Source organism: Nicotiana sylvestris, chromosome 4, assembly GCF_000393655.2.
Source record: "Nicotiana sylvestris chromosome 4, ASM39365v2, whole genome shotgun sequence".
NCBI classification, from domain to species: domain Eukaryota; kingdom Viridiplantae; phylum Streptophyta; class Magnoliopsida; order Solanales; family Solanaceae; genus Nicotiana; species Nicotiana sylvestris.
Genome location: NC_091060.1, coordinates 138,438,123 through 138,510,211, shown reverse-complemented (window position 1 = coordinate 138,510,211; position 72,089 = coordinate 138,438,123). Strand labels below are relative to the sequence as shown.

Genomic DNA, 72,089 nt, shown 5'->3' with positions numbered 1-72,089 from the left:
TGGGACTGAAAAGTATCCAACCCTATGCACCGTATCGGGTTTTGAGGCAACTTGGGAGGTACCAAGTGGTACCAAAAGATGAAGATTTGAGTACCCAAGTGATTGAAATCAGTCCGAACGGTCATTTCCCTGAAGAAGAAGTTCGCCAAATCTGGAGTGAATGCCAACATCTGACAGCAAACACTTGTGTGATTGATACGGCACAAGGGGAAGTCGCCCCAGAATATCACGCTTGGTTTAGAGGTAGCCTGTCCTACGAAAGACCGGCTAAGAGGCCGCATCTCAAAGATTTCGTAGAATCATCCCAAGGGCAATGGAACTGGTTAGCAAAAGAGAAGGGTTATCGGGCAGAGATTGGCGATTTGAAGCTACAAATGGACAGTCTGAAATTCGATAACAGCGTACAAATCGCGGCGGATCGAAGCGAAAAGAATAGATTGATCCAAGAGAATGAAGAGCTTAAGGCCCAAGTCCAAAAATTGAGATTGTCTCTCGATGAGCAGCCCAGAAGTCGATCAGACCAGCGGTTGATAAAGGGTTTGAAAAGAGAGATCACGGAATGGCGAGACAGGTTAGAAGAATCCGAAAAGGTCATGACAGAGTTCAAGGCACGGTGGGGAACAAGAGTAGATAAGCATCGCCGATGTTTGAACCAATTGAAACGTGACCACGAGAAGACTGTGGCCAAAATAAAGAGGGAGATGGCTACACTTGAGTTTAAAGCAGTTAAGCAGGCCGGGGATTTCCAATCGGAGAGTAGATACTGTTACGACTTGTTGGCCCAAATGAAGGAAGAAGTGCGGCAGCTGAGGGATCAGCATATACAGGACTCACAGGTATTCAAGACGTGCAGTGATCAGATAAGACACCTACTCATAGAGAAGAAAAAAACCAGAGACAAGATCAGGGCCATTGCCCATGCCATCATCAGAAGGTGTCGACGGTGTGAAAACATGACCTGCGTTACCGTTCTCCCAGTAGTGATGGGTTATGTCAAACAGACCATGCACGAGTTGGAGCAGCTCGAAAGGGATCTCGCACCTAGAACCGCGAAAAGGCCGAACGATGCCTCGCGGGTCCCTAAGTTGGAAAATTAACCTCTGGTCGAGTCTTGTTTTAGTTGAGCTTTGATGTTTTCCCATATGTTGTTTTCCATTTTTCCTTCAATCAAATAGGGTCAAAGAACCGTGGAGTCTGTACTGTTGCTATTTTGTTTGAAGCAATGTGTAATAGCAAATTTTGATAATGAAATTAAGTGACTCCGGAAGAATTTCTATGTGTCTTTACTTTGGGGCAGAACTACGCCTGGTCTGATTCACGCGGGGACGTGATACGTAGGCAATCCCCATAAGATTCGACCGCTTTTAATAAATAAAGAAAAGAAAATGTAAATAAAATAAAACGCAGAGTTTCGCAAAATACTTTAAAAGAGACGAATGAACAAGCCGGGATGACGCATGTGGTTTGAAGCAAAGCATGTAGAAACGGTTAACTGCCTAGGTGCATTGCATCCTCTATGTGTTATGATCAAATCTGTTAAGCTCTAACACTAACAAAGTTTGTTGTTGTCTGATACCAGACAGTTAGTTGTTAAAGAATTCTGGCAACACATTCATACCAAACCAGATCCAAAGGACCGGTAGCAACAAGCATGACTACTTCTGAGAATAGTAATGAGGAAGAAAGGCCGATGAGCCAGTTGCTAAAAGAGGCAATGGAAAAGATTGAAAGGATGGGACTAGAGATGCATGCAATGCAGCTAGCCCTGGCCAAAACGCAAAAGAGCCCTGAGACACTGGGACACATGCCGGAGTACCCTCACTCTGGCCCTTCCACAAGCCGCCCAAATCCCCTCTATCATCAAGAAAGAAGCCCTCATGATTCCCAAGCTCCACCACCCCATCAACCTCTCCCAACACCCAATATTCCCATTTTTGTGGGACCTGCATCAGCCCCTTTGCAGCGAACGACCAGTGAGCCATTGTTTCAGGCTCACGATACACAATACTATCCCCCTGAGCCTACATTCCATGCACCCGAACCACAGGCTTACAATCCCCATCTGGAAGTACCGGCAGAGGTTGAGAAGCCGGTTAAGGCCCCTGAACAGGATGAAGTGTTAAGAAAGTTCAAAAGCCTGGAGCAATCCTTCAGGAACTTGCACGGGCTGGGCAATCAAGTCAGCGTGGCATACAAAGATCTGTGCCCTTTCCCAGATGTCCAACTCCCGGCTGGGTTCAAGATGCCCAAGTTTGATTTATATGAAGGGCACGGTGATCCCATGGCACATTTGCGGGGATTCTGTAGCAAAATGAGAGGGGCAGGAGGCAAGGATGAGCTTTTGATAGCTTATTTCGGCCAAAGTCTGAGTGGATCTGCACTGGAATGGTATACCAGGCAAGATTTCAGCAGGTGGTACACGTGGGATGATCTGGCGCAGGCTTTTACAGGTCATTTCCAGTACAACCTGGAGATAGTCCCTGACCGTCTCACGTTATTGAGAACTGGGAAGAAACCCGGGGAAAGTTTTCGCGAGTTCGGGTTCCGCTGGAGAGAACAAGCAGCTAGGGTCGATCCTCCCATGAGAGAGGGAGAGATGGTAGACTACTTTTTGCAGACATTGGATCCAACCTACTTTGGTCACTTGGTGACAACGGTTGGAAAATCTTTCAACGAGGTGGTCAAAATAGGGGTCATGATAGAAGAAGGTTTGAGGTCGGACAAGATCTTAAACTATTCGGCACTTAAGGCCACAACCCAGGCTATTCAAAGCGGCACGGGAGGTGCGCTAAGAAGAAAGAAAGAAGAGGTTGCCACGATCGAGGCAGGCAGTTGGTCCAGGGCTGGCAGGCCGCACTACAACCAACCCAGGCCTCACAGGTCAAACTACCCATACAACCCACCACAAAATTTCTATCCACCTCGAGAACCACATTGTTCCGTACACCAAGCCCAGGTATACACTCAGCCTCCGGTTCGCCCACAATGGCGCGCACCGGCTCCCCAGAACATATATGCACCACCACAAAACACTTACCCTCCACCAAGGGCATATAGAAATCCTTCAGGGGCAGGTTTCCGGGGAAATCCAGATGCCAGAAATGACAGGTTGCGGAAGCAAAGAACCTTCACCGAACTGGGAGAAACCTACACCGCTGTGTTCCACAAGCTGCGGCAATTGGGTTTGGTTAGTCCTGTCCATACTCGGGAACCAAATCCCCCGCCTCAGAATTTGGATCGTTCAATCAGTTGTGAATACTGTTCAGGGATGCTCGGGCACGATACCGAGAAGTGCTGGAAGTTAAGGCATGCCATACAGGATCTTATTGACACCAATAAGATCGAGGTCCAGACACCGGAGGCTCCTAACATCAACCAAAACCCACTGCCAGCGCACCACGAAACTCACATGATTGAGTTGGTGTGTGAGGGAGGAGAATTAAGAAAACCCTCACAAACAGTGATGATGATCCAAGCTGCCCCAAAAGAAGTCTTAACCAGTGGAGGAACAAATGTACAGTCGCAGGGAGAAGGCGTCAAGCCGGTAGTAATATGGGGGAAGAGCCCGTCCGTCATAGCAAGCAAACCCGAGCCAAGCAAGTTGGTAATACCAGGGATCCTGCCCACACCGGCAGTCATGTTGAAAGGGGTATGTGGAGAACGGGTGACCATAAAGCCGGTGGTCCAACTGCCAATGCTTGACAGCAGGGCTGTGCCCTGGAAATATGAAAAAGCAGTGGTGACGTACCAAGGAAAACAGGTGGAAGAAGTCAGTTGTGAAGCGCAAGGGCTGACTCGATCAGGTCGATGTTTTGCTCCGGTGGAGTTAAGAAAAACCAACCCAGTGGCAACCAAGAAGCCAGTGTCAGAAGAAGAGGCTGAAGACTTCCTGAGGAAGATGAAAGTACAAGACTATTCTGTGGTTGAGCAGCTGAGAAAAACACCTGCCCAGATCTCACTATTGTCATTACTCCTCCATTCCGAGGAACATCGTCGGGCCCTGTTAAAGATATTGAACGAGGCCCATGTACCCAGTGAGATTTCTGTAAACCACCTGGAAACCATTGCCAGCAAGATTTTCGAGGTGAACAGGGTAACATTCTCAGATGATGACCTGCCGGTGGAAGGTACGGAGCATAACAAAGCTCTATACCTAGCTGTCAAATGTGAAGACTCGGTGGTAACTCGAGTATTGGTGGATAACGGCTCAAGCGCCAATATTTGTCCATTATCCACCCTGGACCAGTTAAAGATTGACCGTGGAAGAATCCGGGAGAATAGCATCTGTGTCCGGGGGTTTGACGGAAACGGAACAGCCACTGTGGGGGATGTTGTACTTGAACTAACCATTGGCCCGGTCCTGTTTACCATGGAATTCCAGGTATTGGACGCCACAGTATCTTACAACTTGCTGTTAGGACGACCCTGGATTCACGCAGCTAAAGCGGTGCCTTCCACCCTACATCAGACAGTGAAGTTCGAGTGGGAAAGACAAGAGGTCGTGTTGCACGGCGAGGATACAACATGCACCATGGGCGGAACCATTGTGCCTTTCATAGAGACCACTGATGACAAGGGTCCCTGGGTCTACCAGATTCTCGATACAGGGTCGGCCAACAAAATTTCTGAAGGAGAAATCATCCCGCACCCTAGGGTAGCTGCCGCAACAGTCATGATGGTATCAGAAATGCTGGGTAATGGATTTGTGCCGGGAAAAGGCCTGGGAGTTGAACTTCAAGGGATAGTCCAACCTGTTTCCCTTCCTAAGAATCTGGAAACCTTCGGGTTGGGGTTCAAACCAACCGCAGCAGACAGGAAGGAGGCGCGAAGAATGAAGAAGAGGGTCTGGTTTCTGCCTAAACCAGTGCCACGCCTCTCAAGGTCTTTTGTTAAAGCAAGTGCCAAGGGGTCAGCGATCCCAAAGATTCGAGGACCTTTGATCGGTATAAATGAAGACCTGAATCAGAGTTTTGAGAGGCTGTTCGCGGATGTCAGTATGGTGGAAGCTGGAGAAGGTTCCAGCAGAGCAGAGATACAATTTGTGGGGCCTGAGGCCAAGACCAACAATTGGACGGTTACTCCTCTTCCTGTCCGAGGGGAGTCTTGGTAGTAGGCTTTGATTAATGTTTTGTTTGTTTGTTTGTTTGATCGGATTATTCAAGGGTGTAATCCCAATTTTACTTTCGTTTTGTAAAAGTGTGAACCCTTTTTATCCTGCAAATTTAATAAAGTTCTTTTCTTTTGTCCCGTTTTAATTTCTTGTTTTGTTCTTTTTCTTTCTGAACAGTTCTCTTTTTACTGGTCCTAATGACATGGCATGCACAGCGGATCTTCGACCTAGTCTAATAAATCAATCTGAATCTGACTCAATGATGCAAGAGGTCGTTTGTGATAATGAATCCGAATGTGACGAAGGGGAAGCCTTCGAAGAAATAAACCGAGAACTGTGCCAATTTGAAGAGAAACCCAAGCCTAACCTAAATGACACTGAGGCTGTGAACCTAGGAGACGCTGATAACATCCAAGAGACCAAAATTAGCATCCACATTGAGCCGAATGTCAAAGCAGAATTGATCGAAACTCTCAGGGAATTCAAAGATGTTTTTGCATGGTCATATGATGATATGCCTGGATTGAGCACCAATTTAGTGGTTCACAAACTACCCACTGACCCGGCATACCCTCCGGTCAAGCAAAAACTAAGGAAATTTAAAACAGAAATGAGTGTGAAAATCAAAGAAGAAGTGATCAAGCAGTTGCAATCGAAGGTCATTCGGGTCACTCGATATCCCGAGTGGCTGGCCAATGTGGTACCAGTCCCAAAGAAGGATGGAAAAATCAGGGTGTGCGTCGACTACCGCAACCTCAACAAAGCAAGTCCCAAGGACAATTTCCCGTTACCCAACATTCATATCCTGATCGATAATTGCGCTGGGCGCGAGATCGGATCCTTTGTGGATTGCTATGCGGGTTATCATCAGATCCTAATGGATGAGGAGGATGCTGAGAAGACAGCGTTTATTACGCCATGGGGAACCTACTGCTATCGGGTAATGCCGTTCGGGTTAAAGAACGCCGGGGCAACGTACATGCGAGCAATGACTGCTGTGTTTCATGACATGATACACAAAGAAATAGAGGTGTACGTCGATGATGTGATCATCAAATCTTGGCGTCAGGAGGACCATGTAGCAGACCTAAGGAGATTTTTCCAAAGACTCCGGAGGTATGATATCAAGCTTAACCCAGCCAAATGCGCATTCGGGGTTCCATCAGGAAAGTTGCTAGGATTCATCGTCAGTCGACGGGGAATTGAGTTAGACCCGTCCAAAATTGAATCCATCCGAGATTTGCCACCGCCAAGGAACAAAACAGAGGTAATGAGTTTGCTGGGTAGACTCAATTATATCAGCAGGTTCATCGCTCAACTCACAGCAACTTGTGAGCCCATATTTCGGCTGCTGAGAAAGGACGCTGCAGTAGGTTGGACAGCAGAGTGTCAGGAGGCCTTCGACCAAATCAAAGGGTATCTGTCTAATCCACCCGTATTGGTCCCGCCTAAGCCCGGGAAACCCCTAATCCTTTACCTGACGGTCTTGGAAAATTCATTTGGTTGTGTACTGGGGCAACATGATGACACAGGGAGGAAGGAGCAGGCCATCTACTATCTTAGCAAGAAATTCACAGTGCATGAGGTCAAGTACACTCAACTCGAGAAAACGTGCTGCGCCCTAACTTGGGTAGCTCAGAAGTTGAAGCACTACCTGTCTTCATATACTACTTATCTCATATCCCGCTTGGACCCATTGAAGTATATCTTTCAGAAACCTATGCCCACGGGGAGGTTGGCAAAATGGCAAATTCTGCTCACAGAGTTTGATATCATCTATGTGACGAGGACGGCCATGAAAGCCCAGGCGCTGGCAGACCATTTGGCAGAGAATCCCGTTGATGAAAAATACGAGCCCTTAAGAACGTATTTTCCTGACGAAGAGGTGATGCATACGAATGAGTTGGAATTACCCGAGGAACCGGGTTGGAAGCTTTTCTTCGATGGAGCTGCAAACGCAAAAGGGGTTGGAATAGGAGCAGTACTCATTTCTGAAACAGGACGGCATTATCCTGTTACGGCTCAACTACGCTTCTATTGCACCAACAATATGGCCGAATATGAGGCTTGCATTCTGGGTCTGCGCTTGGCTGCTGACATGGGTGTCCAAGACGTCTTGGTCTTGGGAGACTCGGACCTCTTGGTACATCAAATTCAGGGTGAATGGGAAACACGAGATCTAAAGCTCATACCATACCGACAATGCTTGCATGATCTGAGCAAGAAATTTCGATCGGTAAAGTTCAAACACATCCCGAGAGTTCACAATGAGGTTGCGGATGCCTTAGCCACCTTAGCATCAATGTTGCACCACCCTGACAAAATGTATGTTGATCCTCTACACATCCAGGTCCGTGATCAGCACGCCTACTGCAATGCCGTAGAAGAAGAAGCAGATGGCGAACCCTGGTTTCATGATATCAAGGAATACCTCAGGATGGGGATATATCCAGAACATGCCTCTGGGGACCAAAAAAGAGCCCTTCGGCGTTTGTCGAATGGTTTCTTCCTCAGTGGAGGAGTATTGTACAAAAGAACCCCGGATTTGGGATTGTTGAGATGCATAGATGCCGGGCAGGCAACGACGGTTATGGCGGAAGTACATGCCGGAGTTTGTGGGCCGCACATGAGCGGATATGTATTGGCAAGAAAGATCCTTCGAACAGGGTGTTATTGGCTAACCATGGAACACGACTGTATCACTTTCGTAAGGAAATGCCATCAGTGCCAGATACATGGAGATTTGATTCATTCTCCGCCAACAGAGTTACATACGATGTCAGCACCCTGGCCGTTTGTAGCATGGGGCATGGATGTCATTGGGCCCATCGAGCCAGCAGCGTCCAACGGTCATAGGTTCATTCTAGTGACCATTGATTACTTCACCAAATGGGTTGAGGCTAAAACCTTCAAATCAGTAACCAAGAAGGCAGTGGTGGACTTTGTTCACTCCCATATCATCTGCAGATTTGGGATCCCAAAAGTGATCATCACGGATAACGGTGCGAATCTTAATAGCAGCTTGATGAGAGAGGTATGCCAACAATTCAAGATTACACACCGCAATTCCACCCCATATCGTCCTAAGGCAAATGGAGCAGGTCGAAGCAGCCAATAAGAATATCAAGAAGATACTGCGAAAAATGGTGGAAGGGTCCAGACAATGGCACGAGAAATTACCCTTTGCTTTGTTGGGTTACCGCACTACCGTCCGGACTTCCATAGGCACAACTCCTTATTTGTTGGTGTATGGAACTGAGGCCGTGATACCAGCGGAGGTCGAAATTCCGTCCCTCCGAATTGTCGCTGAAGCCGGAATTGATGATGATGAATGGATCAAAGCTCGCTTGGAACAGTTGAGCCTGATAGATGAGAAAAGATTGGCAGCAGTGTGCCATGGTCAACTGTATCAGAAGAGAATGGCAAGAGCGTATAATAAGAAGGTGCGCCCCAGGAAGTTTGAAGTAGGGCAGTTGGTATTAAAGAAGATCCTCCCACATCAGGTCGAGGCAAAAGGCAAATTCGCCCCAAATTGGCAAGGGCCTTATATCGTGACCAGAGTATTGTCCAACGGTGCTTTGTGTTTGACAGATGTCGAAGGTAGATGTGTCGACATGGCTATCAATTCAGATGCAGTCAAGAGATATTATGCGTAACTTCTTCAATTATGGCAATTTTTGGTTTATTTGTTTGTATTTGGCATTTGTTGAATAATGAGATGACGGAGGCAATTCTTTCTTCTATCCAAACACTTTTAACCCTCGCTTCCCCCTTTGAGCCTTAAGCAAATTCTTTCAATACCCCTCTTTTGGAATCACTAATGGGAAAGATACGAAAAAAAAGAAAAGAAAAGAAAGGAAAAGAAAAGAAAAAGAAAAAGAAAAGGAAAAGAAAATGAAAAGAAAGAAAAGAAAAATCAAGGAATATAAAACCGTGGGAACTACGTTTGACCTGATTCCTCGAAGAGGATACGTAGGCGCCTCACGGCTCGGTCATAGTATGCATCATAGCAAATATAGGATGCATAATGTACATAGTGTGCATAATAGGCACAGCGTGCGTAACGCACATAGCACAACATAGGAGTAAAAAAATAAATTCCCCAAGCAGGAAAACTGGGGCAGAAGTTATGGTTTGATTCCAAAAGTTGTAGCACATCACCCATCAAATTATTTTCATTTTTTATAGCCTTTCTTTAACTCCACACCAAAACCAACATCAACGTTCCAAAGACCTCCCGATCAATGTTCAAGAGATGTCAAGTCAGGCAAATAAGACCGAGAATAATACACCAATCCCCAGCAAAGAAGAGGATCGTAAGACTGGAAATGAATTGATAGTCGAAGGAATCTCCAGAAGAGAGGGTCGTATCTACAACGCCCCGATTCCTCGAAAGAAATAAAATGAGAGAGTCTCATCGGTGAAAACCTTCGCAGGCACCGAGAGGCGATGTAAGATGAGGGATATGAAATGAGAGAGTCTTATTGGTGAAAACCTTCACAGGCACCATAAGGCGCCGGGAGATGAGAGAAAAGAGAGAGTCTCATTAGTGAAAACCCCTCGAAGGGCACTATGAGGCGACGAGACAGATCAGCGAAGCTACCACATTAGAAACGAAGTGAACACTCCTTTATCATCCCCAGCAAGTCAAACCATCGGGCAAATCAATTGATACAAATAGACTGGGTCGGAATCTATGGTGCACGCCATGATCACGGGGACCAGTTGTGTCCTCCAGATAAGTTCTTTTGATTGTCTCCTCCCACAAAATATTGGTTCAGAAAGATTTTCTCCTTTCCATATCTTTATTTCTTTTCCTAAAATGTGTCTTTAAAGGATTTTTCAAAGCTTACTACCAGAAACCGAAGGGGAATTCATCCAATGCAGGATAATACAAACAGTCTTAAAGGCCGGCCCCAGGCAATGCAGGGATTGTGCTCGGAAATGTTGGAAGAAGTATGCTCCAAAAGGGAGTGGTTTCGGGAGTTAGAAGCAGACTCCCACATCATGTGTTTAAAGAGAAAGCAGAGAAGGGGATAAATTGAAAACCAATCCCCAGCAGGCTAGAGACCCCCAACAGGCAACTTTGCCCGCCAACCAATTATGGGGACAAAGAGCAAGAAAAGGGGAAGAAAGGAAGATCATCCGCCAGAAAGGCACCCTCTACCACCACGATAAAAACTAATTAAATCCTTCTGTCTGCTGCAGGAAAACAAAGGATTGATGAGGACAGCGAGATGCAACGCCAAGGAAGTCACCAAAACCGGGGCAGAAAATTTTCTGCCGATTGTCGAAAATTTTCTCGGAAGAACGGGGAAGCAATTTTAATACTTTTAAGTTCTAGGTCGCCCACCAGTATAATGCGGGAATACTTTTAAGTTCTAGGTCACCCACCAGTATAATGCGGGAAATACTTTTAAGTTCTAGGTCGCCCACCAGTATAATGCGGGAATACTTTTAAGTCCTAGGTCGCCCACCAGTATAATGCGGGAATACTTTTAAGTTCTAGGTCGCCCACCAGTATAATGCGGGAATACTTTTAAGTTCTAGGTCGCCCACCAGTATAATGCGGGAATACATTTAAGTTCTAGGTCGCCCACCAGTATAATGCGGGAATACATTTAAGTTCTAGGTCGCCCACCAGTATAATGCGGGCATACTTTTAAGTTCTAGGTCGCCCACCAGTATAATGCGGGAATACATTTAAGTTCTAGGTCGCCCACCAGTATAATGCGGGAATACATTTAAGTTCTAGGTCGCCCACCAGTATAATGCGGGAATACTTATAAGTTTTAGGTCGCCCACCAGTATAATGCGGGAATACATTTAAGTTCTAGGTCGCCCACCAGTATAATGCGGGAATACATTTAAGTTCTAGGTCGCCCACCAGTATAATACGGGAATACTTTTAAGTCCTAGGTTGCCCACCAGTATAATGCGGGAATACTTTTAAGTCCTAGGTCGCCCACCAGTATAATGCGGGAATACTTTTAAGTTCTAGGTCGCCCACCAGTATAATGCGGGAATACTTTTAAGTTCTAGGTCGCCCACCAGTATAATGCGGGAATACATTTAAGTTCTAGGTCGCCCACCAGTATAATGCGGAAATACATTTAAGTTCTAGGTCGCCCACCAGTATAATGCGGGAATACTTTTAAGTTCTAGGTCGCCCACCAGTATAATGCGGGAATACATTTAAGTTCTAGGTCGCCCACCAGTATAATGCGGGAATACTTTTAAGTTCTAGGTCGCCCACCAGTATAATGCGGGAATACTTTTAAGTTCTAGGTCGCCCACCAGTATAATGCGGGAATACTTTTAAGTTCTAGGTCGCCCACCAGTATAATGCGGGAATACTTTTAAGTTCTAGGTCGCCCACCAGTATAATGCGGGAATACTTTTAAGTTCTAGGTCGCCCACCAGTATAATGCGGGAATACTTTTAAGTTCTAGGTCGCCCACCAGTATAATGCGGGAATACTTTTAAGTTCTAGGTCGCCCACCAGTATAATGCGGGAATACATTTAAGTTCTAGGTCGCCCACCAGTATAATGCGGGAATACATTTAAGTTCTAGGTCGCCCACCAGTATAATGCGGGAATACTTTTAAGTTCTAGGTCGCCCACCAGGTATAATGCGGGAATACTTTTAAGTTCTAGGTCGCCCACCAGTATAATGCGGGAATACCCTTTAGCTCTAGATTTTGGAATCAGTCACCCCACCCGAAAACGGAAGGGTACAACAGAGAGCCCCGAACGGGAAACAATAAAATCCCAGCACCAAGAAGCAGACAACTGCAGAGGCAAGCGCACAATTCAAAAGGAAAAAGGAACGCGTCTCAAAAGAAGCAGTTTGGGAACGTTGTAGCGTGCCCAGTATAACAATTCTGATGAAAAGCCATACCACTGAAGAAACCATTGGAAGGTTTAAAGAAGAAAGCCATGTCCCCAGCAGATCAAGCAAAGTGATAAAAACTGGCGCTCAAACGTCAGCGAAGGACCAGCGTCATCTCCCAAAGTCACAAGACAAAGGCATCGGAGGAAAGCATTAGCCGACAAGAAAGCAAGGCAACAAGAACAAGTTGAAGATGGATGAGATTTCAGGATACTCAGTTTAGCTTAGCTTCTTGTTTTCCTTTTAGAGCAATGTAATAGGGAGATCGGTTGAGCCGTAGCATCCTACAGCAGCATACAACAACGCACAACAACAACAAACACTACAGTCACACGGTAGTCCCAGCTACCAAAGATTTCCCGAACTACATTGACCTGATTCCTGTTCAGCCCAGGATATGTAGGAAACCTCTGAAGCAAAGGTTCGGTCAAATCTTTTTCAAAAAATGCTTCACACGGAGTATTCGGACGGGCAAAAATCGCTCGCTTTATCTTTGCGCGAAAACCCTTCGTGTCTTCGGGCAAAGAGGGGCAGCTGTAAGCACGTGATTTTTGCTTTACGAGCAATCGCTCCAAAAGAAAATAAAAATAGTGACAAATGATTTCACGGTACAATTTTTCGAGTTTTCCGTGACATGTGTTGTTAGTCATTTATGGGTCTATCCGTTTTGCATCTAGGCATTATCAAACAAAAATACAAAAATGCCTGTCGTTAAAAGAAAATTCAAAAAATGTGTATGTGTGCATCGTTCGTTCTCAGCTGTGAGCTAACCATTTTTATTTTATTTTATTTATGTGTGTTTATCGTTGTGGGTATCACTCAATATGTGTGTAGGTTTATTTTAATTTTTACATTGTTTTAGGAATTTTTGTTTAATTTGAAGAAAAAAAAAGAGAAGGGAAAAGGAAAATCTGATTTGGGCCCCGAAACAAGGCCCAAAACCAAAGTACTGATCCAGTCCAAGACGAGCCTGCCCAAACACGGACTCAAACGACGCCGTATCGGCGTCCCTACCAAAGCCGTTGATCTGATTCAAACGAACGGTCCAGATCAGGCTGTTCAACTCGCCTCAACGACGTCGTTTCAGGCAAGATGATCTAAGCCGTCCAACCCCATTGATCCAACGGATCCAGGCCCTCCTCTAAACCCGTCAACATGACCCGATCCATGCCCTTTACCCGGTCTCACCCACCATCACGCCCAAACGACACCGTCTTTCCTAAGTGGATGGATCCTGGCCATAGATCTCACTTGATCCAACGGCCAGGATCTAAACCCTCAATACATATATAAGCTCTCCATTACACCCCACGCCCCCCAAACCAAACCCCACCTTCCCCACTGTACACCCTCGTCCCAAACACAACCCCTTCTCATCCTCGAACCCTAGCAGCCGCCCCAGTATCCCTCGCCATTAAAGCCGGCGGCATGAACGCCGATGACCGCCTCCTGAACACCCTAGGACCACCTCACTGTCCTGAACACGAATCCACTAACCACGAGCCTCGAATCACTTTCGTTCGTCTCGAATCTTCATTTGAAGATTTGAGTCGAACCCGGATCTATGCCAAACCACCCCATCTTCATACCAGACACTCCCCTGACCTTCCTCGTGACCAAACCAAGCTTGGTTTGGTCCGAATCTACCCACAACTCCCTAAAAATCAGATCTGGAAATCCAGACTTTAGAACACATGCACCTGGGGAATCCGGCCGGTTTGGACATGGGTTTGAGGTCTAATAGACCTTAATCAAGGTGTTCTCATGTGAGAACACCCTGATTAAAGTTTGTTCGGCCTCAAAAGTTCGAAGATGAATCAGATTTGGGTCTGTTTGATTTAAACATTTTCGGTACGTTTTCCTTTCTTTTGTGTTAGTTTTAATTAAGTGGTCAGCATGTTTCGTTGGGTTTGTTTGTTATTTTTGTTATTTTTCATTCGGATTTCTTTCATCTCTTTAAAGACCTTTTTCTTTGGTCGGTTGATTTTCTATGTGTGTATTCTGAATGTACTCTGTGATAAACATGATCGTCGATTAGTTTAATCGTCAGATAAGTTAACTCATATAGGCCCCAGTAATTGAACAAAAATTGTCTGATGCCCTTTAGGTCCCTAAACATATTGTTTATGTGAGCGATTGATTATTACCTGTTATAATTAGTATAGTCGACTCGATAAATATCGTCGATTAGCTTTCTATAACTAATAAATCGAATGAGCTAATAATGTCGCATGACTAATTGAGCTTTGTCACTGACTGTATGCCCCAGCATTGTTTGAAATGGTTTGTTTGCACTGTAAAACTGACTGAAAAGGTTCAGCCCAGGCAGTCTTGAGTTCGAACTTTCATCAGTTCAAAAAATGCCCTGATGCTGCAATAGGCAGGGGCAGTAATAATCAAGGTTGACAGGGGTATTCTGGGGTGTTAAAAGGAACAGAAATAATTAGTTTAAATAAGCTGACAAATGGGGTACTAAATTAGGATTAAACTAATGCCAATGGGGGACAAGACACAAGAGTATGAGTTTAAAAGGAATACTAAAATAAGCCCATAACCCTTGATTAAAGAATAAACCAGGCGTGGGGAACAAATGGCTGGCATCAAGAGATGCTCAAGCAGGGGTTTAACAGGGTATGGGCAGGCTGCAAGTTGCAGCATGGGGGCAGCTTAGCTGCACTTGGTCACTTTGGCTTATAAATAGGCCATTTGAGAACTGAAAAAGGGCTGGACTTTTAGTCTTCAGAAAAAGAGAGAAAAGGCTGGACTTTTAGTCTTCAGAAAAAAGAGAGAAAAGGCTGGAATTTTAGTCTTAAAGCTGAAACTTTTAGTCTAAAAGAAAGGTTTACTGAGTTCAAAGAAAGCTGAAAAACATAAGTTAGTTTCCAAATAGATTGTAACCAAACACTGCCTGAAAGTTGTATAAGAGTGCTTATTGGTAAAAGCTGTCTGGGCCAAGTTCTGTTGCTTGCATTGGCTGAGTTGTTTATGGTTGTTGAACTGGTAGTTTTACTGCATTCGAACCCTCAGTTACTGCTGTTATTTCCCTACTCTTTCCTGGGATTGTTGGCTTGGTATTCGACTATCTGCTAGTCCTTGTATTCTGGGAGACATTGTTGGTTATTTGTGGCTGTGGAAAACACTCGGTTTAGTTGATTTGTGTATCTGCTGTTGCTGTGTTTACTGCATACTGCCCAGCTGATCATTCCTTTCTTCTTTGTCTTCTATACCAGGTACACAACCAATGCACTGTCAAATGTAATTGGGAAATTTGAGCATGAATATAAATGAAAGTCCTGAAGAATGTCTTTATACATAGATGGTTACATTAAATATTCATGTAATATGTAATAGTTTGCATCCTTGTTTAGATACTGAAGGTAGCCTGTGTGCCCAATAGATGTCAATATGTGGTGATTGAATGCTAGTTTGTATATGTAGGTTGATAGATAAAAGGGTCTCAAATGCAGTAGGTTGTATCTTAGGTTTTTTATGGTTAGCATGTCCTTAAAACATAGAACTATCCATGTTAGTTAATTTCATGTCCTTTTGATAAATTGTCTCCTTACAATTGACAAACCATTGCTTTAAAATAAACGGCGCAAGGCTGCACTTCTCAACCTCATGAAGGTCGAGCCCGAATCAAACGAACCCAGCAGCCTTTCATCAGAAAGGCATGGGCCCAGGTCCAGCCAATACCGTGTGGGCTGGGTTTGGGCCCACGGTGCTCGATTAGCTGCCCATGGGCACGGTCATGTTTTCTTATTCTGCAAAGGCACTCGGGATTCCGTTATAATAACCTGCAAGCATGTAATTGAATAGGGTCATTTTTAACCTCAACTAGTAGAGACAAATGTGACCAGAAACGTAGTTGCTATAGGATATCCTGTTAAAATAAAGACGAGATGAGCTTCGACAAACAGAAACGCACAAGATGCAGGGCCCTCGTTAAACGTATATTATCAAAGCATTTAGTTTCCAGGACGGGTTGTTTAGCAAATTTCACAACCCTCCTAAAATAACAATACGTTAGACTCTTTAGGACGCGCCTTAATAAATCTTACCTTCTTAAACCCGGGTGCACATTTATGTGACCCAAATCCAATTCTCAACGGAGTCGAAATGTGTTTCTAATCACGGGTACATTGATTGTGGCGTGGTTCGAGGTGCGTGTCCATGACGTTGCAAATTCATTTTAAAAAAATAAGAATGAGATGAGCCTCGCCAAATAAAATACAAATTGCGGGGCCCTCAGTAAATATTTGCTTTAAAAATTATTTGGACTTCGGGATGGACCGTTTAGTAAAATTCCACGGTCTTACCCAAAATAAATACGCTAGTCGCTTTAGGCGCGCCTTTAATAATTTAATTTCCTTAAACTCGGGTGCACATTGATGTGACCCAAATCCAAATCTCAACGGAGTCAAAGTGTGTCGACGACCACGGGTACATTGATTGTAACGCGGTTCGAGATACATTTTCACAACGTTGCAATTCTTGATAAAAACAGTAAATGATAAAAGCGGTTAAAAGTTAAATTTTGCACATAAGTTCACACTTGTATAAAATCAGATAATCAAGCCGAATATAACAGTTGAGCGACCGTGCTAGAACCACGGAACTCGGGAATGCCTAACACCTTCTCCCGGGTTAACAGAATTCCTTATCCGGATTTCTGGTACGCAGACTGTAATATAGAGTCATTATTTTCCTCGATTCGGGATTAGAATTGGTGACTTGGGACACCCTAAATCTCCCAAGTGGCGACTCTGAAATTAATAAACCATCCCCGTTTCGATTGTCCTTTAATTGGAAAAACTCCCCTGCGCCCCGCGGGCGCGGAAAAAGGAGGTGTGACATTTGATAACGTTGATTTTTTCTTAAATTAATTGAACAAAAGCAGTTAAAAAGTTAAAATTGCATCATAGGCTAAAACATGTATTAAAATCAGATAATTAAGCCAATAATAACAGTTGAGCGACCGTGCTAGAACCACAGAACTCGGGAATGCCTAACACCTTCTCCCGGGTTAACAAAATTTCTTACTCGGATTTCTGGTTCGCGGACTATTAAACAGAGTCAATCTTTTCCTCGATTCGAGATTTAAATCGGTGACTTGGGACACCATAAAATTATCCCAAGTGGCGACTCTGAATCTTTAATAAGTAATCCCGTTTCAATTGTCCTTTAGTTGGAAAAAACTCTTTTATACTCCCTTCCGAGAGGTGTATGTAAAAAGGAGGTGTGACAGTCATTGCGTTTGGCCGTAGCCTTTCAGTCCCTGAGTGAAGTAGTTTCAGCATTTACATCGAGGGTATGCCTTTTTAGGGGTCTTACAAGTTCGAATGTATAGCCTTAACTTTAAGATCGGGATTTATGCCTTTTGTAAGGTCTTATAATTTTTAACATGCCTTAGTTAAGGTCTTACAGATTTGGTTACTTGGTACAAGTATAATTCACTCCTTGCTTGAGGTCTTACATATTTGGTTACTTGCTATAAGTATAGCTCACGCCTTGCTTGAGGTCTTACAGATTTGGTATTGCCTTATGAAGGTCTTACGAGCTTCAAGGTCCCCGAGGCATCGAAAGTTTCTTGGCTCTGGAGCCGTTCCTTGTAAACTTGGTATTGTCTCATTGAGGGCCTACGAGTTCGAAGTTTTCGACCGGAGGTTATATGGCTTTGAGTTTTTGACGTCAGTCCCCGAGTGTTCGGGAATTTTCTGGCTCTAGAGCCGTTTCTTGTAAAATAATAGCAGACTTCTTTGAAGTGTAAAACGTTTTGATGGAGGAAAAAATATTCTCTGAACTTGGCACAAATGTACATGTTTTCGTTGTCAAGGGTTCAGTTATTCTATGCGGACACGGTTCGTTCGACCATTTGACCCGATACATCGTTTTCCTATCGAGACCCCTTTTGGCATTTTCTTGACTTCTCCGAGAAGGTGATCTCCCAGGGGGATGTCCCCCCCCCCCCAATATTCGAGGTTGATTGAAGAGAAGCCTTGAATATTTGTTGAGTTCTCCTTAGCACTACAAGAAATTAGACTTTTAGTGGCGACAAAAGTCGCTACAAAAACCCACAAAGTCGCCGCTAACGACATATAGGAGCGACCTTAGGGTTGCTGCAGGTACAACCGTTACTGAATATTTTTTGTGGAAACTCCTTAGGGTCGCTACAAAAAGACATATTTGTAGCGACTACAGTCGCTACAAATAGTGAATAAATATGCGACAAAAAAGTGTATCCCAAACCAAATTTTTGGTAGGTCGCCACTAAAGGATTACACGTAGTAGCGACTACAGTCGCCACTAAAACTTCTATAGTTTCAGTGGCACCTCTCGTTGCTACAATATCTTGAAATTTAGTGGCAACGTTGATGGCCGTAAATACTGATTGCTTTTTGCGACAAGGTTATGTCGCCACTAAAAACCTATTTTCCCAAAAAATATAATGGTCAAAATTCAAATACATTTCTACCAAATTGCTATCAATATATAAAGAATCCAAAATTATTGAACAACCAATAAAAACATATCTCAAAGTCAAATATTATAAATACTTTTATGAATACAAAGTTAGTTAAATATATACTACACAATACTTCATTGTTCATTATCATTGTACGCATATACATACGATAAAAAAGAAAAAGTAGAATATTAAGTGCCTTCAATCTCCTCCTTGGTCAATGTCGCTTGTGATCACGTTTAAGAAACCTTGTCCCTGTTATTAAGGAAAGATTACACATAATTACTTTGACAATCTCATAATTTAAATATAATAGCAAAAAGGGTGATCACACTTGATTTAACTATTTTATTAGCTATTAGCAAAATAAAGTTTGATATCAAAAAGGCTATATAGGAAAAGCTACCAATATCAAATACATTAACCGCTAGAAGTAGATCCAGAGGCACTGGAAATGTATACTAACTCTTAAGAGCAACTCTAAAAGTGAAACAGAGAGTGCCAGGTTTATTCACCCATTCAACAACCCAACATTTCAAGTATTTGTATAGTCTCTTAAATGGAAAAGAACCAAAATACATATTAGCTAAAAGGAATAAGATTTTTCCTTATACAAATAGTATCTCTTAAATGGAATAAGATTTTCCAAAGCCATGATATTTATGGACATAATCAGAACTCAAATGGAGTTATGAATCAAAACGAAGATTAGCTTTGATGAAAACACCCAAACCAAAGAACACCATTGTAGATTTCTGAAAAAAGTATTTATAATGTAAGTCAAATTTTCACTGCTCTTCTATATCATAAGAGCAATTTATTAGTGTTGGAATTCTAATAGTGAGAGTTACTGCCCCATAATACTTTTATTATAAATATTATATCTAGTACAACTCCAACTTTAATCTAAAGAAGAACAAATATGAAATTTTTGACAACATGTTTTTCATTCATTGAGTACTCACTGAAAATGATTCATTAGGCATTGACATCCCAGCATATCATGTTAAATGTACTAGTATAACCAATGAATCAATTTCCTTTTGTGTGGCATCCTAAAAGTAATACCAATAGTGAATCTTAGAAGCTCCACTTATACTCCCGTCTCCCCAAGGAAAGGCAGTAAAATATAATGAAAGAATGAAATAAAAAAGGTAATTAACTTTGTAAAGCCTATGGCAATTTAGTATATATGATCAAGCAATAAAACAACTATATCCAAAATTTGAACACCCCTATAATAAATAGAGGCACAACCGAAGGCTCAATCATAGATTATAGAAGAAAATAAATAACTACAATTTTTATTAAACAACATCAATGAATCTTAACAAAAACTTGTGACATTTATACAATCAACAGAAAGACTCTTTCTATAAGAGCAACAATATACGATTGATGGTAAAATTAGCATTCTACCCATAATGAAAATCACCACAATGAACATAGACTTGAGATACCAAACCGGCAATAAATCCAAAACATTTTGGGCATCCATAAATTATACTAATTGGGAAATAACATACAAACCCATCACTAGATCTGTCATCATCCTATCCATTCCACAATTTCATATCAAATTTCATATGCTCATCCAAATCAAAAACTAAAATTGACATTAACCCTAAAACTCAAGAGCAGAAGTTTCCAAGAATCTTCAAAGAAATCCAACTTCTCTGTTCAATAATACAATTTTACCAGATTTGAGAAAAAAATTCAAACAAAATATACAGTATTAAATATCAAGTTTCAACAACAAAAGTTTCCTACCACACTCTAAAAATCTGAATTAATACAGACATAAATAAGGAAGAACGTTGAGAAATAAACTAGAAAGTAAAATACCAAAAAGAAAATCTCCAAGTTGCAAACCTCAGAGGAAATGAGGAAAATACCTAAGTTCTAGGCGTACTGAAGATACGTAAGTTCCTCTCCAAAGACAAATAGATTGCTTCCATCTTCTATTCCATCTCTCAACTCGGAATCTTCTTCAACATCAACAATTCGAGCTATATAGAGAGAAGGTGGGCTCTTAATGGCTCTCATGGAAACCAATAAGAATTTCAGAACAAGGTGGTGAAGGGATTTGGGAAAATGGAGGGTTTTAAATGGCCATCAGAGTTCTAGGGTTTTGGAAGAAAGAGATGAACGATTTGGGTAAATGAGAGAAATAAAAAAAGGCAGGAAGCATTTACTTAAAATTATAGTTTTCTAATTTTATGATGAAAGAATTAGAGGCGACTCAATCGCCTCAATAGACCTTTTGTGGCAACTTTTGATTGGCCGCTACAAATAAAATTTTTATTTTAGGAGGAATTAAAGAATTAATGTAAATTAGAAGTGACTTTAATAAAGTCGCCACTAAAAATTTACTTTTTGTAACGGCTACAGTTGTCGCTGCTAAAGCTTTCACTATTTGTGGCAACATTTTTGAGTCGCCACTAAAACTATACCAATAGTGGCAACTGAAGTGGTCGCTACTAAAGGTTGCTACAAAAAAACTAATTTCTTGTAGTGTAGGTAGCATATAGGTGTTACTTCGTTAAAATCCTTGCCGGTAAAACCCTTATTGGGATAAATTTAGATCGAAGGAAAAGAGTACAACGCATGCTTTAAAACCTAAGGTCTTCGAACTGGACAACGCTTCGACTGTTCTGATCGGACACCTGCATAAAGTTTAGTGTAAGATGTAAATAATAAAGGAGACGGTTATACCTTAGTGGTGATGGCGCTTTGAGCCTCGATATGCTTCAAACGTTTGCTCCGGGGACGCGGCACGGTCCTTTGCTTATTTTACTCGGGTGTAGCCGAGAATGTGTCTCGTGATTGCTACTTCATTGTTTGCTTATCCTTTGGCTCCTTCGATGTTGAAGGCGTCGATGTCGGTGCCACATCGTCCATTGCAAACATCTCCCTCGCTGCATGTTGTTCCCCATACACGATTTTTATTCCGTCCTTCGTCGGAACCTTCATCATTTGATGAAGGGTTGATGGTACTGCTCTCATACAATGTACAGGGTTGATGAAGGGTTGATAGCCTTCGGAGCAAGGCATTGTACCCCATATCTCGTTCGATGACATGAAATTTGACATTTTGGGTCGTGCCGGCCACGTTGACCGGGAGGGTGATTTTCTCTTTCGTTGTTTTGCTCACCATGTTGAATCCGTTGAGGACTCGAGAGGCAGGCACGATTTGGTCGAGCAGTTCCAGCTGGTCCACCACTCTCGACCTGATAATGTTGGCCTAGCTACCTGGATCCACAAGCACACACTTAATTTGAAATGTATTAACAAGAAATAAATTACCAAGGCATCGTTATGAGGTTGAGACAGGGCCTCGATGTCCTCGTTGCTGAATGTGAGAGCATCCTCAGGTATATAACCCGAGTTTGCTTCTCCCTGGTGATGCATATTTTTGTTCTTTTGACAATGGGTTCCTGCGGGATGTCGATTCCTCCAACGATCATGTGGATGACATGTTGCGGCTCATCCGTTTCATTTTTCCTGTTCGCCTCTCTTTTTCGAAACTGATTTTTGGCTCGGTCGCTAAGGAACTCTCGGAGGTGCCCTTTGCTGAGTAGCCGAGCTACTTCTTCTCGGAGCTATCTGCAATCTTCGGTCTTATGACCGTGTGTGCCTTGAAATTCACACACTAAGTTAGGGTTCCTCTGCAACGGATCTGATAGTACAGGTCTTGGCGACGTGGTGTCTCTGATTTTACCGATGGCAAATATGATGTCCGAAATATCAACATTGAAGTTATATTCCGACAAGCGGGGTGCTTCCGTCGGTCCTGTGTGCCTATCGAATCTGAACCTACTTACTAGTCCCCGAGGATTCTGACCTCGATCTGTCCTTCGGTCATTTCGGGGTAGGTTACTCTTTGGGACGTTTCTCCTATCTTCGGTGTATGGTTGGTACCATTCTTTGTTTGGCCTTGGTTCCTTTGCCGGAAGCTTGCTAGGATATATTGAGCCCGAGGGGGATCCTAGTTGGTCGTCCTCGACCTTGATCATTGATTGGTATCGGTTGTGGACATCCGACCAAGTCACGGCGGGATATTCAATCAAATTCTGTTTCAGTTGCTTCAAAGCCACCGAGCTTCGTTCCTTCAAACCTTGGGTGAAGGCCTGCACTTCCCAGTCATCGGAGACTGGTGGTAACTCCATTCGCTCCATTTGAAAGCGAGATACGAACTCCCGCAACATCTCGTTTTCTCTTTGTTTGATTTTGAAGATGTCGGATTTCTTTGTAGCCACCTTGATGGTACCGGCATGTGCCTTTATGAAAGAATCTGCCAGCATGACAAATGAGTTTATCGAATTCGGAGCTAGGTTGTGATACCACACCATGGCCCCTTTCAAAAGTGTTTCTCCGAACTTTTTTAGTAGGACAGACTCGATCTCATCGTCCCTCAGGTCGTTTCCCTTCACCGCACAAGTGTAAGCAGTGACATGCTAGTTGGGGTCTAAGGTTCCGTTGTACTTCAGAAGATCGGGCATTATGAATTTCTTCGGGATGGGCTTTAGAGCGGCATTTTGTGGGAATGGCTCTTGCACGAACTTCTTTGGATCTACACCTTTCAGGAGCGGGGGTGCGCCCGGAATCTGATCGATCCTTGAATTGTAGGTCTCCACCTTTTTGTCGTTGGCTTCTATCTTCTTTTCGCCCGATTCGATCCTCTTTGTGAGGTCCTCGAGCATCTTTATGATGGTGGGGTCGGCTGCTTACCCGTTGTTGCTTGACCTTTCTGGTACTTGTTCGGCTTGGAAAGCTGCTTCCGGTGCCGCTGTGCTTGGGGTTTCTAGTGGCTTTGCAGTAGAGCAATCGCCAGATGTTGTGCCTGTAACATCTCAAAGATGATGTGAAGGCTAACCTCTTGTTCCTCCTGAGCCGGGGTTTTTTGGGCTTCTTGTTGGTTTTCTTGGCATATACTTTTGTTGGTGTGAGAGCTTATATCGACGTGTTGGGTGTTGCGTGAGACCACATCTACGGGAATTGGTTCTGGTGCATCCTCAGGGTTTTGTGGTGGCACACCAATACCTGGAACAGCTACATCGTTCTCTCCATGGTCCTCAAGACCGTTATTTTCATGTGCGTTCACTGAGTTAGACATTTTGACCTGAAATCAAAGGTTCTTGGACAAAAAAAAGTGTGAAAGATAACTTGCGTTATGTAGTAAACCAACAAGAAAATAATCACTATTATTTTTAGCCACACGGTGGGCGCCAAACTGTTTACCTGAAAATGGTAATTACAATTAGATTTGATTTTGTGGTTCTAAAAATACGTGATTTATTTTTATGCTAGTTGTTAGGCAGTAGATGCCAAGTGTGAGGCTAGAAAATATGATAAGAGCTTGAAGACAGTGTGTCGAGCAAACCGAGTGGCTGGGATTCGGGGCCTCGAGCTGGCCTATACGGTGCCTCGAGGTCGAGCTAAGCGTTAGGCTGTGCCCGGTCGATGAAGGACTAACAGTTTTGAGAGCTTTGATAAGAGCTCTTTATGATCAATAATGAGTAATAAATTAAGAACAATTAATGAAATACAATAAACGTAAGTAATAAATGTAAGTAATAGAATCAAGAGAGAATGTGTTTAAGTTAGAGAGCAGAAAATGTTCTTGTATTGAATGATGTATTGGATATCCTCTTACAAAATGACAAGGGTACCCTTTATATATGAGGGGAAATCCCAACATAGTACAAATATATTTATTACAAAGATATATGACTGGTACAACCATTTAATGCCACGGTACATGCTCATGCTAGCCTAATAGACTGGGTCAGCCTTAATCACATGCCTTGGGAACTTCCCGTTTTTCCATCATAACTACCGATTTGTATTGCCTCGAGGTCGAACGTTGAGAACCCTCGGGGTCGAGCCTTGAACTGTGCCTCGGGCCTTCTGAAGATGGGCCATGAGAAGTCGTGGTGATCCCAAAATCGAACTCGAACACCCCGATTTTAGCCGTATACAATCTCCTCGTGCATATAAGATTAGTTCTCTATTCTGGCAGCGTACTTCAAAATTTCGACGGTATATTTTAAATTATGGCGGCGCCTAATGTACTTTAGAATGTTGACAGTATACTTTAAATTTTTGATAGATACTTTAAAAGTCTGAGAACGTACTTTAAAAATCTGACGCAAGATTATTTTTCTAAAACTTATTTAACATGGTCAAAAATCAAAGTTTAAACGATCCTACTAAATGATTCTATTTGTTCAAATGGGCCTGCGGTTGGATTGAAAAGTCAATCTCAAATATAAGCCTGGAAAAGTGCTAGCCAACCACAAATTATCCAGTTGGGTTGAATCAACTTTCCGGGTCAAATTCTTTTTGGTCGCTCTAATTAGGAAGAATAATAGTCAACCTTAAGTTGGACGAAATCCAAAGCTTGATACAATTTTTTTTTTTTTAGAATTGTTAATTTTTTACTGCTAATTTTTAAAATTTATTCATAGCTCATACTTCATTTGTCTCAATTTATGTGATACTTTTAGATTTTCGAGATTCAAGCTTTTTAATTTTGACTGTGTATTTGAACATAAAATATTTGAGTTTTTTCGAAATATACATATATGAAAACTACGTAAAAAATACAATAAACTATAATAGTTAATAATTTAAAATATTTAAAAGGCATATAAAAATAATTTATTTAACTCTCAAAATTGGAACAGGGAGTAATTATTTACAGTAAATTACTGCTAGTTTTTTTTATTAAAGAAAAAGAAAACCCAAATGGGAAGGGTGATTTTGGATGTTGGACAGCTAGTGACCCACACAAGCAAGGTATGAAAAGGTAAATCACATGTTTTGAAATTTGATTGGAAAAGTAGTAGCAGCCTTGGCCCTTCTCTTTACCTTTCATCCCCTTTCAGGCCCATTGATACTTAACACCAAAATAAACATATATCCAAAGGACATGCAAATTTTATGAGGAAATTGGACAAGTGCTAAATTGCATGACATGACATGACATGACATGACAAGTCAATACAAAATTGATGTTCAAGTTTCACCAAATTCCAATGGGTTCAGTCTTCACGTCCCAAATCATTCGCAGTAAAGTATCTTATATTTCTTCTTATAAAGATATTGACTTTAATGTCACAATATTTGCATAAAAATTCACGTATTCTCATATGCTAGCAATATGTCTTGGGGATTATTTAGTTCGGAAACAAGTTATTACAGAATTAGTTATGTCGGGATTATTATTCCATCCTTCTATAGGGATAAAAATAACATTACAATCCCGGGATAACTAATATCGGGATTAGTTATACTGCGATTTTATCCCAACTAGGAGTGTTCATGGTTCAGTCTGGATCAGTTTTTCCCTAAAAAGAAACCAAACCAAGTAAGTCAGTTTTTCAAATATTGGAACCAAACCAAACTAGTTAGGTCTATTTTTATCGATTCAGGTTTTGTCGGTTATTTATCGATTTTTTCTTAAATATGAGACATACACTACCAACACATATTCCAGCGACTATATCTTCAACGTAACACTATCAAACCAATTGCTCTTTGAGAAATCTATCATTTTTCAAGATATATTGGTGATATTAAATCAAATAGTAACGATAATTTAAGGAATTAATTAAAAATAAATTATTTTTAACATGAAATTCTCTTTTTGTACTTAGCAAAAGAAAACTACCAATTAAACTAGAATGTAAAGGAAAACAACTAGATTATTATAATAACAAAAAACTAGACTAAGAGTGCAAACAATTAACATGTGCATAAAATTTTAGAAACTTTTTATAAAAATATACACGTATATATTGTAACAATAAATTTTAAATAGGTACTTCTATAGTCGATTTGGTTCGGCTTTTCCGTTATTTTTTATTAAAACCAAAAAAACCTAACTATTTTTGCTCGGTTTTTAAAATTCAAAACCAAAATCAAACCAAACCCAAAAAATATCAATTTTTTTTTTGTCAGTTTGGTTTGGTTTTTATGAAGAGAAACTTTAAGAAACCACTATGTTTTAGTGGTTATTAGCTAGTTGTAGATACCATTTACTATATTACTTCTTATAGTTATGTTTTCTGTTTTTTTAGAGTGTATTCGATGTATTTAAGCTACTATATTCATGAATACAGTAGTATTTTTCGGCGTGAAAAGGGGATTACAGCTTGACAAATTATTGTATTCGACTGTATTCATGTCGTGAAACAGGAAATTACAGCTAAACAAATTATTGTATTCGACTGTATTCACGACACAATTCATGATCTATTCAGCTGTTTTTAAACGAAAAGTGAATCAATTAACATAATAGACTCTCAATCAACAAACTCAATTATAACACACAAAATTTGTATTTCCAGTTATAAAAAATATTCTCAACCGAAAAACACCCTAAAAACATAGCAATCTTCAGAGAAATTATATAATTACATTGAATATAGTTAAATACATAAAAATACATTGAATACATGAAGTATAGCAAGTCATCTATAGTGCAAAAACATATGAATACATACTGCAGATACATTTGAATACATATATACATCTAAATACATAAATTATGTTAATTTAAAAAATTATATGAATACATTCATGGAATATAGCGAGACAGTGAATACAATGAAATATATGGAATACAGCGAGATACTCTGAAATACAATTAAAAAAACAATGAATACAATGAAATACATGAAAATATAGCGAGATACATTGAAATGCACTTAAAAAGAGTAACAGAATCTTCAATTTGCTCAGCCCCAAACTCCGTCGTCTTTGTTCAAGAACACCCTAACGTGGTCTTCTCTCTACAATCCATGTCCGGTAAGCTTGGTCCTTCATTTCTCCTCAAATACTTCGAAGCTCTTAGAATCTGTTTGTTTAATTTTTATAATGCATCTTAGGATTCGCCTTCCTTGTTGACGTTGTTTTGAAGAAAAAAATTCAGATCATAGTAAGCGTATTAAGTTTGGAGTATAGTAATCAGATCCATTGACTTATATTTTATCTAATTTTCCTAAATTATTACCTTTTTGGTGCACTGACAGAGGGCTTGACTAAAAATGTTGGGAGGTAGAGCAATCCATCGGTTGTTATGCAGGAAATTTCAATCTGAATCCTCGGTATGGCTGTATCAGTGTCGTCAAAATCGCCAAAGTTAACGCTCTTGTGCGGCAAAAGATGTTTGAAATCTACCGGAGATGCATACAGTAGAAAAATCTGTATGCACACCGGAGAATCCATGAGTTTGTATGGAGAAAACTAGTATTGAGAGAGAGTGAGGAAAAATCTGAAAGGATGATAGAGAAATATAATACAAAGCGTATTTTATGGTAGAAGGTGACCATAAATAGATATTTGGTTATAAAAATCAAAAGGTAGCTATGAACTATAATTTTTTAAAATGGTATTTATTTAAGATAAATAAGGTATCAACCTTTGCTATACGAGGTAAAGATTCCTTTTATGAACACCCCTAATCCCAACCAATATTGGATAAAATCTCATATTTAATTCCGAAATTAATTCTCCGTTATACCTCATTACCAAATGAGCCCTTAAATATATTGTCAGCTACTCCATAAGAATTCATATTTTTACAATCATCGTATCAAACAACACCTAACAGAAATTGGGATTGAAAGCTTTCTGGACATTTTTGTTGATATTAGCAAATAAGTATATTTATGCATTCTACCTTCTTCAGATAACAAATTTCATAGAAGAAAAGTTTAGGATGGAAAGCAGTTGTATGGGGGAATTTTTGTACACAGATAGCCTGTAATTTTTGTCCATTTTTTTCTCCATAATTTTAATTGAATTGTTTTTTGGGCAATCACAAAAATGTGATTTTTTTTACACGATATACCAATAATTATAATTATGATTTGAAAAAAAAGAAGATAACTAAATATTTTATTTCAGTTTGTCAACAGTTACAACTGATAGGAGGAAGATCGGAGGCCTTAGCATAAGCCGTCAATGGCGATTTCTTAAAAACCCTACTACCAAAAACTAAGAATCCTAACGTGTGGCCGGCGATTGCCACCAGAAAAATGCCGGCGTTGAAGGACATAACAGCTAACATGACCAAATAAGCCAACCCAATCCTGACGCCGTACAAAGCGGTCTGAATTAACCCAGCAGCCACATGATTAGCACTCTCTTTGATGTAATTGGTGTGTGAGATCCACTCGACGAAAAAGGCAAGTAGAAAAACGAAGAACAGTGCCAAAATATACATTCCCATATTGTTATACCCAGGCCAACCGGAGAACAGAACCTCCGCGTTTTTTCCCCAGAAAAACGTCATGTGCATCATCATATGATGGCGGCTGTGGTTGTTCACGGCGGTTGAGGTTATTGATGGCGGTGGCGCCGTCATACCCATAGCGTCACTCATGCCTGCAATTTGATTTTTTTTTCTGTTTTGTGGAAATTAGCACCGAGTGAAGTGTGTGGTTTATACGTCTTTAGATAAGGCTTTTAGGGGTCGTTTGGTTCACGGACAAGATAACTATTTAATGTTATTGCTATGTTTGGTTTATTGAAATAAAACTAAGATATACTGTATACAATTTAAAACATGTGTTTAGTTTGACGGTGGATAAGCTTCGATAAAATTTATTTTTTATCTTAACCTTGGTTCAAAAAATAAAAAAGGTTACAGTAAAAAAGAAAAGAAAAATATGTTGGTCATTTTATAATTTTATTCCAGGATAACTAGTTTTAGCATTAGTTATCCCACCTAGGAGATAGTATAATTTAATCTCAATTTATGGTATTTTTTTAATACTGGGGCTAATTAAAATCAAATATGAGATAAATTTTATACCACCTTATTCCATCTTATATGACATACCAAACGGTCCCTTCTTCAACTCGCCCCGTTTTTATCTAAATACAATTTCTATGTATCTATTTTTTTTTTTCTCTTTAAAAGTTAGGCAATAAAAAAAATGAATGGTGCCACGTAAGAAGGGGCGGGTACCTCGAAACGTGGGAATTATCCAAAACAGTAATCTTTTTCAGTCCGTCACGCAACTGTAGCCGTCGGTGTTGGTGCCCATCACCTCCCTGCGCATTTTATCACCGCTCCCTTCCTTCATTTCCCATTACATTAACATACGAAGATCTCCGATTTCGAGCTGATTAGAGCTGTTTTCTAAGTACATTAGCTTCAGTTTCTGGGATAATCTCACTGCTTAATGGTATTAAGGTTCGTAATTAGCTTGATTATTGGTTATGAGGGTTAATTATTCTTTTTTTTTGGTTAGTTGTGAAATTTAAGTTATTTTTTCCAAGTTCGATTGTTGAGATTTTGAGGCTTAGAAAAATGTTTAGGAAAGTGAAGAAGGAAAAGAGAAGATTTTTCTGAGTTGCATTTTTCTTCGCAAGGCAGAAGAGTGTGGTGTAGCAGTAATGTCGTTTTTGGCTGATGCGATATTTTAACTGTTAGATTGTGTTCAGATTTTCTCATGGATTATGCATTAACTTTTAATTGTGCTTGATGTGGTGTGCCTTAGTCCCATTAGCTTATGCCTATACTTTCTGCCCGTTGCGGAGCCATAAATTTATACAAGGTGATTCAAAAAATTGTTAGAATGTCACACCTAGGACTTGAACCTGTAACTTAAAGCAATTTTTGAACCCCTTTGTCACTTTCACTAGAATTCTCCCTTGTGTCAAGGGGATACAACCGTTCATATGTAGCCTAAAAAATATGTTTTTACATTATTTGCACACTATAATTTTTCAACAAATGGGATTCAGTTGAACCCCTTCCCCCTACCTAGTTCTGCTTGAAATTGATAGGATAGATGAGATATGTTGGGAGAGAAGTCTTACTTTAGATATTTCTGTGATCAGAAGCTTTTGCACTCAATTGATGTGAGTACCAGGTGGGTGCGGGGTGAGGACTACCACTGCACCTGCTTATCCTTTGTGACAATGTGTGGAGACTTAGTGTGTGTGTATCATTTTAAAGAGAACTTTAGCTATATTTAAGGCAGTGGGTGCACCTGCCGCTGCCACTGTTGCAAATCCGCCAAGGACCCATGATGCAGTTAAAGGGGGTGGCTTTCTTTTTGCTTACCATTGGGCAGGTTGCTTCATGCTTAATTTGATTTTTGTTTTCCACCTTTTTTTAGGTAGGTTCTGAAGATAAAGGTTCTTCCCATATGCACATTAACATTGTAACTTCTGGGTGTTATATCTTTGAGTATATTAGACGATGGCGGCTGCTGTCTCATTGCTGCTGCCCCGCGAACTGGGCATCCAGGGGAAATGTGGATTCACCTGCCAGCCTAAGGTACAATTCGGTTTGTGCATTGGTTTTTTTCTTCTTATACTTGATCAATAGAGTCAATGATGTTCTCAACCTTTTGCTGATAAAACAAGGATGTCCTCAATTCTTGAATTTTTTGTTTGTTTGTAGGGCACAATGAGCAGGAGCCAGACAGATTCTTGCAGCAAATTTCTGTCATCACATTCTTCGGTATGCTTTGCATCAGACTATAATTATCACATTCCTTCTTTATTTACACCCCTCCCCATTCCTTTTTGTTCATGCATCATTCAGGTAGCTTATTGATGACTCACTTTGCTTTCATTATGTTATTGTATATATAGGTTCAACATTTCAGTTTAGGTATATCATGACCTTCTCATGTATTTCAATTTTTTGTTGATCTTATTCCATAAGCAGCTGTTTCATTTTCTTCAATTGCATCACTTGAGCATCATGAATTTGACTCCAGAAAACTAAGCTTTATGTACTTGACATGATTTCAATAGCTTTACTTATAAGCTGAGTTCAACAGAAACAACTTGACTTGACTTGAATATGTTCGACTTTGCTTACTTGTTTAAATTATGAGCGGGTCTTGAGCTCAAGTTCATATGTGTTCAGTGGATGAATCGCTTATTTTGCCTTGTGATCAAGATCATAAAGGTTGATAATGTGGAAAGTTTTACGGAAGCCTAAAAATGTGATGTGCTTTTATTGTCGCACAAGTGTATTTGCACATATCAAGCTGTAGTTGTAGTGTAATGAGTCAATTCGAGCTACAGCTTGAGTTTCTCCTGAGTTCAGTATGCTCAAGCTGATATTATTTTAACAATTGAACCACGCTTATTCCATTAATCAGCTGAACTCATCTTGTTTATAGCTCTCCTTATTACTACGACATTTTCCATTTGCCATTTGCCATTTTCTGAATGAGATAAGCGGAGCATTTGCTGCAATCATCCTAACGAGCTCTTTCTTAAACTTATAATTTAAGTTATATGGCTATAGATTTATGCCTAATTTATACTCCCTCATTGACACCTTGATATGTGGTATATGCATCTTTAGCGGCAGGACGCGTGGAGCATTTACCTTCTGAATAGTGTACGTGGGCCTTTGTTTTCCCATCCTCCACCTATTAGATGTAATGTATTGCTCTGCCGCTCCTTATTAAAGCCAGGTGGAGGATATGAGAGTCAATTTCTGAAAACAGCAGCACTAATATGGAAAAGGTAAATGTTTCTCTATCTAATATATCTCTTATTCAAGTTGCACGGACATTCAGATCTAGGAGTTTTTAATAATTGATTCCTCTCAACTACTAATGCAACTCCTATCATCAACAGTGTTGCTAGTAATTAAGTAGCGTCTCTTTCTCAATGAGGATGAGTTCTTTTTCTCACAAATCATAATCCATTCTTCAGCCCTTCACAATATAACCTGATGATTCTCTACCTAATTAAATGTCTGACGATTTTACTCAATAGGTGGAATTATCACTCATGATTATAGCATCCCGCCTGCTTTATTTATCCTCCATCCACATTCCAATATTGAAATGGTCAAATTGGTACCTATGCAATTATTAGTTTTATTTTGCAGGTCATTAAATACTATACATGGGAGCCCCCTTGTGCTTCAGCTGGTTCCGGCCGTTGGAGTTCTTGTTTTAGCCGCATGGGGTCTCATTCCATTGATGCGCTTTGGCAGAAAATTTTTCTTTCATGTACTGGCTTCTCTGGACAATCTTTCTCGTTGGTCTGCATGTTGTCTACATCATCATTGTCCCTAAATTAAGGCGTTTTCTGAAAACCTTTATGCAGGAAAGCGAGAGTAATTGGAAACAAAGCGGCTTGCATTATGTTGCAGATTCCTATCTTAAACCTGTGCTTTTATGGACCGGAGCAATACTTATATGCAGGTTAAATTAAAGTGCAATTTTTAAAATCTTAAACATGTTAGATATTTTGCTTTATAAAACACTCATGCTGCTGGCGTGAACTTTTGCAGAGCAGTGGATCCACTGATTTTACCTTCAGCTGCAAGCCAGGCAGTCAAGCAAAGATTTCTTACTTTTATACGATCATTATCGACAGTGATGGCACTTGCCTACTGTTTATCTAGGTGATATTTTGCTTTCAAGATCTTGTAATATTTGATTTTCTGATGCAGTATCTATTCGTTGGTTTATGGATTTCATTTATCATAGCTCTTAATAGCACCAATGTAGCTTTCTGTCATACTCTTGGTTTTCCCGGTATCTTAATTACTTAATTCTGATTAGTTGCTCTCTGTTTATAATACACGAAGTTCATCTTGATTTTCTTTTCTGGCAGCTTGATTCAGCAAACACAAAAATTCCTTATGGAGACAAAAGACCCCTCTGATGCAAGAAATGTATGTGGGAATTATGTATTTAATCCAATCTGTTGAAGCATGCAAAACTTATAACCTTGGTTAATGCAGAGATGTTTAGAATGAAGCCCGATATAGATTTTTAAACAGCACGTAAAATGCTAATGCTAAACAAGGAAACTAAACAACTGGAAGTACTTTAGTTACCTATTTGTCAAAAGCTTATTGATGCCTGTTTATTGATTCCCTTTTCCCCAAGATCATGTTCTTTCTCCAAGAAAGCTTCATTCTTGGCTTAAGTAATATGGATCCAACTCCAGATTAGAGGCTTATGTTAGTTTGGCGGTATCACATACTAGTGTGCAATTGTTATTACACCTTTCCTGTGCATATTTAAGTAATCTAAAACTATCAAACCAATTAAACGCTAGTGATTAAAGTGGCCTCTCCAGAAAAATATGCAGCACCACATTTTCTTTTCTGTACCGTGGTTTTTGCTATCATTCGTTGTTGCCTTCTATGACCAAATTCTTATTCTTCAAATATGTGTTTTTTGCTCTTTCAGATGGGATTCGAATTTGCAGGGAAAGCTGTATATACTGCAGTGTGGGTTGCATCTGTTTCATTGTTCATGGAACTGCTTGGTTTTTCTACACAAAAGTGGTTGACAGCTGGGGGTCTTGGGACAGTATTGCTTACTCTTGCTGGTCGTGAGGTAATCTGACCATTTGTTTTGCATTTCTAAGTGCGTCGAAATGAGGTTTTATACCTTTTCTCTATTTCATTTGGATGTTCTCCCAAGTGGTTGGTTTAATATTACTTCTGCTTTCATGTTTCCTTTTTTTTTCTCTGTCTGGGTAGAGTGCTTGTGTGCCACTTGGATTAGTGCAACTTATATTTTTTACTTCCTTGGGGCTTGTTCAGATACTTACGAACTTCCTCTCAAGCATAATGATCCATGCAACAAGGCCCTTTGTTCTAAATGACTGGATACAGACAAAGATACAGGGCTATGACGTCTCTGGTACAGTGGAGGTAAATCTTAGCTCCTGCTACCAATTAGATAATAAGGGAATATACTTTAAATAATGCAATAACAAGAAGTATTGCATGCTTGGTATGCAAGGATTTGCATGAAGATGTGGTTGGATAACAGCTTCATCCATTTGTGCTGAATCAGTTGAACAGAAAGCTAACTCGTGGTATTGAGCTGTTGTATGACTGCTTTCTTGTTGTTTAGCACGTAGGTTGGTGGTCACCAACAGTCATAAGAGGTGATGACCGTGAAGCCATTCATATACCAAATCACAAATTTTCAGTGAATATCGTCAGGAATCTTAGCCAGAAGACTCATTGGCGGATCAAGACTCACCTTGCCATCAGCCACTTGGATGTGAATAAGATCAATGTCAGTAACAATTTTCTAGTTAGTTAACATATATTCTTTTTAATTCTGAAAAACAAATTTTGTTGGCTGATGAGTATTTACATGCCTCTTTCGCGTGCAGAACATTGTTGCGGATATGCGGAAGGTTTTGGCGAAAAATCCTCAAATAGAACAGCAGCGATTACATAGGCGAGTTTTTCTGGATAATGTTGATCCAGAGAATCAGGCTCTTATGGTAGGTTATACCTCTTTACCTACCTCATTCAATTCCTGAAATACAGCGGTAAAATGCATTGACAGCTGTTTGTAATGCAACTAATCATGGTCATGATATTATTGTCATGAGTTATAAGCTTTAAAAATAATAGCCATCTCAAATTCGCTGAATCATTTACTTGCATCGCGTTAGATTTTTAAAGATTCTAATCATACATAAAGAGGAAGGAGTTGGCCAGGGGTGTTTTCTATACGATTATTTTCCTGTATTTGTTTTGATAAAATGCGAGCCTGTTTTCGTCCACTTTCTTCACCCCCCCCCCCCCGCGCTAAACGTTAAGAAGGCTAGCTGCTTCTTATCTCTGTGTTTGATCTCTTCCATCTCTGTTTGGTCCATTCTCACCTATATTGAAGAAATGTGTGAACCCTGTAGAGGCTGAAAAGGGGTGAAGGATCGTACTCTCAATTAGGCTTTCCGAGACTCCATTCTCCCATTGAATAAGTAAAAGCCCTGTTAGCCTGGGTGAAGATGCGTGCAAAGAGCAAGGATAGAAGCTCCTTTAACTCTGCCCGACACTCGACACGTGTTAGCTCTCTAAATGTGTAGAGCCTAGTGCTAGTTGGGAATTTCTAGGCCCCTTAGCCTAAGGATCACTTCATCTCTTGTGCAAGTGTTTCCACCTGTCTTTCATATTAAATTTACATGTCTGTGTTAGAGAATTCAATCTTGGCATATCTTACATTTGTGCATAGTAGTTTAAGGAAGTAAGTTTCTTTTAATAGTATGACTCAATTTTCTTACTCGTGGCATGTGTAACAGATCATGATTTCTTGCTTTGTGAAGACTTCTTATTTTGAAGAGTACTCCCGAGTGAAGGTACGAGTTTTATCCCTTGGTTCAGTGAAGCAGTCCTGAGTCTGACTTTGTAAATTGGTATAAAATCTTTGCTTACAGTAAATCTAGTCAACCATTACCATACATTAATCAATTTATATGTAGTCATGTATAAGCTCTTTTTCTTAGTACCCAGTTTTAGATGGGTCTTCAATACTATATCGCTTTATGCAGCCACAATTTCTCTTCTACCATCTGTTCGGCAGTTCCTCATGTCACTATTGCCAGAAGTAACTAAAAAAAGTCTATAATCACCTTTAGTATCTTTAATTATTTGATTCAAGAGCAAGGTAGGGGTAAGGTGGGAAGTTCTTGGAGGGAAGGATGCCGGGGGTCTATTTGGAAACAGCCTCTCTACCCCAGGGTAGGGGTAAGGTCTGCGTACACACTACCCTCCCCAGACCCCACTAAGTGGGATTATACTGGGTTGTTGTTGTTGTTGTTGTTGTTGTAATTATTTGATTCAAGCTTTAGTGTAGTGCCTTCCAGCTGTAACACCAAACTGTAGGTTTGTGGGGCATACATTCAATCTGCTTCTATCTCAAGGCCTTTTCTTTCATCTCCATCTGTTGTGTGTGTATGTGGCAGTTGAGGTCCTAAGGTCTATCTGGATTATAGTAACTTCCTGCTAATGGTTCCATCAACTTTCGGTTGCAGGAGGTTATATTGCTGGATCTGCTTCGAGTAATCAGCCATCATCGTGCTCGACTTGCTACACCTCTTCGTACTGTGCAGAAAACATATCGCGAACCTGATGCGGATGATGTACCATTTGCTGATTCCATTTTCTCTCGTGATCGTCCTAATCGCCCATTCTTCCTTATTGAGCCTTCTTATAGGATCAATAATGACGATAAAACTAAGGTTTCTGCCGGTTCAGTACAACCTGATGAAGAAAAAGATGGAAAGGCTGAAGCACCAAGTACATCACAGGCTGCTGATGATACAAATGGTTTGCCATCAAAGCCTGCTGAGAAAGAAGTTGTTAAGGTCTCGTCAGCATCAAATGCTAATGTCGATTTAAAAGTAGCAACTTTGTCTTCAGATGGAAAAACACCAAAACAAGGATCGAGCAGTCCAGTTAAAAGCAACTCTGAGAAAAACCAAGTTGCTTCAGCAACTGGAGAGCCACCAGGTTTGACATCAGATATCAACATTGAGAAGACAGATGTGGCAGCTGCTGCTTCACAGGCACAACAAGATGCTGAAAGACCAATTTCACCACCTTCTGTGGGAAGGCCCATGTTAGAAGATAACATTGTTCTTGGTGTTGCACTAGAAGGGTCAAAACTAACACTTCCAATTGAGGAAGAAACGACTTCACCCTCTCCCTCTCCAGCATTTTCCGACTCAGAACCAAAGGAGTTGGCTGCCTGCCGGAATGGGAATAGCTCAACCAGCTCAAATAAAGATAAGATGGATGATCAGATGGCTGAAGCTCCAAGTGCACCAAATGTCCAAAAAGAACGAGAAAAGTGATCATTGTTTGTGGGTTCAACAATGTGCATTAATGCGCTAAGGCTGTTTTTTAGAGCTTGCATTACGCACAATGTAAATTTTCTCATGAAATTCCATTTATGTACAATTGTGGAGCAATAGTTGGCTTGTATTTTAGCATTTTGATAATGATCAATGAAGGCATAATGCAACTAAGTTTTAGCTTAAAGCTTGGCGTGACCATCTACTGACTTTAGATTGGTTTGTAGTACCAGGAACTCTTGCAGTTTTGGAGTGAAATTCGACCACAGTAAGATTGAGCTTATTCTAGTGATGGTTAAAAACCCTATTAAGAAAGTTAAGAAGCTAATTCTCGTATCTGAATTCAGAAAAGGAAAAAGAAAAGAGAAGTGGAAAGTGAAAAAGAAGGAAAAAACGAACAAGGAATGGTGATTATTGAGAATAATTTTGCATTGACATCAAATATATAGGTGATGACGTATTTGTTTACCAGCTAAGATCATTCAAAATTTCGAGTTTTCCCATTACACCAATCTCTTCTTCGCAGATATGAAAATTATCTAGAAAATGAATTTTGCTAGACAGCTCATTAGTAAAATCTTCTGCAAGATTAGACAATTCAGTTAACCTATGTTAGTAAAATTGATGAGTAACAATTTAGTACTTAAAAAAAATTCTCGGTCCCCCATATTATACCACTTAGTAGTGTATGAACATACGTGTGTATCAATTAAATTATACTTGGAGATATAGCCGCTGCGGCTCCTCATAGATAGACGAAGTTGATTTTGTTTAGGCTGCAAGTTAGATTTCTATAATTGTGGTTACCAGGCTGTCTTTAAAAGCATGAAATACGATTAGAGATAAAATAAATACTAATATCAGAACTGCAACTGTTAAACTGACTTCAAAAAACTTCTGCTTGGGTCATATGGATTATTGAACCAATGTTTTCTTGCACAATGGCTGGTGAATCTAGTTCATCTTTGAGCTCGGGCAACAGTTTATCCAGCCTTTTCTGCGAATCATGTACAGAGAGTAAAGACTCTTTCCTTTTTCTAACTCTCGGCCACTGCATACTACATAAAAGAAAATTTATCCTAATGCACTGACTAGCCATAATAGCAAATGTTTGAGGCTAGCTAGAATGAGGAGACTACGCTGTTGTATCCTGGATATGGTCAACTAAAGATCCTATTTTGGTGTAGTGAACACAATAATATAACAAAGTTACTTGTGAATATCACGTTTGATAAAATTAAAGTTTCCAAAGGGTGTCAAAATTAAGCTTTACACATGCAATCAGGAGCGGGGTAAGTATAAATTGACTGTTTTTCCTTGCGTAGCCGCATTTGCCCTTGTCTATTCTTGTGACCCTGCTGTACTGCGCGCTGGAATTCGGACCACTCCATAGTCTTGTTCAGAAATAGCTTGCCTAACAATGTCATGTTTGGTCTAATAGTCTTAAGATTCTTGTATGCTCGATGCCCCAACTGAGAGTTGTTAAAATGCCATCCCATATCAGTCACAAAGCACAATCAAGATTAAGATAGACTAGAATCTAGCAATTAATAAGAGATTCTGATATACAATTTAATTACCAGTGCATTGTGCATGTTGCCGGGAGAAGCAGAAATGAATATATCGCTCTGCATGCTCACATAATAATCCAGAGCAGCTAATAAAGAAGCTTTTCCTTCCACTTCGGATAATTCATGAGAAGCAGCAAGGCTTTTCTTGTCCTCCATAAATGGGAACAACTGGTGAAGAGCCGATATCCTTGCTTCTCCACCGTAAACCTGATGAAAATGGGAAAAGTTTCAAAGAGTGCTTAAGCTGTTATTGACAATGAAACACTATTCTTTTTAAAGAGATAAGTAATATCATTGTTAGACACCTTGTGGGAAGCAAGATATAGCCGTGTGCTGTTGTTAAATCCCAAGGCTGTCAAAAGGAGTCCTATCTCTTCAGGAGTTAATGGACAACGCCCTTGGCCTCTTAACTCCTCATCTGTGAACTGGGAGTTAAGAACTCTCCCTTGCCAAAGTACTTGGCGATATTTTGCAAGAGCAAGTTTCTCAGCTTTGCCGCCACCAAAGTCACAAGCTGAGTGAGCAGCCATATCCTGTTTAAAAGACATTTTCCAGGCAATTAACATCCAGGTGTATTAAACAAATAATTGTCGTCTTGTGCAAAAGCCTTTCTATTTGTTTCCATTAACGGATAGGTGGATCAAAATCGAAGGTATCCAAGTGAATTTTAGTGAAACATGACGGGTTTTAACTTTCTTAACTTGGAGATGTGTATAAGCATATTTGACCAAAGTGGCTGACAGATAATTATACCATGTGGCCTTTAATTTACTGAACCCTCATATAATAATGTCTTTAACTAGCATAGACATGGAACATTGACATAAACACTGATACAGTGCAATACCCTCATAGTTGTCACAGGAGGAATTAAAAAGCCCAAGAACACAGACTCGACTTCAAGCATAGTCTAAACTATGATTGTAAGAATGGAATTGAGTCAGCAAGGTAGAAGATAGTCATACTTTATCAAAGCGAAGATGCAATACAACATACTTTCCAGCTCCTGCTCTGTCATTTTCCCTATCGTGGAAGTGTGTAGCACTTGATGCTTTATTCATACTAGGAGGGCTACGCAGACGACTGACGAGTGTGTCGCCTAACGTTCTGACATGGGGAACAAAAACTAGCGCGTTAAAGTTGACCTTACAACGCAGATGCTGGATGTATGAAGGTAGGTTGTCAAAAGCCAAACGGTGAGAGAATGGAGCAATAGCTACAATCCCATAGCTGGAAGAAAGAAGCGAGTTAGTCTTGTTGTGAGTTCAAGCTTTATTTTTAATCATACAAAGAGAACTCAGAAGTAGGTTTCAATTGTTGAAGGCAGAGTGTCCAGTTAAATCAAGCAATCTACAAAAATGCATCTGGTAATGAGAATGTGTTAGCTGGCAAAAAATGAAAATGTATAAAACAGTGGACATTTCAGTAGTACCTCTGCATTACAGGCAGAACATTCTCCAGGTACCATGTAGCAGAAGCATGTACAGACGCTGTCTTAATTCTAGTAGCTCGTATGCCTGTTGCATAGTATTCTCTGGTACTCCAGGAGTACTCACTGGGAAGCTCTTTAACTACAGAGACGTCACCACTCAAGATATTGATAAAGTGATCAACATCAAAAATTTCTGCAAAGGAACTGTGAAAGCACTTCACATAAGGAGTATCAATCTCTAAAAGAGGCAGTTCACATAAAGCTATAAAGGTACTTAGAAAGTGGAAGCTGCAATAGCTGACAGTAAATACCTTGAGTCCTGCCAAACTGGATTTACTTCAAGATACGGAATTACAAGAGTCGCATTTAAAATTTTAGCAACAGCTACTGCATCACAGATCTATCATGGGAGCAAAGTAAACATAATCATTCATGAGACTAAAGTGCCCCGAAAGTCATATACATCAAGAATCTGTAAACTAAACAATATCATAACAGAAAATTACATACCCCCATTCTCTGTTGGTTCAATCCTCCATCCAAAAACACCTGTATGTACACCTGAGACTTTCTATGCAATGCTACAAACGCATGCAATTGAAAAATGGTTAGAACACGAAGAATTTAAATTGCTAAGAACCCTTCATAAAGCAGAGACAAGATACAAAAGTATGGTGTAACTCTCACATTGAGTGTCTTGATTATCAGCGCAGGATTCCCATCCCTGATTACGCAAGGGCGACCAGAGGTCTGCTTCTTGAGCATTAGACTGAAAGGTGCTAAATTAATACAGAATTTGAATATATGGTCCCAAAACTTCCATAGCAATCTCACAGCTAAAAAGAAATGAAGCGGCAACTCTACTCACTGTCTGTTGTTGCAAAGCCCTGTTTAGTAAATGCACGTGCATAGACTTAGGAGCATTCCATTCCTGCAAATTGCACGAATTAACTAATAAAGAACTGAATAATTCTACAAGTTTGAGCAGGTACAATCTTCTAAGAGAAATCGAGGTGCATGTGAATCATGAACACCAAGAAATCCATACGACGAATCTAAAATCTACATGGCTAAGCTGGCCATGATTGACACTAGGCACAGCTAATGATAAGATCATACAACAGTCTCTGTGATCTTAGCGGTAAATGAAATGATACCATTAGACCACGAAAATATGACCTTTCGAAAGCTCTAATTCCGTAAAATGTGCTGCTGCACTGTGAACTGAGAAGTAACAGAAAGCTGTAACCTTTAGGTTACACAAATAAAGAAGGGATACTATTTCAGCAATCTGCCTGCACTATTCCAATCAAAGTACAAGGAAAAAAAGAAGTTGAATAGACATCTCTGTGACTACAAATCAATGAGAATCTTAAATGTATCACATAAATTAGGGACAGAGAGAGTATGCGATAAGTTAATAGCTAATCAACAAATTCTTGTTCACCTAAGTTCTGATCCACCACATTGCATTAGTAAACAGATACATCAATCTATCAAATATATGAATTTTCTGTTTTCATCACTATATCCAGCACAATTCATTCCAATACTAAATGATTTAATCTTTTAAGATACTGTGAAAAAAGCTGAAAAAGGAGAAGTAAAGAGATATTACAGAGAAAAGAGAAGGGTAAGAGCGGCCAAGAGGAGAGAAGAGACTGGGAAACAGATTTGGTAAAAGAAGCATCAAAAGTCCACCCATTTGCAGCGGCCATGCCATTCTCCGACTCGTCGGACTCTGCCGGACGTAATTCATCTTGCCGGTGCGCTCGCCGTCGCCGGTCGTGCTCGCCGATATGTAAATACGCTTCAGCTAACTCATTCTGTGATTACGGGCTGAATCATGTCCTTTAGATTGGGCTTTGAATATTGGGCTTTTCAGTAAAGCTAAAAGAAGAATTAACTTAAATAGCCAATCACCCAACCGTTAAATAATAAAAGAAATAGCTAGTAATTTATATAAAATATGTGTATATCCATATAAGTATAATTTATTTATAATCTATGTATAAAAGTTAGAAAAACTAAAAAGTAAATCAAATCGGCTATTTGTGTAAAGATCTCAAGCTAAAATAGTAGAATTGACACTAGGTAGCCGCTTGTAGTAACCTTATTTAAAATATTTTTCCAAAAATTAATTAAATGTAGTCGATCTTTGACAAAATTCAGACTGAACCTCCTGTTGGACCTTGCCAAAGTCTTACTTCATATCGGAAGTTTTGAAATTCAAAGTTTAAATTCAGACCCACATATGTGAAGGTGATTTGACAAGAGGGGTTGCTCTGATGGTAAGCAACCCCCACTTCCAACCGAGAGGTTGTGCGTTTGAGTCTCCCCAAGAGCAAGGTGGGAAGTTCTTGGAGGGAAGGATGTCGGGGGTCTATTTGGAAACAGTCTCTCTACCCTAGGGTAGGGGTAAGGTCTGCGTACACACTACCCTCCCCAGACCCCACTAAGTGGGATTATACTTTGTTGTTGTTGTTGTTGGTGGTGGTGTTGTATATGTGAAGGTGATTGTGAAATAGCTAAACTATAAAAAATAATAAATGTTGAGTAGTATTTAAATGGGGGCCTAAAATGGCTATTTTTGCACTTCGCCAACTAAAACATAGTCTTTGAATCTTTATGACCCGAATGATTAAAATAGTTTTTATATATCTTTTTTTCTCATAATGATTTTCATGGCATTTGGATTTGGTATCTCCCTTGCTTCTTGCCTTTTCAACAAATGACAACGTTTCATTGATGCCTCTAGGTCGAGAGGATAAAACTTATATGCACCCATTATTTGTATCAACTCAATGAATGTAAAACAATTGTCTTGCATATAAATTTTTATGACTTAATGATAGTCACATGATTTATTTTTTAACTCTAATTGATAACTCTTATATTTAATTATTACTCCACATGATTAGGTGTGAACATCAATGAGTGTAAGTTTTATTATTCTGTTACCATACATAATTGGGAGAAATACATGTCTATCTTGATTGTAGATTCTTATGAATGAAACTCCAGCCCAAGACGTTGATTGCTAGACAAATTATTGCTTGAGATCTTTATTTGTTTCTCATCGTTATTATCTTAAAAGGCTTGAAAATATCCATACTAATTTTGATTTTTGATAAAGATAATCTGAGCTAGTTATGTTAACCTTCATAGTTAGAATTTAAACCACCAATTTACCTCAATTTTTCTATTTATATTCTTTCCCTTAATTACTTCTCGTTTCCTAGAAGAAAAATGGTGTACTAAATCTTTGACATGCACAAAAAGAAAGCTTTTAAGATTGGTTTTATATTTTTGCAGTTAAATTATATTGAGGTGGGTGAACTAGTATTAAAAGCTCATTTTATAGTGGTCAGTTTAGATGCAAACGGAATTTAAAAGAACAAAATGAGACCATTAATTAGCAGTCTGCCCTTTCTTAAGTAGTCCACATATACATAATAATACACACTACAAGCAATGGCAATTCCAATATTATATATATATATATTTCAGAAAAGGCAAATCTATATGCCACTCGTTGCATGAAATGTCTGCATATCCGAAAATTTTGATAATCTCAACAAAACTCCCCGTTTGAGTTTCACTAGTTGAATGGTAGCCTGATAGAAAAGCATATATGGAAATCCAAAAATAACAGGGGAAAGTGTTAAAATACAACATGTTAAAAGAGGCAAGTAACTCAACACAACATCTTAAAATACTTAAATAGTAGTATTTTAAAAACTCATAACACTATCAGTATATATATTATAAATAAATAAATAAATAAATAAATAAATAAATAAGAGAGAAGCTTACCCTAACTTCAAAGATGTATCTGAGCAATCATCCTCAATAGGAGGACCATTGTTACAACTGCATGCAGACATTGGTGGAGAACAAGCAATCAAAATGCAGCTTACATATAGTTTAATTTATATACACAAACAATGTAGAAGAACTCTTACACTACTATCTGATGACCCAAAAGTTAACTATATGTTGAAACAATATTATACTAGATGATGACAATATAATTACAATAAGGTATTTATAGTAATACATACAAAGGACCAATCTAGTATCCTTGAAGATAAGCGTAACAGATAACTACAAAAGATATAAAATATATATACAAAATATTATGTTTAACACCCCCCTCCCCCCTCAAGCGATATGTTGGTAGGAATAACACAGAACTTGTCACGGAGAAGCATTAACCTTGGAGAGGGAAGAGGTTTGGTTAATAAATCAGCAAGTTGATCAGCCATATTTACATATTGAACTTGCAATGCACCCGTAGCAACCTTCTCGCGAACAAAATGAATATCGATTTCTATGTGCTTGGTACGAGCATGCTGAACTGGATTATGAGATAAATAAATGCTACTAATATTGTCACAGTAAATAGTAGCTGGTGATGAAAGAGAGACGTGAAGATCTCGAAGGAGAGAATGCAACCAGGTAATTTCAGCAGCAACATGAGCAACAGAGCAATATTCAGCCTCGACACTTGAGCGAGAAACAACACTTTGCTTCTTAGAAGACCAAGAAATGAGGTTTGCTCCAAGAAAGAGACAATATGCGGAGGTAGAGCAACGCGTCGTAGGACAACCAGCCCAATCCAGATCATTGTAACAAGTAAGTTGATCCAGAGAACCACCACGAATGAACAAGCCATGAGATAGTGAGCCATTCAAATAACGCAATATGCGTTTAACAACTGTATAGTAAACTTCTAAAGGAGTGTGCATGAACTGGGACACTTGATTGACTGCAAATGCAATATCTGGACGAGTGAAAGTGAGATATTGAAGTCCACCTACAAGACTCCTATATAGAGTGGGATTAGAAAAAGGAGGAGAGTCAGATGTGTGCAACAGTGTTTTAGAGGAAAGGGGAGTAGAGACAGATTTTAAAAACAAAAGATTTGCACGACGAAGAAGATCTTGAATATACTTAGACTGACAGAGAAAATAACCACCATCACGAGGAGTGATAGAAACACCAAGAAAATAATTAATCAGTCCTAAATCATTCATAACAAATTCAGACTTAAGGGATTGAATTAAAAAACGAAGTAAAGAAGAAGAGGAAGCAGTGAGAAGAATGTCATCTACGTATAGAAGCAAAATAGTAATTTCTGTTTTAGATTTATAAACAAAAAGAGAACAGTCAGACATGCTATTTTTAAAACCAATTCGGAGCAAAAATGTGGCAAAACGATGGAACCATGCTCTAGGAGCTTGCTTTAAGCCATAAAGAGTTTTGTTCAGCCGACAAACATGATGAGGAAAGTTTGGGTGAACAAAACCAGTTGGTTGTTTCATATACACCAGTTCGTTAAGACTGTCATGCAAGAAGACATCCAGTTTATGAACTAGCTAACCTTTGGAGGCGGCTAGGGCAAGAACAGTACGAATTGTGACAGGTTTCACCACAGGACTAAACGTTTGATCATAGTCTAGTCCATATTGTTGAGAGTATCCTTGCGCCACCAAATGAGCTTTAAAGCGTTCAACTGAACCATCTGACGTTGTTTTACTTTATATACCCAACGACAACCAATAATATTAGCATTAGGAGAAGGTAAAACTAACTGCCAAGTGTTGTTGTCCATGAGTGCATTATATTCTTCAGTCATTACATTTCTCTAATTAGGATCCTTATTAGCTTCCTTGAATGAGGTAGGCTCGGATGGAATAGATATGACATGTCCGTTAGATGTATTGTGGGATAAGAGTGAGGGGAGAACTTAAGGCTTAAGGTTTCCAGTTTGAGAACGAGTAACCATATTATGAAGTCTAGAAGGAGTTGGAAATGTGTGAGGCGAGTGACTTAATGTAGGATAATTAATTAAAAAAGGAGCAGGATGAGATTGAATAGCTTGCGATCGAGTCTTTAGAAGAGTAAAAGAAGATAACAAAGGAGAAGATGGTGGAGAAATATTATGAGAAAATGTAGGGGAATAACCAACTGGAATCTCATGAAGATAAGGAGAAAGAATAGTCCCAAAATTATTTGAATTAGAAGTTACGAGTCTAGAAGATGTAGAAGCATGTAATTGCTGGACTCTAGGATTGATACGTGAGCACAAATAATCTCTACTTGGAGATAGACCTAGGAAGTTAAAGGTGATACTGAAACATTATTCAAGGGAGAGAAGCATGAAGTAGTTGGAGACAACCTAGAATCTAGCATGTTTGGAGTAGGAGAGGTATTCTCACATGAAGGTGTTGGAGATACACAAGAATTCAACAGCTTTTGGACTTGGAGATTATTATCATCTAATAATTGAGAATTCCTAGATGGAGAAATATTAGGAGAAGATAAAAGAGCTGTTACAGTACCAAACGGATGAGAAATATTAGGAGAAGTAGTTGGATTACGCAATAGATAAGTATCTCTAAGATTTAACATTGAAGGAGTCGAAATAGGCAATGCATAAGAGTTGAAGTCTGTTGGAGATTTAAATAAAGATTTTGAAACACAAGGAGGAGCGGGTGATTGTAGAAGAGAGGTACGGGAAGGACTCCTCATTAAAGCGGACATGCCTGGAAATATAAACTTTATTAGTTAATGGATTAAGACACCGAAATCCCTTATAATTTAACGGATAACCAAGAAAAACACAATGCTTAGATCGAGGACTTAATTTGTTACGTGAATAATCACTAAGATTAGGATAACATGAGCATCCAAATACACGTAGATGATCATAGGTAGCAGATTTTCCAAAAAGGATTTCATAGGGAGTCTTGAATTGAAGTTTGAGAGATGGAAGAATATTCAAGAGATGAACAGTAGTGTGGAGAGCTTCGACCCAAAATTTAGAAGGAAGAAAGGCCTGAAAAAGCAGAGTACGAATCATATTTGCAATAGTGCGATGCATCCGTTCAGCCTTGCCATTCTGCTAATGAGTATATGGGCATGATATGCGTAAAGATATCCCATTTTCATTAAGAAAGTCACGGAAAATATCAAGTTTAATATATTCTGCACCTCCATCACATTGCAAAGCTTTTATCTTTGTGGAAAATTGAGTTGAGACATAAGAATAGAATGATTTAAATTTTAAAAAAGCTTCAAACTTCCGTTTTAAAGGAAATACCCATGAGAATTTTGAAAAATCATCAAGAAAGAGAATATAATAACGAAAGCCTGTAAAAGATGGTACGGAAGAAGTCCATATATCACTATGTATCAAGTCAAATAGAGAAATAGTGAATGACTTAGAATCCATAAAAGGTAATTTATTTATTGTGCTTGCCAAGTTGACAAGCACTACATAAGAAATCTAATTGTTTAAAAGAAGTGCAAGAAACTTTATTATCTCTAACTAATCTAGCAATAATGGCAAAGTTTGGATGGCCCAGTCGTTGATGCCAAAGATTCGAAGAGCGTTGCACTGCTGCAAAAGCTTGATAAACTGCACGATCCCTGGAAGACATGGAATAAAGAGGACCTTGGCTATTGCACCGTAGCAGAATTTGTTTCGTCTTGAAGTCCTTAACAGAGAAACCAAAACCATCAAACTCAATGGAGCAGTTATTATCTAAAGTAAATTTACGAACACTAAGCAAATTACTTGAGAGATCAGGAACAATAAGAACATTTTTAAGATAAAAGGTATTAGAAGGAGTAGAGATAGTACCATGACCAGTGTAGGAAATGGGAAGTTGAGTGTCATTGCCTACAACAACTCGATCGCTACCATTGTAAGGAAGAACTGAGGATACATTACCAGGATTAGGGGTCATATGAGAAGATGCCCCACTATCAACGAACCATTGTGCATCACCAGACATTCCACAAGAATGAGTTGAAGCTGATTGGAGGTCAGAAATAAATGCTTTGGAACTAAGAGAAGGACAATCACGAGCAGAATGATTATGCTGAAAACAAAGTTGACACTGAACAGGAACATGCATCGGGGAAGAAGGGAAAAAAGAATAAGGAGCAGGCCCGAGAATAGATGTAGAGCGAGAGTGAGGGTGAGGAGAGAAGTTTTCAGAAGGGAAAGAAAAATTCTTGTTAAACCCAGGATTGTTACGGCCTCTACCACGACCATTATTAGAGTTTCGACCTCCATAATGGTTCTTACCACGACCACGACCATGAGAAGTAGAATGTTGTTTTGCAACAAGAGCAGTAGCATAAGAGTCTGGATTTGAGATTGAGAAATTAGTTAATTGAGCCTCATGCAGAAAGAGCAAAGAACGTGTCTCCGGAAAAGAAGGAAGTGGTATTCTAGTAGAAATAGAAGTGCTAACAGACATATAATTAGGAGGAAGGCCAGATAAGATTTGAAGAACAAGATCAGTTTCAGATATTGGATTTCCAATGGAGTTTAGAGAATTTGCAATAGTTTTAAGACGATGCACATAATCATTGATCGAAAGATTACCTTTCTTGAGATTGTGAAATTTAACTTTAAGTTGAAGAGTTCGAGAACTAACTTGATCATGAAACAAACGCTCAATTTCTAGCCAAGCTTCTCTAAAAGTAAGGGAGCGATTGGGACGAAGAATAGCTTGAAGAATTTCTTGAGAGATGGTTGCATGAATCCAAGATAAGACTATAGAATCAAGTTGAATCCAATATTGAAAGGCAGGATTGACAATAGAAGTACCATCTTCTTTGATAATGGTAGAGGATGGATAAGGAAAGCTTCCATCAATGAAGCCATAAACACCATGGCCCTTGAAAACTGGTAAAAAGAGTTCCCTCCATAACAAATAGTTGGTGAAGTCGAGTATCGTAGGTATTAAGTTTTTGATATTAGAGACTGAAACAACAGTGTTGGGCGAGGGAGACAAAGAACAGTCAATAGAGACTGGTGACGAAGTTGTGGAAACTGATGAAGCAGAAAAAGACATGAATCTGATTAGGGAAGATAATGTGAAGGAAAGAAGAAGCCTAAGCGTCTGATACCATGAAACAATATTATACTAGATGATGACAATATAATTACAATAAGGTATTTATAGTAATACATACAAAGGACCAATCTAGTATCCTTGAAGATAAGTGTAACAGATAACTACAAAAGAGACAAAAGATATATACAAAATATTATGTTTAACATATGTAACTACCATAATAAGTGGAACAAATAATTCGATAAATAAGGCAGATAACAAGTTAAACTTTCACTGATAATGTACTTTCATTTATGTTGTCAGTATAAAAGGCAACTAGGTGTACGAAGTATCCCGCGTTCAAGTAGGTCCGGGAAAAAGCCACACTTTAATTAAGTGGAAATAATATAGGCAGCCTATCTCTCATTTCATGGTTCGAATCGGTATCCTATAGGTCACAGGGAGAAAACCTTATGCTCCAAGGTTCCCCTTTTTATGCCGCCATTAGGATATACAAGTTAACTCCTTGCTCCAAGGAAGCTTTAGCGTTAGTGGTAAAGTTGCTGTCACGTGACCAGGAGGTCACGGATTCGAGCCGTGAAAACATCCTCTTGTAGAAATGTAGGATAAGGGACCCTTGTGATTCGGCCCTTTCCCGGACCCCGTGCATAGCAGGAGCTTAATGCACCAGGATGTCCTTTCGCCCTTTCTATAATTAAAGAGTATATATAAGCAAATCTTACCCTAACTTCAAAAATGCATTTGAGCAATCATCCTCAGGAGGAGGACCACTAGTAGAGACATTGGTAGTAATAGACTGATCAGAAGACTGGCCTTCTTCCATTACCATGCAATCCAAGTCTGTGAGTAAAGGCAACTCTCCTTCATTCATCATTGCCATCTAAGTAAGAAGCACATTCACAAATTCAATTTGTAGCATTAGAAGATGATCACTCAATTTAATTAACCCCTGTCAAATAATTAAATAATTGTATACAGAAAAAAAAAAGGTTATTCCCAGGTGATTTTACTTTCTGTTTCAGTTGCTTGTTTTCTTCCATTAGCACAGCACCCTGCATATATGATTTGCATGATTCAGGAGTCACAAAAGGGGGAAAATATATCAAACAAAGAGAATGGGATTAATTGACTTATATACACTACAATATAACTTTTTTTTTATAGTACAATCAGTGTATTTTAACTTGTTTAGTAGGTTACCTATCTTATTTTTTCAGATATAAATCCTACTTATTATGGACAGGTTATATGTATTTATCGTCTAGATGATATGATAATGTAAAATTTCTTTTTTTTCACTCTCATTATATTGATATTTTAGCCCCTAAGACAAAATATGGGTTTAAGCTATTAAAGTTTTCTACTAACCTTTCTTTGAAGTTTGGTAATTTCACCCATAATTTTTGTACCCTGAGATGAAAAAGAGTTTGTGTATATTAGAAGTTATTTTAATTAGCATAACATCATATATTTACTAGTTTTTAACATAATAAAATGCAATGTCAAGAAAAAAAACCTTGATCTCAAGCACACGTGTGAGTCCAGTTTCAAGTCTTTTCTCAATTTGTTGCAATTTTTCTAAGCTCAATCCTTCAAGTTCCTCACCTTTCATCTGCCTGATATATAACAAATAGTACATCAATATCCAGATATAGCAAGGTATGCTTTAATGAGAATGAAATAGAAATGAGATATTATTTGGGGGAAAAAACTAGAGCAAATTAAATAAGATATATACACGAGATTTTGTGAAGGGTGTGCAACATTTAATGTTATACACACACATACACACACTTCTATCGAGGTATAATTTACATATGAAACATGAATTACTATCTAATCCTTTATTTCTTTCAAAGTTCTCATATATTCTTTTGAGATATTCATAAGAGTACTAAAATGTAGATCTTCCAATTCAAGTCTTCTATTTCTCTCTCTCTATATATAACGATATAATTGTTTTCACCGAAGGGTAGCTCTAAGCGACAATTTCAAAGCAATGGCAAGAAATGTCAGTTACATTTTTTTTTTTTTTTAATATATCTAGGCTTTCATGAATAGGGTTATCAATACTTGCGATAGTGAAAGTTAAGGCGCGCCAATTATTAATATGCACAGAGTTATAAATTATTATAACAAAGTGCCAAAAGGAGTGGTGGAGGAAAACAAAGAATTGTTGAAGGCTATACCTCAGCTCACGATTTTTGTCAGCTAACTCCTTGATTAAATTCGTGTTGAGGCTATTTTCTAGCTACAATATGATAAGCAACAAAAAGAGTTAGTAAAACATACATTTCTTTTGCCCCTAAAGAAACATAAACCTTAGTCTAAGCATTGTCATAACCCTAATTAGTTGATCATTATATAAAATATTAAGGATTGATTCAGGAGCAAAAGAAATTCAGTATGTTTAAATGGTCGATAAAGCACCGATAGCCTCATCTAGTTACTGATACAATATCAAATCTACTATTTTCTTATTTCCAGTTTACGTGACAATATTTTATTATTTGTATGTTTCAGAAAGAATGACACACTTATATCTTTAGAAATAATTTAATTTTATATTTTTTATTACCCTTGATGAGAAAAGTTTAAAGCCGGGTGAATCTGATGACATGTATAAGACTACAAGTTTTAAAAAACTATCGTTTTTTCTTAAACTCAAAATCAAATTAGTGTCACATAATTAATTAAAACAGAGTCCATAAGATATTAAATGAAGATGCACCTATTAAAAGTAAAAGTACGACGAATACCTGCAAGTCAAGGGAAGGTTGATCGTCTTTCTCAAGGCTAGTTAAGTGCAACTTATATTTTCCAAGGATATCCTCCATGCTGCATTCATGAACAAGGTGATTAATTATTGGGTTAATTCAAGTGTTTATCCATTTTTTTTACATATATATTATTCCGTCCAGCAAAAATCAATCAATCAACTATGTCTCAAAACTATGGGTGTGTTTGGTATAACGGAAAATGTTTTCTTGGAAAACAAGTAATCTTATTCATTTTCCGGTGTTTGGTACGCAAATTAAGAAAAATGACTTCTCAAGAGTATTCATAAATAATTTAGATATAATAAGCATGAAGCCATAAACTTTTAAACTAACAACCTTCCGAACCCACAAATTTCATAAACTTTCGAACCGTTAAACTTTTAAAACCGCGGAATTTCGAACCTGTAAACTTTATAATTTCTAAACTCATAAACTTCCAAACACATAAACTTCCGAACTCATACTTTTGGAACTTGTAAAATTTTGAACATTTAAATCGATAAATAAAAAAATTAAAATTGAAAAATATATTAAAAAATATTTTTTCGGGGGGAGGGGCAGGGGGGTGCAGTAAAACGGAAAAAACCAGAAATTTAAATTACAAAAAAAAAATTTGTGCGGGGTAGGGCATGTTGGGAGGGTGGTGTAGAAAAACAAAAAAACAGAAATTTGAAATTGCAAAAAAAAAAAAAAATTAAGGTAAAAAAATAATTGTTTTTGCGGTGGGGGGTGGGATGGGGTGGAGGGGTAGTAGGGTGGTTGGCAACAGAAAAACTGAAATTTAAAAAAAAAAGGCCTTTTTTGGAGAGGGGGTGAGGTGGGTTGGTGAGGGTGGGAAGGTTGAGAAGGAGTTTTGGAAAATGTTTTCCCTTTTCTTGATAAGGAAAATATTTTCCTCCAATTGGAGGAATGAGTTCATAAAGAAAATGTTTTCCAAAATATTTAAGCCAACCAACCATGGAAAAGTTGGAAAACATTTTCCGAAAAATATTTTCCTTCGTACCAAAAACATCCTATATGATTAGTTGGAGAGCTCATATATGAGTGCTCTATATTTCGTTTCTTTTTAGTCAAGTCTATCTCATTTCAACACTATGTAATTTGCCTTAAAAAACAAGCTTTTGGTTCTCTAATTTGAACAACCAAATTATTAATAACTGAAACTCAAGTTTTCCCCTTGTTGTAATACATAGAACAAAACTTTTCCCAGTATATATACAGATAACTCTCTAATACTCTTGGCGAATATATCTTTTGTTGGAATGACAATTGACAAGGGTCTACCTTAATTTGGAGAACATATCTCTCTCAATTTATAAAGCAGCAACAACAACAATAATATACCCCGTGTAATCTCATAAAATACGGTTAAGGAAGGTATATAGAATGCATGCATACCTTACCCCGACCTTTGTGAAGGTAGAGAACTGTTTCAGACAGAACTCTGGCTCAAAAAAAAATTACAAAAGGCAAACACAACAAGTAGTAATAACAGCCAGATAAATGAATAAGGTGATAGATAGTCAAAACGAAGAAAACAACTTATAGCAAAAGAAATCTGGAAATAGGAAGCTACTAAGATATGAGATTAATATTAATGCTACCGGCATGCAAAGAAGACATGCATGCCTAACTACCGATAGGAAGCTACGAATTTAACTTAAGAATATGAATAAAGTTCCATTCATATTCTGAATTATAAAGTAGTGCTAAAATTAGCTCAATTTTGTACGCTTCTCCTAACGACGTTAGATTACTATTAATGTTTTTGTTCTTTCCGTGAGGTGCATGGGGGCATAAAGAGAAAGTTAATTTTGCCCACAAATGGAGTGAAAATACTTAGCACTTAATAAATAATAACCAAAATTCATTGACATTATTTTGTGGATTGTGATCTTCCCTTTATGATTTTAATCATGAAATTTAAATTCCAAAATATACTAGCGTCTGTATGTAGAAATTAAGATTATACCAGTTCAATATTTGCTAGCTGGATATATAGGACTATACAATGTAGCATGGTAAAAACTAAAAAAGAAACATTAAAAGGCTGACCTCAAATAAATGCTCAAGTTCACCTAGCAAGCAAAAGAGGTCGAATTACAACCAAAGTAACAATTTAAAATTAGCAACCAATTAGTGGAATTATTACGTGGTTTAGTATATTACTATGCATGCATTAGTAAAGAATCCACTAATTGCTTTTAATATTACTTCTATATCTTAAAGTACGTTAACTTCAATTGATATTATAACTTTGCCATTATATACTTCAATAAGGGCACGTTCTGAAATACAGTTGTTTAAAACATTAATTCGACTTAATCACAAAGTTAATTTAAACAAATACTCCACACCATGACTCATTTTCGTTTGTGCAAAATAAAAATGAAAAAAATTGTAGGACTAATAATCACATGAATTGTATTCACGTGGAGCATTCTAAAGCATTAATATAATATAATTAGCTCCTAATAGGAAAATAAGCAATGATTGTATAATGAGACCCTTTTTAGTCTGCCCCTCCCATTTTCCAAAAGACATAAGTATATTTGTACTACTAATAGAGCTATATATCTTGTCCATCTTAGCCAATAAACTGACTGATGTATGGAAAGATTTGACTAAAGAAGGACAACTGACACGAATTTATTATATATATACATTGGATGTCGGAGGGATATCAATTATAACCTAGATTATAAAATAACAGTATATATGTGTTGAAAGTTAAGGAGAAAGACAAAATAATTAACATACGTACTAATTAACAGTGATATACAAAAAGTAAGTTTGATAAGTATACGTGGGTGGATAAAGTATGTAATCGGTTGTCTGAAATTAGCGAAATTTGCACAAGCTGGCCGGGAAGTCTATGATCGCTAGATGACTATCCATTCTTTCCGATTAGCTAAAAGTGGAGCAAAAATAACAATCTACATATATTGGTCAAGACAAAATATTTCCTAGGGCTTCTACAATTAATATAATTGACGATTCTTTACGAGGTAATTTTCTTGTTGGAATAAAATCTCATAAAATTACAGTTGTCTTTGCCTGTAGTAATACCCCTTTGCTTCCTCTTGTCACAAGAAACCAGACATGTCTTTAATTTTTTCATCATCACATATTTTCTGTTAATATATATGTTCTTGATCGAGTTAAGAAAAGTATTATATATTCTGTTAAAAAAAGAAAGTGGTAATATATATATATATATATATATATATATATATATATATATATATATATATATACATATACATACCTGGAGCTAGCATACTCAAAGAGTTTGCCAGTAGCAGAGAAAATGATGAGTGCAACATCAGCATCACAAAGTACAGAAAGCTCAGCAGCTTTCTTGAATAGCCCTCTTCTCCTCTTTGAAAATGTCACTTGCCTTGCTGTTATATTGTCAATCTTCTTTATCTTGATCTTCTCTCTTGCCATTCTAATTAAATTCACACTACTTAGTTTTCAGTGCAATCACAAGAATAAAAAAAAAAACATAATTCCACACAGTATAGATGATATATACTCCGTAGTTATCTACATCACAAAAATCGACACTATTTTCACATACTCATGATACGAAGTTAGGGTAATATACAAAAGAGAGAGAGAGAAATCTGGATTCAAGAGATGCTAGGTATTTGTGAATTTAGAACAGTGATGTGATACTGAGTAAAATTAAAGAAACCCTAAAAGAGGGAAAGAGTAAAAAAAAAAAAGAGAGAGAGAAACCCCAGTTCAGATCCAGTTAGAAAACCTATAAAAATGCACCAATTATTGGGTATGAACGTGCTAGAGTACCTCTCAAGTTACAAATCGATATACTATATGCTTTGGATTGGCGAATCAGCACTGTTCACTTCTTCTTGGAACTGAAAAAACAAAAGAAAATTTTGATGTTTTCAAGAGAGAGATGCTCCTTGTTTCATTTCTTTTTCCTTCCTTCTTCTTCTTACTTAGCTTTGTTGAAGATATTATTCGTTTATATCAGAAAGCTCCACCAATTAAAACTCAGAGAGGCTGAAAAAAGAAATTAAAACCTAGAGAGAGAGAGAAGGTGGGTAGATGCTATGTATGGTAACTTTACAGCTAGTTACATCCAAAAATGTGGTTCAGGAATAGTAAAGTCCACATTTACCTCTTATAGCAAAATGGAACATACACAGTATCACTGTCCTTTACTATTGAAGTCATATATATCCATATCCATATCCATAGGAAGACAGTAAAAAGAGCATAAAATATCTTGTATTTACGAAAGGTCCGAAAAGGCCGCATCCCAATGGATATGATTTAGACAGCCTACTCTAATCAGTGATTGATTTCACGGTTCGAGCCCGTGACTTACAAGTCAAAACCGTTGTTCCAAGGCTCACCTTCATAGACAAATAGTGTTATTTAATACCATATATTTTAGGATATTAATCAATTAAACCTATAATTACCTTTTAAATAACCTAAAGGTATAAATATATTTCTCATTAATTATCAGTGCAGAGATTTTAAATTCTATCCTTTAACCTTAAATTTGCCTGATCATACGCTATATTTTAAGAAAAAATAGTAATAATAAATAACATGCACGAGCAAAAAGCCGCTTTATGTGTCTGTTCCATCGTGGACATGTAAATTCGAACTTGGCATAATTATAAAACTACAAAATAAATTAGGAAAGAAAAAAAAAACAAAAAGAGTAAAAGAACGAGGCATAAAAGAAGGAAGAAAAAAAATAAAAAGAAGAGCTACACAGTCAACATTACTGGTACAGTGCCACACAAAAATTTTGGTATAAGTTTCAAGTTTCAACTGCGTAAAATTTTACTTTCCCTCCAATTAAGTAGGCATTTGGACGTAAAAATTACTATAATTTCAGAAAAAGTAGTTTTTGGAATTAAGTTGAAAGATTATATTTGGACACGTATGTCACTTAAAAAAGTATTGCACTTTTGTGAGTGGAGAAATTTTTTTCCAAAAACTTATAATTTTTCATGGACAAACACATTTTTGAAAAAAAAAAAACGTCCAAAAAAAAAGGAAAAAAATTTCCTGGACAAACGGGTCCTAATAATTGATCGGTAGCGCATGTTGTCTAAAGATATACAGGAAAAAAACATATACAGGATTTTAATTTTATAAATTTAGGACTCTAATTTCAATTATTAAATTCATCACTTTGTTTTAGTTTGAGTTCACAGTTCAACATTTTTTGCAATTTAACTGTTTTTTTTATAAAGAGAAATTTTGTGGGTTCAAATGTACCCAACATCTATACTACTAGATCCTGGAAAAAAAATAGAGTATTAACTAAAAGCTTTTAAAACTTTGAATACGCTAGATTACTTAAAGCATGAAAATAAAAATAGTATTTCGTTAAACACATTTTTCAGACTCTTTGCATGTTTAATGATATCTATTTGTCAGAAAAATAAACGTTTTGTTAGCCCCTCCCAAATGTACTTAATTAAGCGGGATTATTCATATCTAAGCTATATTTGCAATGTTCAATAATTATCTTAAGAGTGGATACATTGAGTGAGTCCGAAACCTAAATAATGACTTTTGGGACTCAAAATAAATTTATACAATTTTAAAAAAAAATTTACTTTTCTACCTAAAACGCAGTATTATACTGCACTTTACTTTAACGGAAATTTAGCCGTTAAAATAAAGCTCATTATTATACTGCATTTTAGTTCTCGTTTTACTTCTCTTTTGCACTTCGCCATTAGAGTCATCCCAGCAGTTTTCACTATTTTCAAGAAGAAAAGGAATACGATATTTTTTGCCTATAAATCAGCTGACCCGAGTGGCTTTCATTTATTAAGTTATATAAAAATCAAAATATTATGGGTAGGGGTGTTCATAAAAATCCGACAATTCGAACCAAATCGAAAATCAAACCAAACCGACCAAAAAAACCGATACTTTTTGGTTTGATTTGGATTTAGTTTTGAAATTTAAAAATCGAACAAATTTGGTTTGGTTTTGGTTTTAATTAAAAAAACCCGAATCAAACCGAATATATGAGTAATTATTTTAACTTTATTATTACATCTATATATATATATATATATACTTTTATACAAAGTTTTAAAAATGTTATAGTAAATATTAATCGTTTGTACTTTTAGTACAATTCTTTACCTTTATATTTTAGTTTAATTGGTAGTTTTTTTTTTGTTAAGTGTAAGAATTTATTTCATGTTAAAAATAATATATTTTTAATTGAGTCCTTAAATTATTCATTATTATTTGATTCAATTATCATCAATATATCTTAGTAAATAATAGATTTCTCAAAGGCCAATTGATTTGATAATGTTATCTTGATAAATTATTCATCATTATTTGATTCAATTATCATCCAAGGGTAATTAATTTGGTAAACTATCGTATTCCTTTTCTTCTTGAAAATAGTGAAAACTGCTGGGATGACTCTAATGGAGAAGTACAAAAGAGAAGTAAAACGCAATGTTATAATGCGCTTTATTTTAACGGTTAAATTTTTGTTAAAATAAATCATAGTATAATATTGTATTTTAGGTAGAAAAATAACTTTTTTTAAAACTGTATAGACATATTGTGAGTCCCAAAAGTCTTATTTAAGTTTCAGATTCCGATTTGAGCATACTATTATAGCACAACAAGAGGATTTTTAGTCATTTAATTATAATAAAATCATCTGTCCACTCAAGCACTGATTATTATCATTCAAAGCATCCATCTCATTTTGTGAACTAATTAATTAAACTTGTACTGTTCTACGACCTACTTCTTTGATGAGGACTATAAATGTTGCCATTTTGTGCGGTTAATGGCTTTTCCGTGCAAAATAGCCTAATCCTACCCTACATTTTAGCCTGTATCACTCTCAAGTCTCATTTCTCAAGCCAGAGTCTGAAACCCAGATGTTGTATATTTTGACTCAAAATACTTTTTTAATGCTAAAAAAATAAGAAGTTATATTTCTATATATAATGCGGTTTTACACCGCACTATACTTTAACAGTGTTTTGGCCGTTAAAATATAGTGCGGTGTAAAATTGTGCTATATATGTATAGTGCATGAATGAACAACGATATGCTGACATGATCTGACGGATATGTATAGCGCTTTATATAACCGCGCTATACTGGTTTAGCGCATTTATAATTTTATATACCGCGCTATATCTGTTTGTGGGCCCACCAATAAGTCGTCTGCGGTTAACTGACATAATAATAATTCAAATGGGTATAGCGCATAACAATAATTCAAAAGAGCGCTATACATCAAAAAATTCAGCCTCCCGAGCTATGCATTGCCTTATTTAAAGGCATTCGGATTTTATGAAAATCTATTCAAAAAATACTCTAACTTCTGTTTAAACTTTTCTTCTTGGTTATCAAGCATTTTTTATAATGTCTGAAGAGCAAAAAATAAGGGTTTCATTATATTGGGGAGGTGAAATTATAGTGGAGAATAACTCTGGGAGGTATAGTTTATCTCCACAATGTCATGTTAAATTGCCGCTTACAATGGAGTATGATGCATTGATATCATTGTTACGTAAAAAAATGAGTGTGAGGAAACGTTCGGTGAACCTTAAAGTAACCGGTAAATATCTGTATTCTGTGACTCTGTAGGGGTTTGCTTGTTATTCTGAATTTAACATCGAAGATGATGAAGTTCGATGTTACTCTGAGAGTTTTTTTGCAGATTCCGGATGAATACAGGAAATTTATTGTGATAAAATTGTTGGAAATGTATGTCAAGGTTGAAGGCGTTCGCAATAATGAGATTGCGCAAAGCGGGGATAACCCCCAGTCATCGGGTGGTCATTTTGGAGCAATTTTAGCCCAATAGGTTCCGGCTGAAAGATTTTGGGCGGATTTTAACTTATCTACGCGGGCGAACGAGGAGCGACGAAATAATTTCTCTCCTACTTTACCTAATTCACAAGACGACTGGTAAACTACAATTTTCCTTTCTGTTACAATATTTTTTTTCTTGAATTGAATTTGTATTAACACTCATATATTCCACAGGGGTTACTGTCCGGATATGAATTTTACAAGTTATGACCCCACGCCCAGTTGGAATATGCGTAGTTTTGGCGTGTTGGATCTCGGTGGTCCATCCGGGCGTCATCACCAACAGAAAAATTTTCATCATGGAATGTCAAAACTGTCACACCTCCTTTTTTACACCCCGAGGGTATATGAGAATTTTTCCAATTGAAGTGACATTATTCGAAATAGGATTATTTAATTAATCAGAGTCGCCACTTGAATAGTTTATTTGGTATCCCAAGTCGTCGGTTTATTTTAAATCCCAAATCGAGGAAGTTTGTATTTTTAAAGTCTGCGAACCAGAAATTCTAGATAAGAAATTCTGTTAATCCGGGAGAAGGTGTTAGGCATTTCCGGGTTCTGTGGTTCTACCACGGTCGCTTAGTGATTATTACTTGGCTTAAATTGTTTAAATTACTCATTTTTAGGACCGATGCACATTATTCTATTAACCGCTTTTAATTGCTTGATTATTCGTAATTAAAGAGTTGAGTTACGTGTATGTATACTCTTTTCCTTTGGCGCGTAAAAAATCATGTCACGCGAACGTGTCCACAATTAATAACGCTTTGTTTATTTTAATAAGAGAAGTTTGGTTGAAGTTGCATGAACGCATCCCTCGAGCTACTTTTAGAATTAAATTCGTAATTATGTTACGCGAACGTATACATAATCACAATACTAATCTAAATCGAGCCTAAAGAAAACTACGATTATTCAATTTTTAACAACATTTGTGAGGGCCATGCATGATTTAATTTATTTATGGTACACCTCAAACCTTTTCTATAAGTGTTAGCTCTTGATATAATTTTATGAGGGCCATGAATTATAGGTTTTGCTTGATATGGCGCACTTCAACTTATTTTTAACAAAAGGAGTTTGTATTTTTATTTAATTAAGACTAAGGATACCAATTTTGAAGTTCAAACTAAGAAATCATTTAACTTAAAAAATGGGAAGGCTGGGCTTAGAATTATTTCTCTTGGAGGGGTTGGGCCAACGATGGCCCATTGGTTATTTACTAATGTAGACCTACAGCCTTAACTCTATTTTATGGGCTGGAATTCGTCCTCAAGAGGAAAGGACTTAGAAGTGTTTTTGCTGAGTCCAAATAGAACAACCCATATTTGGCTTATATGTAGGAGGGCCCAGTTGTTACATATTTTTAACTAGGCCTATCCACCTCTAAAATTAATAGCACTGGCATATTTACAACAACCAAGTCTCAATTTGCTGCTTAAATAAAAATCAAAACTTGGAAATCAAATTGTCATTCTAGTTTGAAAGTTAATCACATGATTTGCAAGATAAAAGAAGCATACATTTATACCATGATTTTTAAAGGGGGAAAAAGCCTGGATTTGGGCTTAGGACCCAGGCCTAATGGCCTATATCCAGATTCATTTCATGGATCAGTTTCATTTGGGCCTCAAATTTAGCCCCACTTTAAACAAAGATAGCACCTCTACCCTTACGGATTGGGCTCACAACCTGGCCCATTGTGCCACTATACTTATGAAAATATTATGACAGTCTTATCAGTAGTTTAAAACAAAATTAAAGCTTCATTCATTACAACTTTTCATACAGAATACAGCTTTCTAAGAAATCCAGAAATATTACATGGTAATCCTATTAAATACATAAAATACTAATCTTGCCACTAAATTATTACAATTCCCATATGACCACACCTGCCACTTTTGGACATTGCTTATCCATCAAAGTTGTGCCGTTCACATGAACAACACTAGATTTCAGCATGTTTGAACAGTAAAGCTTCGGATTTTTTTAGCATTTGGACCTGCTAATTTGGTCAACTAGTGACCAAATCTGTAGGTGTTGGCTAATGGTTTGCAAATAAATCCTAAATGACTTTAAACTAGCCAACACACCCCTTATTAACAGGAAAAGAGGGGCAGATATGACTTAAAACATAACTGCTGCTCAACAAAGCAGAAGAATACTGCAGAATCATTCTTAAACCATACAACTTTTCAGGAGAGAACTCAAACAATGCCAAGGTAAAGAAGCAGAACAGAGTGATTCATGGGTTTGACCATATTAAAGGTTAAACTCCTGAACCAACAAGGGCTTCAACTCTATGCTGCCAGAATGCCCCAGGGGAAAAGGGGAAAAGTTTAATCCATGAATCTAACCATATAAGGGTTAGACTCAATGAATAAAACAAATTTCAACTATGGGGATCTAACATGCTACATGACCAATATAGCAAAAGAGAAATATGTATAAACTGAAGTAAATAAAACAACTAATGCTAAACTCATACAAGGGTACAAATACTCATGATATGAACCAAAGAGACAAAGGACCATTCATTTAAGAGGAAGATTTTCAACATGGTTGCAACTTCAACATACAAATCATAGCCAGAAACATTCAAATATATAAACATTGGCAAGCAAAGAACAACTTGTATTCATCTTAAATTCCATTTACAAGCACTTAAACATGGAAGAACATGTGTACCTTGAACAGTAATGGAAAACAACAGGTAAAATGAAAGAAAAACTGCTGGAAAAATTTCAGAAGCACAGAAACAGCAACAATAAACCAACACAGCTACAACAGTCCCAAATGAACCAGAATTTCAGACCCAAAACCAACAACTTGAACCCAGAAAGTCCAGCTAAATAACCCAAGAAAACTCTTTATTTCAAATCATTTCTAGCTTGTGAACAAAAGGGAGAACTTTTGAAAATTTTCTAAGATTTTCTGAAGTGTGAAGTTTTCAGAGAAAAGGGAACTTTCTATGCAGTAGAGATGATGCTCAAAATATGTTTCTCAGAACTTTTTAGGCAGAGAATAATGCGAAAATTTGTGTGTGTGAGTGAGAGAATGTTTCCCTTTTATAGAGTGCACAAAAAAAGCATCAAAAGAGCATATTCTAACCTAAAATTCTGAATTTTTCAGGGTAGTACAACATTTTTTACAGTTGTCTATCCTTTTTTCTTATCCATTATCAGTATTTTTGCTAAGGATAGGGACATCTGTCCTAAATACTAGAACCTTCTGATTTCAGCCTAACTGAAAATCCAATTTTACCCTTTTAAGTTACTGCCTATTTCCTCTTTAACCTAAATTCTTTTAGTTCAATTAGATCCCTAAGGTTTCTATTGATTTTCAAACCAGGGCAAACCAAAACAAAGAGTCTATCAACAAATCAGAAAAAATGCCAATTAAAAAATGTCAACAGAAACAAAAATAGAAGAGAGGATGCAATTTGGACTAAAAGTAACCCAATTGGTAGACAAAAGTGTTTATCTAATCAAAATAAGGCTAAACTTAAACGGCTAAACTGAATTTTAAAACCTCTATTTTACACAAAGCAAATCAAGGTGGTGAAGCCACGAATTCTAAGGATTAATTAGCTAACTGAAATTTCTAAAGCTAAAATCGATTAAGTCCAGAAGTAAACTCAATCAACAATTTCAGATCCTGAACTTGCACGATTTACTGAAAACAAAAAATGACTAATCATAGCATATTAGGAACTAATTAAGAAGTCTGAAACTCTAATATAACCAATTAATTGACAATTAAATACAGATTAAAACTAATCAACTGAAGAAAACAAAAGAAGAAAAGAACATATGACCATATAAGGAGATTAAACATAAGGGAAACCTAATTATTGGTTAACATGAAAGAAAAACACAAATATGAGACAAATATCAAAAGCAAGGAAAAGAGAAAGAAGAAAGGGCCTGAGGCTGTTTTTTGGAACGGGCCAGTTGATGAACCTTCTTGAATGAAACAACCATAAACCCTATACAGCCATTAACTGGCTGTTCTTAACAAGAACAACCAGCTAATGGACGTTTGGGTTCACAATATCTAAATACTGACCGAGAAGAGAAATTACGGTTTTCCTTGGAATCTCAGATTCAAAATTTGACATGGCTGGGGCTGCTTCGAGGGGGCTAATAGTGGTTTAGGGTTCAGAGGGGTACAAGGATCATAGGGTGTTAATTTGGGGCCATTTGGAACACTTAGGGTTTTGGGGTTTTGATTTCGATCTAAAATTCGAAGGTTTTGATGATGATTTGGGGAAAATGGCTAAGGGATTTGGAAAGAGGAGAGGTGAGGAGTGTTTGATGTGAAATTGGTAGTGTTTGGGGCGCCGAAACCGTCGTGAGGTGATTTCCTGTGGCAGTGGGCGGCGGAGACGACGAGGGAACTTGGGGGAGGCTAGGGTCTTCTTTGGGTGTGAGTTAGAGACGAAATGAACGGGATTGGAATGGGGGGGGGACCTAATTCGGATAGTTATGTATTAAAGGACTCCTCAGTTCCGAGCCGTTGGATTACCAAGATCCAACGACTGTGATCAATCATTACAAAATGGGGTCGTTTGGGGACGGGGAAGACCTGGACCGGGTAAAACAGATTTGGGCCTGGGTTTGGGTAGTTGTTTGGACGGGTTTGGCATTTAAAATGGCCCAAGTCAAAAATAAAACCCCTTTTCAAATTAACTCTTTTATCCTCTTTTTTTTTTTATTTCTTTCCCCCCTCTTTTTTAATTAAAAAAATCCTAAATTAATCTAAAATGTGAAATTAAGCTAGTTACCTAATTACAAAAATTATAAAAATCACTTAATCCTAAATTAAAAGTGAAAAATCAATAATCTAAAAATAAAAGGAAAAGGTGTAAAATGGGCCATTTTTGTGATTTTCATTTTGATAAAATAAATAATTAACTAATTAATCCTAAAAATGTAAAAGCAAACTTAAATGCAATGCATGGTATTTTTGATATTTTTCATGATTTTAATAAAATTAAACGCGCAAAGAAATGCAAACAATTAATAAAATTCTACAAAAATTCCTAAAAATGGAAAATAATTAAGAAAAAATCTATTTCTTGGATTTTTATAGGAGTAGTTCGTAGAGGGCAAAAATCACATGCTTACAAACACAATACGACTTGTAAGTGAAGTGATATAGCTATATGTAAAGTATTTATCAATTTGAGCAGCTTATCATTTTGTTGTTTGTGCAGTGAAAACGAGCAACTTGATGGTCCTGACCTCACTCAGTTGCCCGTAGACGACATATTTACTCGGGATTTGGCAGATGCGCAGAGTTCGGAAGATGATAGTGATTATGACAACAATGTCGATGAGTCTGGAGATGAGACACCCTTCCATGACGAGGGCGATGAGGAGGAGGAAGTGAATGTCGAACCTGAGCTGACGAGGGAGCATGCTCCTCCACCTCCCGTTAGACCAAGAGTGTACGAGTCCCACATGCCATTTCATTCAAGGCATATTCACTACCTTGAAATTTTCCAGGTATGTCGGATGTGGATGCCCTCACAAGGGATACTGACGAATTTCGGTCAGCAATGTGGGATGAGTCTAGACCAACGGTGCTGGCAAATGACATGTATTTTTCTGATAAAGCTCGCCTTACCAGGGTTGTAAAAATATACAGAGTAAGAGAGTCAACTCCGGAGGTATGCAAGGTCAAATACCGTAGACACTTTATGGGTTGTAACTGGATGATGTGTGCGATGAAGAAGGAAACAGGGTTGTGGAAAGTGGGTAAATATATTAGCACCCACAGATGTGAAATGGACACATTCAATGAGAATCACTTCAACTTGGATGTAGACTTATTTTCTCTTATCTTGATTCCACACTTGGAAGTGTCCATTAGGTACAAGATTAAAGAGTATATTACATCCGTCCACCAGGAATATGGGTGTACTATAACCAAAAGAAAGACATATCTCGGGCGCAAACATGCATTTGAATTTTTTTATGGTGACTGGGATAAGTCATTTTCATCTTTCCCTAGGTACATGGCCGCACTGAAACACTTTAATCCCAGGACTGTTGTTGAATGGAGGCATGAGCGGAGTCCGGGAATACTGAAATATATATTTAGATATGTGTTCTAGGCATTTAAACCAGCAATTGATGGTTTTGTGCATTGTCGTCCGGTAATTTCCATAGACGGTACTTATGTCTATGAAAAGTATGACATTAAGTTGTTGATCGCCGTTGCAGTAGATGCCAATGGACAAATATTTCTACTAACTTTTGCCATTTGTCCCAATGAAAGCGAAGAAATGTGGACGCTATTTTTGAACCACTTGAAGCAGCACGTTGTCAAACAGCGTTTAGGTATTTGTTTAATATCTGATCGGCATGGTGGTATTTTAAGTTTTGTACGACATTTTCTTGAATGACAGGAACCCTATGCATACCACTGTTACTGTGTGAGGCACATGAAGGCCAATGTCCAGAAGAAATATCCACCCAAGGAATTGCATAATTTAATGTGGATGACTGCAACTGAGCACCAATAATACAAATTCAGGAGGCACATGGAAGCGATCCAGCAGTTAGATGAAAGAGCCTATAATTGGCTGATGGGACATGAGCTTCAAAAGTAGACATTGCATGCTGATGGTGGCAGATGATGGGGAGCCCTGACTATAAATATATCGGAGTCATTCAACGGCTTATTGAAGTCTGCATGTGGATTGCCTATCATTGTCATGGTTCAGATGACATTCAAATAAATTGCAGAGAGGTTTGTTGAAAGGCATAGAGCTGCATCGAAATTGATGGGCAGGGGTGTTCAATTTATGCCAATACCGATGAGAAGATTTGAGAAATACATGAGGCGAGCACATTGACATTCAAATTTACAGTATGATCACGACCGAGGTGTTTTTTTGTAGAGAAATGACACCGAAAAGTAACGATAATTATAATACTACAATAATATTATTTGTGAGCAAAAATACACCAACTAGCTTGAGTCGTGCTGGGCACTGTCCTAAGAAACTATTTCAGCAGTGTGAAATATTTCTCCAGGATTAAACAAGCTTACCTCTATTTTATTTAGAGGATACAGGAATCAGCTAAAATAAATATTACAAACCCAGCTAGCAAGTAGGAAAAATAAATAAGAAAGAGAACAACTAATATTTAATATTGGACAACAAAAGAAGAAGGGAGGCGTGAAAGGAAAGGAGAGGAATGATGTTTTTTCTGATTGAAATTGACTTAAGGGAAGACCTTTTTATAGGCAAAAAAGCTTAAGGCTTTTCTTGCCATTTGTCAAGTATGATTGTCTAGACTTGCATGCATCTTGCCACATGGATGGACATTTGTCCACTTTACTTGCATGCATCTTGCCATATGAATGGACATTTGTCCACCTTTTTGGAAATATCACAACAGTTCCCCCACATATTTTCAAAAAAATTCATAAAAGAGGAGTATGGTTTGCTAAATTTGTATGGTCCAAATACAATAGGTTTGGTGTCTTCTGGACTATGAACCAAACTTAGATCAATAAAATTTAACTTACAGAATTACTGGTGAAATATAATATTTATATGAATCAATAACTCTTATTATAAGTCAGAGATTTTATCAATCACATTTCGACCCCAGGTAATTTTGCTATTCAATGCGGTTTTGCGCTCAACAAGTCATGCTCGTGCCTGGTTATTCGTAAGAGCTCTAGAGACTAGGCCAAAATCTCATAGGAGCGGCCCACTCCATTCTCATATAGGTGAATTCATCAAATGTATACTGCTTTTAAATACACCATTCATAAGGACTATGAATTTCATTAAGAGTTATAATTGAGTCTCTCAATTAGTAGCAGACAAACACTCTCTTTTAGTGCTTCAGTGCCAATATCGGCTTGTTATTACCCATATGAACCTACTTCATGGGATCTACAATCACATAGGTTGGGTTACCATCTCTATTGACAACATGTCGGCCTTAACCCCATCTCTTTTGAGGTTTGAAGAATTAATTTTCTTCCTACGGGTTTAGTCAGAGGATCGGCCAAACTTTTCTCTGACTTCACATAGTCAATGGAAATTATTCCATCTCTCAACAGCTATTTTATGACATCATGCCTCAATTTCATGTGTCTCCTTTTACAATTATAAGATTTATTCTTTGCAATAGCTATTGCCGCTTGACAATCACAATGCATAGTCACAGGAGGCAATACATCCTTTATTAAAGGGATATTAGCTAAGAAGTTTATTAGCCACTCAACCTCAGAACCAGCTAACTCCAAAGCTACAAACTCTGATTCCATAATCGATCTAGCAATGATCGCCTGTTTAGCTGATTTTCACGATATTGCACCACCACCAAGGGTGAATACATAACCACTAGTGGATTTTGTCTCATCTGAATCAGAGATCCAGTTTGCATCACTTTACCCTTCTAAAGTAGAAGGAAATCCACTATATAGGATACCATAATTCATGGTTCCTCTCAAATATTTCATTAGTCTAGCTAATGCAGAACAATGCTCTCTGTTGGGATTATGAGTATATCTACTCAGTCTACACACTGCATAGGCTATATCAGGCCTTGTAAAATTCATTAAATGCATCAGACTCCCAATAATCTGAGCATATTTAGACTGAGCAACTGGGTCACCATTATTCTTTTTCAACTTAGAGTTAGCATCAAAAGGAGTGCTCACATATGTGACATTAAAATATTCAAACTTCTTAAGAAGTCTCTCAATATAATGTTCTTGTGACAACATTATTCCATATTCACTCCTTATAACTTTAACTCCCAATATTGTATTTACTTCACCCAGATCTTTCATATCAAAATTATCAGACAAAAATAATTTTGTACTTTGCACAATATTTGAATTTGTACCAAATATAAGCATGTCATCAACATACAAACATATTATCACATAATCATTGTCTACCACTTTAGTATAAACACATTTATCCACCTCAACTGAAGAAAAATCGTCTCTCAATAAGACTTGTTCAAATTTCCCATACCACTGTTTAGGAGTTTGTTTAAGGCCGTAAAGAGATTTAATTAATTTATAAACTTTATTTTCTTGTCCAGGAATGACACAGCCTTCAGGTTGAACCATATAAATCTCTTATTCTAAATCACCATTTAGAAAAGCAGTTTTCACATCCATTTGGTGGATAAAAAGCTTATGAATTGAAGCTAAGGCAATTAAAATTTGAATAGAAGAAATTCTAGTCACTGGTGCAAATATATCAAAATAATCTATATTTTGTTTTTGAGAAAAACCTTTTGCTACTAACCGAGCTTTATATTTATTTAAAGATCTATCAGGATTAAATTTCTTTTTGAAAATCCATTTACAACCAATAGGCTTTGCATCAGGAGGTAAATCATTTAATATCCATGTGTTATTTTTCTTAATAGAATCAATTTCAACTTTTATTGCCTCTTTCTAATATTTAGCATCTGAAGAAGATATAGCTTCAAAATAATTTGATGGTTCATTATCGACAAGAAAAGTTTGAAAATCATTTCCATATGAAAAATATTCTTTCCTAGGCCTTTTACTCTTCTCAATTCCTCATTAGAGGTAATTTCACTATTTGTCTCAACAGGTGTATGAGAAATTTTATCAGATAGTGGAAAAATATATTCAAAGAATTCTGCATTCTTGTCTCAATCATAGTATTGCAATCAAGCACATAACTTTTTAAAACAAGAAATCTATATGCAACACTATGTTCAGCATATTCAATAAGCATGCAATCAGCAGTTTTAGAACCTATTTTTCTCTTTTTAGGTTTAGGCAAAAGAACTTTAGCAAGGCACCCCCACAATTTTAAATATTTCAAGTTAGGTTTATAGCCCCTCCACAATTCATACGGAGTTTTCCCAGTTCTTCTATGTGGTATTCTAATTTGTAAGTGACATGCAGATAAAATAGCTTCACTTCACAAGTTATCAGGAGCACTAGAACTATCTAACATAGAGTTCATCATCTCTTTCAATATTCTATTTTTCCTTTTAGCTACTCCATTTGACTCAGGTGAATAAGGCGGAGTTATTTCATGAATTATTCCATTCTTTTCACAAAAATCATTTAAAGATAAATATTCTCCACCTCTATCTGATCTAATTCTCTTGATTTTTCTACTAAGTTGATTTTCAACCTCAGTTTTATAAGAAATAAAAGCATTAAATGCATCATCTTTATTTCTAAGCAAATACAACTTAGTATATCTAGAAAAATCATCAATAAAAGTCACATAATATCTTTTACCACCTCTAGTCATAGTCTGCTTCAAGTCGCCTAAATCAGTGTGAATTAAGATAACAATCCAGTTTCTCTATTTACGGAAAAATAGTTTTTTCTAGTACTTTTGGCTTCAACACATATTTCACACTTGTCAATATTATTTGATTCTAAACCAAATATTAATCTGAGTGACTGCATTTTCTTTATATATGCGATATTAGCGTATCCTAATCTAGCATGCCATAAAGAGATAAACTCAACCATATAAGTAGAAGCAGATACATTTCCATTGATAACATTAGAAACATTAAGTACAAAGAGTCCTTGGTTACAATAGCCTTTTCCCACAAATACATTATTTTTGGTCATTATGATCTTATCAGATTCAAATGACACTTTGACTCCGGCTCTTCCCAACAAGGATACAAAGGTTAAGTTTGCCCTCATAGTAGGAACATGCGGTACATCAACAAGGGCTAAAGTTTTTCCCAAAGTGAGTTTCAGGAAAACTTTACCCTTACCCAAGACTTTAGTAGTACTTGAGTCTCCAAGGTAGACTTCTTCTCTATTATCCTCTACAGGAGTATAAGAGGAAAATGCTTCTCGATTTGCACAAATATGCCGAGTAGCCCCAGAGTTTATCACCCATTTTTTTTGCATGTATTACAATATTTACTTAAGAAATGACAGATGCAATAATATCACCTCCTTCAGCTAAGTTAGGCTTAGGAGTATTGGTTTTTTCTTTGTCATTTCTTGCTCTGTACTTGCACTGTGAGGCATGATGGCCTGATTTTCCACAAACAAAACAAGAGCCTTTTTTCCTTTTAAGACTAGGATTTTTAGGCTTGCAACCTTGAGACTTATTCTCGTACCTTTTGCGGCGGTTGTTGCTGCTTTGCACTAAGTTTGCTTTTGAGAGTTGTCATCCTAGTATTGGTAGATTCTTTTCTGTTGGAATCTTCAATTATGATGTGGGTCACAATTTCCTCAATGGTGAAATTTTTCTGTTTGTGATTTACCTCACTCCATGAGACAGGCAGCTTCTCAATTAGCACTCCAGCAGCAAACTTCTCAGGTAAAGACATCCCCTCGGCCTTCAAGTCTTCTAACAATTTTTAAAATTCGTTGATTTGTATGTTCATCTCTTTATCATCTCTCATCTACCATTGATAAAATTTTCCTACTACAGATTTTTGTTTTGTAGCATCTTTAGCAGTGAATTTTTTAATTAAAGCTTCCCATATAGCTTTTTCTTCTTTATAACTGCAATACACGTCAAACAGTTCGTTAGAAATAGTTTGCAATACTGTATGATGGCATACCTTGTTGACATATTGCCATGATTCCACTATTTTATTATCACCGTCTGCACTAGGTTGTGGATGCAGCAGTGCATGTGCAACACCATGGACATCAAGCAGTGAGAAAATACGTTCTTGCCCACGTTTGAAATTTTCATTGGCTAAAATTTCAATATTTGACACATCTGGAAATGGCATAGCATATGGCAGTGCAACTGGGGCTGGAGCAGCGGATGTAACGCCAATATTGGCGGTATCAGTAGTATTTTCAGCATCAGTATTATTTTCTATAGTTTCTTAGATTGTAGAGAAAGGACACCGAAAAGTAATGATAATAATAATACTGCAATAATATTATTTATGAGCGAAAATACACCAACTGGCTTGAGTCGTGCTGGGCACTGTCCTAAGAAACTATTTCAGCAGTGTGAAATATTTCTCCAGGATTAAACAAGCTTACCTGTATTTTATTTAGAGGATACAGGAGTCAGCTAAATTAAATATTACAAACCCAGCAAGCAAGTAGGAAAAGTAAATAAGAAAGAAAACAACTAATATTTAATATTGGACAACAATTGGACAACTAAAGAAGAAGGAAAGCGTGAAAGGAAAGGAGAGTAATGATGTTTTTTTCTGATTGAAATTGGCTTAAGGGAAGACCTTTTTTAAGGCAAAAAGCTTAAGGCTTTTCTTGCCATTTGTCAAGTTTCTTGCCATTTGTCAAGTCTCTTGCCATTTGTCAAGTATGATTGTCAAGACTTGCATGTATTTTGCCACATGAATTGACATTTGTCCACTTTAGTTGCATGCATCTTGCCATATGGATGGATATTTGTCCACCTTTTTGGAAATATCACAACATTTTTGAAATTCGCACCGCTATCTGCGAACACCGGGGGAATAATCTACAAACCGTGAATGA

The 72,089-nt window shown here is 37.8% G+C and overlaps 2 protein-coding genes and 1 long non-coding RNA gene across 6 annotated transcripts; 1 reads left to right on the top strand and 2 right to left on the bottom strand.

Annotated features, from left to right (window-relative positions):
- Positions 1-26,976: 26,976 nt before the first annotated feature.
- LOC138889060 (uncharacterized) lies at positions 26,977-27,744 on the bottom strand. 2 transcript variants are annotated; one of them, XR_011406625.1, is made up of 2 exons: positions 27,489-27,744; positions 26,977-27,374 (listed from the first exon to the last, which is right to left on the bottom strand). It is a non-coding gene; the product is annotated as an uncharacterized lncRNA (long non-coding RNA). The 2 variants fall into 2 exon arrangements; XR_011406624.1 differs by having other exon boundaries at positions 26,977-27,370.
- A 1,681-nt stretch (positions 27,745-29,425) lies between these two features.
- On the top strand, positions 29,426-37,268 carry LOC104233868 (mechanosensitive ion channel protein 3, chloroplastic-like). 3 transcript variants are annotated; one of them, XM_009787322.2, is made up of 15 exons: positions 29,426-29,678; positions 30,329-30,564; positions 30,690-30,770; positions 30,897-30,956; positions 31,818-31,981; positions 32,352-32,475; positions 32,573-32,670; positions 32,760-32,873; positions 33,086-33,146; positions 33,670-33,819; positions 34,029-34,139; positions 34,345-34,512; positions 34,613-34,726; positions 35,528-35,584; positions 36,260-37,268. In XM_009787322.2, the coding sequence occupies exons 2-15, from the start codon at positions 30,517-30,519 to the stop codon at positions 37,079-37,081; spliced, it is 2,172 nt and encodes a 723-aa protein (XP_009785624.1). In that variant the 5' UTR covers positions 29,426-29,678; positions 30,329-30,516; the 3' UTR covers positions 37,082-37,268. The 3 variants fall into 3 exon arrangements, with proteins under 3 accessions (XP_009785624.1, XP_009785652.1, XP_009785640.1); XM_009787350.2 differs by lacking the exon at positions 30,329-30,564 and having other exon boundaries at positions 29,427-29,678; XM_009787338.2 differs by lacking the exon at positions 30,329-30,564 and having other exon boundaries at positions 29,427-29,678; positions 30,610-30,770.
- A 748-nt stretch (positions 37,269-38,016) lies between these two features.
- On the bottom strand, positions 38,017-41,933 carry LOC104233895 (O-fucosyltransferase 31-like). Its single transcript, XM_009787360.2, has 10 exons — positions 41,703-41,933; positions 40,953-41,015; positions 40,772-40,853; positions 40,595-40,665; positions 40,396-40,484; positions 40,085-40,288; positions 39,618-39,882; positions 38,958-39,185; positions 38,662-38,859; positions 38,017-38,553 (listed from the first exon to the last, which is right to left on the bottom strand). Exons 1-10 carry the CDS (start codon positions 41,841-41,843, stop codon positions 38,344-38,346), a joined length of 1,551 nt encoding a protein of 516 aa, XP_009785662.1. The 5' UTR covers positions 41,844-41,933; the 3' UTR covers positions 38,017-38,343.
- Positions 41,934-72,089: the final 30,156 nt, after the last annotated feature.

Bases quoted from the DNA above. Each gene is read 5' to 3' on its own strand.
- LOC104233868 (XM_009787322.2), top strand. From the start codon at position 30,517: ATGATGCAGTTAAAGGGGGTGGCTTTCTTTTTGCTTACCATTGGGCAG. The intron at 31,982-32,351 runs GTAAATGTTTCT...TTTATTTTGCAG, and splicing joins GCAGCACTAATATGGAAAAG to GTCATTAAATACTATACATG. The intron at 32,874-33,085 runs GTGATATTTTGC...CTTTTCTGGCAG, and splicing joins CTTGCCTACTGTTTATCTAG to CTTGATTCAGCAAACACAAA.
- LOC104233895 (XM_009787360.2), bottom strand. From the start codon at position 41,843: ATGAATTACGTCCGGCAGAGTCCGACGAGTCGGAGAATGGCATGGCCG. The intron at 40,854-40,952 runs GTGAGTAGAGTT...AGCACCTTTCAG, and splicing joins GGGCTTTGCAACAACAGACA to TCTAATGCTCAAGAAGCAGA. The intron at 39,186-39,617 runs GTATGACTATCT...TCTTTTAAACAG, and splicing joins TGCATCTTCGCTTTGATAAA to GATATGGCTGCTCACTCAGC.